Source organism: Sphaeramia orbicularis, chromosome 17 (genome assembly GCF_902148855.1).
Source record: "Sphaeramia orbicularis chromosome 17, fSphaOr1.1, whole genome shotgun sequence".
Classification (NCBI taxonomy): Eukaryota; Metazoa; Chordata; class Actinopteri; order Kurtiformes; family Apogonidae; genus Sphaeramia; species Sphaeramia orbicularis.
The window spans coordinates 38,037,524-38,109,612 of NC_043973.1; the positions used below are offsets into that span (position 1 = coordinate 38,037,524).

At 36.4% G+C, this 72,089-nt stretch overlaps 2 protein-coding genes across 5 annotated transcripts in view; both read left to right on the forward strand.

Moving 5' to 3' along the window:
* Positions 1-15,276: 15,276 nt before the first annotated feature.
* dnm3b (dynamin 3b) lies at positions 15,277-55,831 on the forward strand. The gene is made up of 21 exons (XM_030159396.1): positions 15,277-15,627; positions 16,096-16,417; positions 18,586-18,659; positions 18,872-19,021; positions 20,873-21,076; positions 28,434-28,532; positions 28,757-28,917; positions 32,356-32,498; positions 32,694-32,829; positions 38,225-38,292; positions 40,322-40,460; positions 40,616-40,702; positions 43,306-43,376; positions 43,507-43,561; positions 45,133-45,246; positions 48,925-49,034; positions 49,492-49,606; positions 50,712-50,876; positions 51,002-51,237; positions 52,233-52,406; positions 54,119-55,831. Exons 2-21 carry the CDS (start codon positions 16,257-16,259, stop codon positions 54,159-54,161), a joined length of 2,505 nt encoding a protein of 834 aa, XP_030015256.1. The 5' UTR covers positions 15,277-15,627; positions 16,096-16,256; the 3' UTR covers positions 54,162-55,831.
* Positions 55,832-61,681: 5,850 nt separating this feature from the next.
* LOC115436527 (SUN domain-containing ossification factor) overlaps positions 61,682-72,089 on the forward strand; it is a 16,418-nt gene continuing 6,010 nt past the window's right edge. The window contains exons 1-17 of one of the 4 annotated variants that reach the window (XM_030159387.1): positions 61,682-61,961; positions 64,472-64,586; positions 64,761-64,886; positions 65,604-65,833; positions 65,991-66,089; positions 66,172-66,295; positions 66,390-66,507; positions 68,171-68,295; positions 68,404-68,471; positions 68,585-68,692; positions 68,868-68,973; positions 69,369-69,389; positions 70,692-70,747; positions 71,423-71,505; positions 71,700-71,765; positions 71,862-71,927; positions 72,024-72,089. The exon at positions 72,024-72,089 is cut by the window's right edge and continues 31 nt beyond it. In XM_030159387.1, the coding sequence (XP_030015247.1) occupies positions 61,897-61,961; positions 64,472-64,586; positions 64,761-64,886; positions 65,604-65,833; positions 65,991-66,089; positions 66,172-66,295; positions 66,390-66,507; positions 68,171-68,295; positions 68,404-68,471; positions 68,585-68,692; positions 68,868-68,973; positions 69,369-69,389; positions 70,692-70,747; positions 71,423-71,505; positions 71,700-71,765; positions 71,862-71,927; positions 72,024-72,089 (1,642 nt within the window). In that variant the 5' untranslated portion in view covers positions 61,682-61,896. Of the gene's footprint in view, positions 61,962-63,494; positions 63,560-64,471; positions 64,587-64,760; positions 64,887-65,603; positions 65,834-65,990; positions 66,090-66,171; positions 66,296-66,389; positions 66,508-68,170; positions 68,296-68,403; positions 68,472-68,584; positions 68,693-68,867; positions 68,974-69,368; positions 69,390-70,691; positions 70,748-71,422; positions 71,506-71,699; positions 71,766-71,861; positions 71,928-72,023 lie in introns of those variants that run through there. The other 3 variants (XM_030159388.1, XM_030159389.1, XM_030159390.1) reach the window with 3 other exon arrangements.

Consider the following 72,089-nt stretch of genomic DNA (forward strand, 5'->3'; position numbering starts at 1 on the left):
TGCAAAAATCAAAATCTTACTAAGTGTATTTTTCTCATTTCTAGTCAAAATATCTCATCACACTTAAAATAAGACATAATCACCTAAAAAGTAAATTTTCAGTGAGATATAAGAATTTATTTTTAGACAATAGATCTTGAAAATCTTATTTCAATAAATCTTACCAAGATAATTTTCACTTGTTCCATTGGCAGATTTTTTTTTTTTGCTTAATTCGATATGTTTTTTTTTTTTTGTTGTTGTTGCTTAATTCAAGATCAAGATCTATTGTCTAAAAATAAGTTCTTATATCTCACTGAAAAGTTACTCTTTAGGTGATTATGTCTTATTTTAAGTGTGATGAGATGTTTTGACCAGAAATGAGAAAATTACACTAATATTTTGATTTTTTCCAATGTAGGAAAATCATCACTTTGGCTTCCATTATTTATCCAGACATGTGACTACTTCTGTTGTTGTTTATTTAAGTAAAAATCAACCCAATGGATAATGTTAAGCTGTTTTCACCATTTATTAAGTTAGCCATTAAATAACAACAATACAATATTTCAATCCAGAGCAGTAGAAAGCAGACACAAGTAGAGTAAACAGCTTAAAGGAATGGAAAAAAAGTATGCAAAATAGGACTAATACAGTGCAAACAGATGATTAAAACAGCTATTTAGCAAAAGCAATTCAAATGTAACCAGAGAGGACATAATCTGACAAAAAGTCTAACAGGATAAAAGGCAAATATACACCTACAAGTCTGCATTTTAACCAGGTTTTGAGATTTCATGCAAAAGAATGTACTGTTTTCCCCTGTATACAGTTGTTGAAAAAATGATTAAACCATCAAAAGTCAGCAAAAACAATGGTTCTGCAATCAAGTACCAACTCTTGTGTGTATCATGTGACTAAAACAGACAGAAAAGAAAACATGGAATTCCTAAACGCACTGTTTTTGTCAGTACAATGCCACAGATTTTGATGTAAGAACTTAACCCTGTAAATCCTGAACCATCAAATCATCAACAGAAAATTCCAGTTCTTTGAAACTGGAGCCTTTATTGGTCCTTCTGAACAACCAAAAAAAAATTTTTTTTCAAATATCAGTTTCCATTTATGAGTATCAATTTTGTATCATATCTGATGCATCAGGTCTCAATGCTCAAATATTATTATTTTTGAACAAACAAAAACATAAAATGAACACAAACATATCTAACAAATTGGTAATTCCTTTTCAAAATAGCGAAGTTCTGCCTCCTTCCTCATTAATGACAGTCTTGTAGTGTCACTGGAAAGGCCTCTGGTGAACAAATTATTGGATGGTGGATGGTGGATTATCTGTGTATTGCATGTAGCTAATTGTATACATCAGGTTTTTCAAGAAAAAATACATCACACTGATCATGTAGAGGGCTTCAAAACTCATGTATCAAATATGATACATTTGGCATTATAGGGTTAAGTGATTTTGGTTATTATCAACAAAACCATGGAAAATGGCTTGATATCAGCTCTTAAATCACATTCAGATTCAGAAAAATTTATTTATCCTATATGGGCAAGTCACTTGCAGCTTACCACAGACATCAGCAGACATCCAAAGTGCAGTTTGGCAAACATAAATAAATCAGCGTACAAATACAAGATCAGTGAAAGCAACTACGAATAAATGCATTTAAATAATCAACAATAAATAATCAATAAATACCAACGCAGACTAAAAGACTAAAGACCCTATTGGTTCTGCTAACATAAAAAAAAAATCTCATATAAAGTGACTAAAAGGATAAAATTAAACTCTTATGCTATTTTTGTTATCATTATATTTGTCCAAACAAATATACATTTAGTTGTACCAGGCATTAAAATGAACAAGAAATGAAAGAAAACAAGGGGTGGTCTAATAATATTTTCCGCAACTGTATTTATTGGTATATTCCAGAACTAGGAATCTGTTATTGTGAAGGCTGACTTGACATGAAACCTCTGGGAGTTGGTATGTTTCTGCGCTGAACACAGAGGGGAAATACCAGATATATCACCACTGAGTCTGAGCCAAAAATACCCATGTAAGTGTGTAAAAAACATTATTCTAGTCTCTAAAAACCAGTCGAGATTAAACCCTCATCCCTCCACATTTCCTCTACTTTCCTTTTCGTTCATTTTCAAAGATTTGCTGAGTGTTTTCTTCATGTCTGTTTCATGTGAACCACCCAAAAAGTGACTCGTGGTGCACATCTGTGTCTGGTTCCACTGCCTAGTTAACCTGTCTGCTTTACAGCTCATGGAAAGTCACCGGTGCTCTACAGTGTTTTTCGGCACAGAGGTGTGTTTTTCTTATATAACATTACGAGTCCTGTAAAAGTTAGTCTCGGCTCCTCTGTCGCCCCAAAGGAGACCGGGGAATCACAACAAGCACCTGAACTTTTCCACAGGCAGACTCGCAATATATTGAAGTGGGTCTGGTGGGAATCACAGTTAAATGTCTGCACAAGTGATTAACATATGCACAACGTTTGGTCTTGCATGTATGTACAGTATATATGCTGCAATAATTTGATTACTCTGCATTTTCTTACACAACTCCCACTCACAAACATTGCAATATTTCCTTCCATGTAGGATTTCTTGATGTACTTTCCTCCTACATTAAACCCTAAACATTCAGTTTTCTCCATTAAATATCCAAACAGATGTAGAAATCCATCTTTGTCATGTCTTATGACAATGTGGGAATACATATCAGCATGTACGACAGGAAATGTGATGTTTACATTACATGAAATACAGAAACACATGACTTTTTTGAGGGACATATTTCAAAGTAATTGAAAAAGATTGTTGATTTATTTCCAGAGACTGTGATTTATAGTAGAAGTCATGATAAAGGGCTAGTCTTGGAAAGGCCTAACTGCACAATGGGCTTTAAGAGGTCAAAGAAAATCACCAATCGGATCCCTTTTATAGTCAGGCACCAGATGCATGCGTGTACACAGTTGTTAGAGAAATAAATCAGCCGTTATATAATAAAAAATATGAATAATAGATGGATAACAGCTGGATAATATTTTGTAATCACATCAAAAACAGAGGAAAAAGTAGTAGCTTTGGCAGTAATTTTAAAGGATACAAGTAAAATCCAAAAAAATCTTGGCATTACAGGATTTCCACAGCTGTATTTGGATACATATTACATAATATTATACAACTGGACAAAGAGTGGAGGGCTTTTGAGGCAATGGCATCACAGAGGAACAAGAAAACAGATGAAAAAATCTGTGTGATTACTGATTCAGGACATTCATATGGAAAATCAAATGTTAATCGTAACAGCTGCAGCCAGAACAGTTTAACTATTGATTCAGAAGTCAGACGAAGGGGATTTTTTCAGCAAAGAGATGTGGGTTTGGTAGCAAATTCACCGCCAGTTCTCTCAGACTGAGTCACTGAAGTAATGACAACATAGTTTTCCAGTGGTCGATGATGGCCAGTTTTCACACACAAAGCAATCAGTGGCTCCACAGTCCGACATTTACAGGTGTGAACAGTTGCATAATGTGCATGTACATACTCTGCTTTGTGTGCTAGTGTGGGGTTTTTGTTTTTTTTTTTCTATACATACAAGTGTCCATGAAGCTGTCAGTCGTCAACCATCACATCCAGTGGTTTAACACCCGCCTCCCCGTCTATTCAACCTGAAACTTACAAAGCTGTTTCTCTGGGCGTCTGTGTTTGTTCAGGGAAAACACAGCAGCGTAATATTTTTGGATGTTTTACCCTCTCTGTAAACAGGCAAATAAATGTGCATGTTGGGATTCCCATAAAGACCCAGTGCTACATTTGTTGCAGTTGTTATGACCCTGGGTCATAATTTGTCTATTTATATGTATGTGTTTTCTGTTTAGAGTGTGTGTGTGTTTTCCCCCCGTCCTGTAGGTGTGCTGTGCCCCTTTTGTTTCCGTTTGTTGCAGGTTTCTGATTGGTGGAGCATGATTGCCCGGCCCTTTAAAGATGGCCCTGGAGCTCCCATCCTTGCTCGCTCTTGCCTCCTGTCAGCTCCCAACCCTGTGTTCGTGTGTGTGACCGTCAGTCTTCGATCCTGGAAAAATCTGATTGTTTGTAGTTGTAAATAGTTTTGTTAAATTGAACCTTTTTCTGGTAGGGGAGGTCGGCTCTTTTGTTTTCACCTTTTCTCCTGTTTTTGTTAGGTAGTTAGGTAAGTTTTCTGTATTTTATTTCCTGCATTTATTTTGGTTAGGTAAGTTAGTAAATTGTAAAAGAAGATATTTTGTTTGTTGTTTTAGCCGCTCCCTCCCCTAACCCTTCCTTAGTTGAACAAGATACTGATAATAAATATTGTGAATCTTAGTTTTTGACTGACGTGTGTGCTTGGGAGCTGGGAGGGGACAAAAGTTGAGCCTATTATGTTCGCCCTGGTGAACCCCTAGGCCGGGGCGTAACACAGTTCTCAAATGCATCTCTCTCGATTTCACCTTTTTTAAGTGATTTATCACCTTTTTTTTTTTCAATAATATACAGGGTGGGGAAGCAAAATTTACAATGAACCTTTAGTTGTTTTTTCTCAGCAGGCACTACATCAATTGTTTTGAAACCAAACATATATTGATGTCATAATCATACCTAACACTATTATCCATACCTTTTCAGAAACTTTTGCCCATATGAGTAATCAGGAAAGCAAATGTCAAAGAGTGTGTGATTTGCTGAATGCACTCGTCACACCAAAGGAGATTTCAAAAATAGTTGGAGTGTCCATAAAGACTGTTTATAATGGAAACAAGAGAATGACTATGAGCAAAACTATTACGAGAAAGTCTGGAAGTGGAGGAAGCAACAAAAAACGTACCAAAGCTTTTATTAAAGCTCTCAAATCCAAAATCCTAAAGGATCCAACCAAATCCATGAGAAAAATGGCAGTTGAACTTGAGGTAGACAACAAGAGCGTTAGAAATGCAGTAAAATATGATTTGAAGTTAAAATCTTACACAAGAACACCAAAACACTTGTTGACAACAGCAACAAATCCAACTTTAGCAATTTTTGGGAATCATGTTTATGGCCAACTTCTAGCCCAGATCTAAACCCTCTGGATTCTGCTATTTGGGGCGTTTTAGAACATGCTACCAATAGAACATCACACAGCAATGTCGACTTTCTTAAAGATACTGTTAAAGAAGAATGGGAGAAGTTTTCACCTGAATATTTGAGGAACACTTGTGCAAGTTTCAGGAAGCGTGTGAAGGCAGTTATTGAGAAAGAAGGAGGACACATAGAAAAAAAACATTTTCTATTATGTCAATTTTCTTGTGGCAAATAAATTGTCATGACTTTCAATAAACTAATTGGTCATACACTGTCTTTCAATCCCTGCCTCAAAATATTGTAAATTTTGCTTCCCTACCCTGTATTTATTGAGATTTTTACAGGCTATTTATACAAAATAGAAACATAGACACAAACAAACAAAAAGGCAAATTTCAACTCAGCGCTTGAATCCATGAGAGTCCCTCCAGATGATGAGTAATATTGTCAGAATACAGCATATGATTGTGGAACTGTACAGGGAAAAATTATGATCAGTTGCGTGCACAGACTTTTTGAAGGGCAGGGGTGAAAAGAAAAGAAAGGGCAGATACAGTGCATTCTCACCAAGGAACAGGGCACTTTATAGTGCATTTTGGCTCCCAAGACGCCATTTTAGCTCATATTTTGGCTCCCAAGAGAGCACTTTAGCACACGTTTTGGCTTGTTTGGCACATTTTTCAACAACTGGGCCACAAGGGGGGGTAACCCCCCCTGTGCACACCACTGATTCTGATGTCCCAGATACCTGCAATAGATAAGTCAAATCTTTGTTCTTTATAAAATTAATGAAACAGCCCTACACTTTTTCAAAAGTGTCTTGTTTGTCTTTTAAAGTGTATGTGATTTCTTTAAGTGGTAAAAATAAAAGACAATTCTTTGAGCCAGTTTGATGTACTCGGTTTACCCATTTCTTTCCACGACAGAGCGATCACTCTCTTTGCTTGTAATATCCCCAGGTTTATGAAGATTTTCTCATAGCAGTTTATGTGAATTTCTTCAGAGTATAATACTAATATAAAAAACTTGGGTTCCAGCACTAGTTTCACTGATAAAAATCTCCTGTAACATACCTCTAACTTCTCCCCAAAATTCTCAGATTTTTGGACATAACCATAGACAATGGAACAAAGTGCCCTTATCTTCTCTGCATCTATTACAGAGATCTGTATGTTGAATTTGTTACATTTTTCTGGTGTAAAATAAAGTCTGACTTGTCACCCCATTAGGTTCATATTGTCTACTAAAACTTTAAAGATTCCTTCTTCTTATTTGTCAGACAGATGGGAAAAGAGTTTATTCTTTTACCTTGATATGTTTCTGAGGAAGGCCACAGGTTATAGCTGAAACATGTCAAGGTAAGAGAATAAACTCTTTTCCCATCTGTCTGGCATATAATAAGATTAAATTCTGATTTATTACCATTTGTTATAATATTATCTTCTGTATTTTGAGTTTTTTCAGTGAAAATCATGTATTGTCCTGTATTTAATTCACTGATCATGTAAATGTTCATGAACGCTCTGATTGAAGTTGAGGGTTATAATATCAGAAACAGAGAAAACTGAAGAAAAAGTGATTTTCTCAGCAAATATATCCTTAGCTGAACATAAAACAAGTGTCATCGATCCATCTCCATGGGTTTTACTGGTGAATGAATGTTGTAGAAGTTGAGCCCAAATGGGTCATATCTGATGACCATGAAAAACTGTTTTTTACACAAATTATTTACATGGTTTGATAGGATTAGTGGATCAACAGGTATTAAACAGTTTATATCAGTAGATGATTTTGGTCGCCGGTGGATGTTTGGGTCTTTATGCGTTAATGTGTCCACAAAGGGGCGGTTGTTTTCGCGGTGTTAAAAATGGCCGTCTGTGTGTGCGAGGGTATAATCACAGTAGATGAGACGCCTACACACACGAAACTTCTCCCTCGCAGCGCAGTAGGTGTTGTTTGGCCACTGACAACTCAATGCAGGTGTTAAACCACAACTTCTTCTTACAGATCCAGACAGGCACGACAGCAGAGTGTCCTTTGTGAAAACACTGACTGTTGCACATTAGCCCACTGCGGTGTTGCAGCTATTTTAACACTTGCTGTCAGGTACTGTGGGTGTGTTGTAGAGGTTCTCAGGAAATGAGGTGATGCTTCTGGTATAAACTGAGATGTTTCCAGGAGTCTTGGAGGGGAGGGGGCGGGGGTAAATAGTTGAGCGTGAGCTTGATTTGCAGGGTGTTCTGAGGGTTAAAGAATAACAAATATGCACTCCCTTTTTTTTTGTTTTGTTTTGCTTCATGTTTAGTGGTAGTTTGTATGTACATGGGAAGGGGTTTTGGGTGGTTAAACTAAGAAAAATAATTCAAGACACTGTATCTAAAATGCATTATATATAGTTTTTCCTTTCCTGAATAAAATAAATATTCAAAAACAAAAAAAATATGCACCAAGAAATCCAGCAAATGATCTGCAGTGTAAAATACCCTTCCAGAGAATGCTTAAAAATGACACTTTCTACCCAATTTTTCACATCAGTGTGCTCAGAATGTGTCCTTTCTCAAGTTTTAAATCAATACCACATAAATCTTTCATTACCACATCTGTCCCATGTCTCCAGGTGTTCAGCCTTGTTCCAAATGCGCTGGTTCATTCGTTCTATAAAGTATTCAATATTCCAAGCTTTCAACAGCAGCTGAAAGTCACATACCAGATCAGGCTTAAGACTAGAAAAACCACCAGTGAATCAACACTACGTATCCACATACTGTATCACTCACTGAATAAAGTATAAAGCTCATAGTTTAGTGCCGCACACATTAGTATTATGGTGATATCAGGTTTTCTCTGTCAAATACAAAGCTTATGGTCAGTTATTTTGACAGTCAGTCGGCTGATAGTTTACATTATAGCTCAGTTAGCTTAGCTCTGTATTAGACAGAAAACAGCCACAGTAAAACCACAAATCACTTTAATTTCTGTATGGTTTGAATTGTCAATAGCTGCACTAAAGATCTGTTTGGAATCATTCAAAGAAGGTCAGAATAATCACAGTTTAACTGAATTGAACTGAACTGAATTGAATTTATTTATTAATCCCCCAAGGAGGAAATTCAAGTGTGTACAGCAGTGCAAGACAGTATGCGTCAATACAATAGGAGAATGAAGAGATAAAAATATAAATAATATAAACAACTTTGTTTATATTTAGTCTGAACCGTACAGGGTGGGGAAGCAAAATTTACAATATTTTGAGGCAGGGATTGAAAGACAGTGTATGACCAATTAGTTTATTGAAAGTCATGAGAATTTATTTGCCACAAGAAAATTGACATCATAGAAAATGTTTTTATTCTATGTGTCCTCCTTCTTTCTCAATAACTGCCTTCACACGCTTCCTGAAACTTGCGCAAGTGTTCCTCAAACATTCGGGTGACAACTTCTCCCATTCTTCTTTAATAGTATCTTCCAGACTTTCTCGTAATAGTTTTGCTCATAGTCATTCTCTTCTTTCCATTATAAACAGTCTTTATGTACACTCCAACTATTTTTGAAATCTCCTTTGGTGTGACGAGTGCATTCAGCAAATCACACACTCTTTGACGTTTGCTTTCCTGATTACTCATATGGGCAAAAGTTTCTGAAAAGGTATGGATAATAGTGTTAGGTATGATTATGACATCAGTATATGTTTGGTTTCAAAACAATTGACGTAGTGCCTGCACAGAAAAAACAACTAAATGTTCATTGTAAATTTTGCTTCCCCACCCTGTATATCAACAAACATCACATAATAATTTTATAGCTTCATAAGCCTCACAGTCAAAGTGATCCATGTAGAAGAAATGCTGCCATTTCATAATAAAACTCCATTCTTTTCATTCCAGTGGTGAAAACAATATAAAGAACAACATATAGTTGCAGAAAAAAATATAAGACCACCCTTGTTTTCTTCCATTTCTTGTTCATTTTAATGCCTGGTACAACTAAAGGTACATTTGTTTGGACAAATATAATGATAACAACAAAAATAGCTCATATTAGTTTAATTTCAGAGGTGATATCTATCCATTTTCCACGTTTTCTTGATAATAATCAAAATCACTTCAGTTCTTACATCAATATCTATGGCATTGTACTGACAAAAACAGTGCTTTTATTCATTCCATGTTTTCTTTTCTGTCTGTTTTAGTCACATGATACACACAGGAGTTAGTACTGGATTGTATAACCATTGTTTCTGATGACTTTTAATGGTCTAATAATTTTTTCCGCTACTGTACATATCAAACAGGACATCTTTAAATGTTAAAAATTAAATAGAATTGACCTTTTTTTGACAGTACTTGAGAAGTGTTCATTCATTTTTCAATTTCTCACACCTTCTACAGAAATCCAATTCATAAGTTATACCAGAAACAGAAACTCTTCATCTAATTTTTTGTTTTTTTAATGCACCAAATTGAATCTTATCAAAGTAAATGCTATACATTTTGCGAGTGTTAACTTATTGACATTAAAGTGGGAACTCAAAGCTGTTCTACATCAACTCTGCAGGACTGAGCCACTGTTTTTGATGACTTTTGATGGTCTAATAATTTTTTCTGTGACTGCATAAATCAAACATCAGTGGTCAGGCTACTTACCTTTTACCAAATTATTCTGGAGGGGATTTTTTTTATATATATATACTTAAACAAAAGGTAAAAAGACAGAGTGTGTGACATATTGTACAGATTATAAACCCCCTGGAGGCACTTTTCTGATTTGTGATATTTGGCTGCATAAACTAGAATTGATTTGACTGCCTTTTAAAAGGTTACACTGCACAGAGAAATGGTTTAAGGCTATGAGCGTAACTGATTCCCCCTGAGGTGTCATATTTCATATTTCCAAAGTCTTGTAAATTGTCAGTAACAAGTGTTCATGCCTGTCTTTTGTGACATTACATCATCTAAATACACAGTGTAAAATAATGGAATTCTAGCTCATTGTAATTTCAGTGATACGTCCCCACAGACATGTTTTTTTTTTTTTTTATAAGTACAGGTTCATGAGATTCCTCTGCTTCTAATGTATACATTCAACTGCTTCAGTAAATTCCTCTCTTTATACTTACATCGCAAAATGTCATTCCATGTGTTTGTCTGGGCCGCTGGTATGGCTTACGTAACGGGGCCGCTATTTTCCCCCCCCTGTAATGACAGTTTTACAACAGGACCCTTCCATTTTTGCAAATCTGGCAAACAATTATCAGCCGTGTCATCAATCTATCTTGAAAGAGGAAAACAATGAAAAGGTTTTATCCTCACTGAACAGTAACTCTACTCTGTTTCCATCCTGAAATGATATGAGTTGTAATGATGTTTGTCATAGCAAGGGCCTTGAAATCTCATCTGAGAAAAGAAGAAAGTAGAAAGTCAACTGAATTCCTTCCTTGCAAAAAAAAAAAAAATTAATTTAAACCTGTATCAATTTCAGCAGCTGCATCTCTACTTTTATCTTGTTGTTGGCCGAGCAGAAGAACAAACTGACCTTACTTGCAACATGGACTGTTTTGGCCATTCTGAACTGGACACACTAAGGTCATTTTTGTGGGTTTTGTCATGGTAAGTGGACAACCCTTCCTGTCTAACCTCAGCGTTGCAGTGAAGCGTGGGTAATGGATGATTCAGGGTGATGATGGAGTGGTGTATAGAGACCAACATGTTGATAACGACTCTTCCTGGCCTCCCTTTGACCTGAAGCCAATAATCTGTTCTCCACCATCCGTCGACCATCTGTCTGTTATTATAAAACACATACAGCATAATCTCACACACACACTATACACACAATACCATGCATGTCTGCTTACTTAGAACATACGCACAAAGGGAAACAGTAGCTCAATAAGAATCATTTAATCCCCTGTAAGGAGCTGCAGCTCAGAAGTTGTTTGTTTATGATTAAAAACATGGCTACAGTGCAGTCATGTGCAAAACATGCAGCTTTTATGGTGGAACATACTGTATTTATGTTGTTGTATGTAAAAGAACTGCACACAAAATATTTGTCTGGAGAAATTAAGGGAAACCTGGTCTCTGCATTTTACCCATCCTAGAGTACCTAGCATTAGCATTAGCATTAGCACAAAGCACACAAATAATGAATGCAAACATGCTCATAATGAGTGAATAATAAATGAATGTATTATCTTTTTTATATATATACAGGGTGGGGAAGCAAAATTTACAATGAACATTTAGTTGTTTTTTCTCAGCAGGCACTACGTCAATTGTTTTGAAACCAAACATATATTGATGTCATAATCATACCTAACACTATTATCCATACCTTTTCAGAAACTTTTGCCCATATGAGTAATCAGGAAAGCAAACGTCAAAGAGTGTGTGATTTGCTGAATACACTCGTCACACCAAAGGAGATTTCAAAAATAGTTGGAGTGTCCATAAAGACTGTTTATAATGGAAAGAAGAGAATGACTATGAGCAAAACTATTACGAAAAAGTCTGGAAGATACTATTAAAGAAGAATGGGAGAAGTTGTCACCCGAATATTTGAGGAACACTTGCGCAAGTTTCAGGAAGCGTGTGAAGGCAGTTATTGAGAAAGAAGGAGGACACATACAGGGGTTGGACAAAATAATGGAAACACCTTAAAAAATCAACAAAATATAATTTAATATGGTGTAGGTCCGCCTTTTGCGGCAATTACAGCCTCAATTCTCCGAGGTATTGATTCATACAACTTGTGAATTGTTTCCAAAGGAATTTTAAGCCATTCTTCAGTTAGAATACCCTCCAACTCTTTTAGAGACGATGGCGGTGGAAATCGACGTCTTATTTGAATCTCTAAAACTGACCATAAATGCTCAATAATGTTGAGGTCTGGGGACTGTGCCGACCATACGAGATGCTCAACTTCATTAGAATGTTCCTCATGCCATTCTTTAACAATTCTAGCTGTATGGATTGGGGCATTATTATCTTGAGGTGAAGGTGTTTCCATTATTTTGTCCAACTCCTGTAGAATAAAAACATTTTCTATTATGTCAGTTTTCTTGTGGCAAATAAATTCTCATGACTTTCAATAAACTAACTGGTCATACACTGTCTTTCAATCCCTGCCTCAAAATATTGTAAATTTTGCTTCCCCACCCTATACATATATATATATGTATATATATATATATATATATATATATATATATATATATATATATATATATATATATATATATATATATATACATAAACACAATACAACCACCTACAAAGTAAATGCTTGAAGCAAATTATCAAATTATGACAGACATACAAAAAAAAACTTTATACAATTTTTGTGTTATTTACACATTTTAAAAGGAGCTGGAAGAAGTAAACATTTAATTCCACCACTTTTCCTTAAATCATATATTACAATACTCTATGCTGCAAGTACATAACTACTTACAGCCTCAAAACATCCATTCATTCATTCATTCATTCATTCATTCATTCATAGTGAATAAATGAATGTTTTTATTCAGGTATCACACAAAGCCATACATGAACAAATTTGTTGTCGTCTCTGTATTAGGTATTGATGAAAAAAAAAAAAAAAAAAATCCAAGCAGACACAAAATAATTATTGCTTCCATACAATTTTATAGGAAAAAAAGTTGAAGTTTAAATCATTCTTTTCAAAACTACAAGTGCATTGAAACAAATTGTGATGTGATTGTAATGAAATTTTCTATAATTAACCCCAACAATAGTTAGGGAGAGTTCTGTTTTTTCTCAGAACATCATTTTATTTTCTGTAAAATAGTAAGACACTAAACTCCACAACATGATTAAAACTATGGATTAGATTTTATAACCATATAAACCATGCACATGGTTCATTTTTGCTGTAAAAGTACACAAATTTTACTTGCTTTAGTGAATACCTACTGTAAAATTGGACATATCATTGCTATTTTCATGTCAAATTATTTTTTAAATGAATGAAAACATATATAAGGCAAAGATCTTACAATAAAATCAATTAACTTCTTTAGTAACTACCATGACAGTGTAATTTACATCAGTTTATCTCATTTTCATAAATTTTTTGACCATTTTGTTGCATTGGTAATTGTTCTATTTTCCCTGAATCCATACTGACGTACACTCAATAATTTACATATTTCAGCGAAAACATCCAACAGTTTCACAGACATGTATCTAATATTTATAGAGATTGAGGGAGAAGACTCCTTTTATGCTACACTATTATACACTATATCCTTATTTACTATAGTTCATGTAATAGGAGGCTTTTCAACACTGCTGTATAGTTAAATAAATCACCTAAATTCAGAATAAATATATTTCCAAAGTAAATAGATGAATACATTACCTGAATAAAAGTGCTTAAATATCAAAAATTCAAATGTCATTGTTTTTGTTTTTTTTTCTGAAAAAGATACCACAGTGGTCTTGCAGTATCTATCTATCTATCTATCTATCTATCTATCTATCTATCTATCTATCTATCTATCTATCTATCTATCTATCTATCTATCTATCTATCTATCTATCTATCTATCTATCTATCTATCTATTAATATGCATTATAGTGTAACAGGTGTCAGTCTGTACTTCATATAACTATTCAGGTACTAAAGATAAAATGTGACTTTAAATAAATAAATTAATACAAACCTAAATAAATATATCACGAGCATTGTTTGTTGTATATGTTTTATCATATGTAACTGTAAACTATTTTATAACATATAGTATTATATATTATTTCTTCAGTCTCTGATACATTTGTACTTCTGCTGCTACAGATATATATTTATTTTTTACACTACTTTTCTGAAAGAAGCACAATACCTGGAACGCTATGGTATCCCATTCCAGCTCTGGCGCCCTTGAACCATTTAGCACCTTATTTTAATGGTGTCTCGTGTTTGGGAGACAGGTCACTGCTAAACTGAACTGTCCCATCTATAATTCTCAGCCTTAACTAGCCTTAACTTCTGTCATCCTTGATACCTATAAGGAAACTGGATCTTTGGCAGGAAATGAAAGATATGTTTTAGACACAGAGAGTGGCGTTGGATTGATGGTGACGTTACTGGATATCCTGGGGCATCCTCGGGGAAGGTCACAGGAGTTGACCCTGACACGAAACAGCAGAGTCAGATTTTATGTCAGCATAAGTCTTCATTACATCCTAACAGCAGATTCAGTTACCAGCCTGGGACCACCACACACTCCACGGTCATTATCATTATTCTAATTTGTATATTATTATTATTATTATTATTATTATTATTATTATTATTATTATTATTATTATTATTTTTATTGTTGTTATTGTTGTTATACATTCTTTTCACAAAATACAGTTTCAGTTTTTATGTTGCACTGCCATCTAGTGACTCTCCAGATTACTACACTTCACTTCAGAGGCCTAACCATGGCATGAAATGAATTAAAAAAGCCAAATACCGATTTAATCGATAACATTTTCCTGTCGTAGGCAAATGGAGGGGGCGCACAGAGCTCTTGCTTGTTATATCACAGCCATAAATCATATGTTCCTCGTTTCAGCCTCTCAGTGAAATGTGCAGGAGCATATTAGATAGGCTACCTTTAAGAACATTTCCAGCTTTTATTCACGTTTAACAGAGAGACACCCGCTGAATGTTCTGCCACAGATGTTGCTTTAAGAAGAGGTTAGGACAGAATGGCAGCGTCCTTTCCGCATGACAGCGTCCACCAGCTTAGGCCTGCAGAGACTAGACTGGAACCAGGCATCATGACTGTGAACTAACCCATTCTGACTCCTCATTACTGAACGTGTGGAGATAGAAACCAGATACTTTGACAATGCTTATCAGTGTATTGGTTTAATATGCATCAAACAAAATGACTGCCAAGGCCTGTGTCATGTATGAAATGGTAGAGTATGGAATTTACGACAGCTGGTTTGTGCTCCTACTGCAGGGAAGTGAAGGAGCGCATCCACCTCTACTGTTGCAGCGATGCGCAGCCGTGCCGCATGACTCACAAAGGCAGAAATGGCACGGATGTAAACAGGGGGCGGGCTCAGGTAGGCCTAACCTGTACCTGTTCAACCAATCAGATTCCTCTCTCTTCTGCCTCCATCTCGTGTCCTGCTATTCTCATTGGTTCTCCCGTGCGTCGATTGTGCTGTGCGAGCGAGGCGCAGCTTCGCAATTACACCGCGGAAAGGAGAGAGGGAGAGAGAGAGAGAGAGAGAGAGGAAAAAAATGATTAATCTGTCAAAGGCGAATTTGTGTTCGGGATGAGACCGCTCTGACATTCAACCGACCGCGACGGAACCTACAAGGAAAATATATTTAATGCACAGGAGCTGAAGATCGAGCCGATGCACCGTCGGAGCAGGTGGTGCTTGTATAATCGTCCACGGTCTTGTCGCTTGTCTTTGCTGCCTGATCTGCGCGTCGTTTCAGCACTGGACAGCGACCGGGACCATCGGAAACTGAACGCATCAAGGGAATCCTGAGGCGGGGTAGGCTGACAACACAACACAACACAACACAACACAGCCCCCCCCCCCCCCCACACACACACACACACACACACACACACTCATGACCATTATAATGCATTTTCCAGCAACAATGTCAATGTATGCACCTTTAACTGCATGCAACGAGCGATGCTTTTGTTTTTTGCATTCATTACTCGTTAGATATGCAACGCAGAAATGTCCACTAGTGACAGTAATGGACCCTGTGGAGCTCCACTCACCAAATGTCCTTGAAACTATAGGCTTCATGAGCCTCTCTGTGGGTATATGTGTGTGTTTGTGTGCGCGTATGTGTGTGAGTGAAAGATGTTATGGTGGTGGTGGTGGTGGTGGTGGTGGTAAGCAACTGCGCAATTGTCTGTCCCTGTCGGTTCATATCTCTCTTTCTACACCTCCCTCTCTCTCTCTCCATCTTTCTCTTTCTCTCTCTCTCCTCTGCTTCCACAGTCGGTCCGACCCTTGCTTGGCTCGGGGCAATGCGCGGCTAGATGACTTCACTACATCAACAAGCACCGCGGTATCCTGGACTAATATAGCAGCGCCACATCTTCCCCCCCCTCCCCTCTCTCTCCATTCGCTGATCCCGAGTCCCTCCGTCTAAAGGCACCATGGGAAACCGTGGCATGGAGGAGCTGATCCCGCTGGTCAACAAGCTGCAGGATGCCTTCAGCTCCATCGGCCAGGCCTGCAACCTGGACCTGCCGCAAATTGCAGTGGTCGGCGGCCAGAGCGCAGGAAAAAGCTCCGTGTTGGAGAACTTTGTAGGCAGGTAAAATTGACCACCAGAAATAGGATAATCCCTTCTCCCGTTAACCTTGAGGATGACATAAGAGGCCTATGGGGCCAATCTCTGTGTGCAGAGCTCAAACCATCTTTCAACAGCTTTAAGTCACTGCTGCAGTACTTTATGGTGAGCAAACACCCCCAGCAATGTTCCTTGCACTATTTAAACGCAGGACACTGTGTAGTGGCTACAGAGGAAGAAGGCTGTATTTGGGTTACATCTGCACCTAGGGGATTGCAGCCCAATCAACTGCACTCATGCTCCTTCACAGTCCTAGAAATACCCACTGCTTTACAGTTTCCAAGCATCATTTCCACAGCATTAACATGTGATGCTGATACTTGAAAAATAATGTTCTATTCTGTGTGGATGAAGAGATGTACCAAAGCATCATTCTACATTTTATCCACATTATCCATCTGTATCTGCAGCTCTTTTAGGTCTCTCTCCTGAAAAACACACACGTATTCATCATCCCAGCGAAATATTTTATAAACAGTTTGATCAGAAATGTAAGGATTAAACATTTCCCAGCACTACATTTGAGTAAATATTAGATATGAGTATGAAACTGAAGTACAGCTAGTCTCTGCAAACAGGTTTATTCATGCTGCCCAGAGGCTGTCTGCATGTTGCCTGCTGGCTCGCTTCAGAATACTTATTCTGTTTACACAATAATAGAGTGCCATGGTTTCTTTAGTCTGCTTTATTGCAGCTTTTAATGTCAGGCTAATTATAGTGCCCTTCCATTTTGTGATAATAAAGAGAGGTACTAATCACTTAATCTTAGGATTTTCAGAAAATTATCTCTCTAAGTTGACCCATTTATTCCAGCATTTATTTTGTGATGCAGGATTTGTGCCAGTTAATTTAACATGTAAAGATTAAATCACCACTGTAGGAATCATAAAATGACTTTATTTAATCTTGTAATATAACCAAATAGAGCATGTGTGCTTCTGGACATTTGTAAATTTGCAGATGGGTGCATTGATTTTGTCTTGTTCCAGCCTTCATTGATAGTCGTGATGCTGAGTAATGGTCCATCTGTCCAGAGCTGGCTCTGCACAGAGCTGAATGGACAAGAAGTGGGCTGGTCTTTTTTAAACTCCTACAGGAGGGAGTTCTGAGGGTCAATATGTGTTAATAGGGTTTTCTTAGGAGACCCTATGTACTGAAGGAGGTCCTGATGGGTGTCAGGTGTGTTGCATTGTTGTGCATGCATGTGCATAAACACTAGCAGACATTTATTTAGAGATAAGGGCTCAGTCAATGTGAAACCCCCGGGAAATGGTGAAGTCATCGTTTTTAAATGAGAGAGCTCCCTGTCAGTGGTGCAGCTCTTCATTTGGACCTGTTGTTTATCGAGTCATGTTGCACTGCAGCTTCAAGCTACTGTTTTAAAAAAGGCCTGGAAAGATGAATGACATGGGAGGACATCGGAGGCTCAGATGAGGCTATAATTATAAGACTGATTGATTGACTCTTTATTGTCATGCACATAAGGTGCCCAACCCTGATGGATTTAAAAACATCAGAACCATCACTGTGGTGGTCCAAACTTTTCATTACACACTATTAGAAAATGACTGGTTCCTTCACAGCTCGGTGTCAAACAAAATACTCTTCTCTCCCAGGCTTGTCAAATAAAATCTACTACTAAGAGGAATCCTTTCCTGGAGTGCAACTCTTATAATGACAGCCAAAACAAATCAACTTGTGAATGGAGGTCATTCAAGAATGTATCCCTTACATCCTGATAGACAGAACAATGAAACATAAAATAAACCTCTGTCAGTCTCATCTGGCTAACAAAACAAAGTCAACCATCATCTAAGTTGGCATTTAGCCTTCATGTCTCCAGGGCTAATGGTAATATTTCTGAACACATCTGCACATTTGTCCTCTCTTTCGAATATACTTCACATAGGATTCTACAGTAATTTTGCAATTTTTTTATTTGTAGCATGAACAGTTTTTTTTTTTTTTAGAAATGTGGCAAACATTTGGCTCATAATCTCCTGATTATCACAAAGTAACCCGTTCTGGGAATGCCTTTCAAAAATTCAAAGACAGAAGCTTATACTTCGTGATAAGTGTTTACTATGGCTATGGTTTAATATGGTGGGTTTTGATTGGCTGTCGTTCCTCAGGGACTTCCTGCCCCGTGGATCTGGCATCGTCACCCGTAGGCCCCTGGTTCTGCAGCTTATCAGTGCCACTGCAGGTGGGTGCACGGGCACACGTTTACACACCCACACATGTTAGCATGCACACATATTCACACACTAATACACCCTCCCCCTCTTTCTTATTTAAATGGTAGTTGTTTTTTTTTTTGGATCTTTTCCTCTCATATTGGCATTATTTTCCTCTTAAACGCTTTCAGCACGAGCTCTGCTAATCTCAATGATGTATTCATCTTGTGCTTCTGCTCAGAATGGGGTGAATTCCTCCACTGCAAAGGGAAGAAGTTTACAGACTTTGATGAGATTCGTCAGGAAATTGAGAGTGAGACGGATCGTGTCACCGGGGCCAACAAAGGAATATCTCCAGTTCCCATCAACCTGCGGGTTTACTCCCCTCACGGTGCGACGTCATAATTCAGCTTCCTTCCTTTTTAACATCAAGTAACAGCACATGACACATTTGATTCAGAACATGATGTAGAATGTGACAATCAGTGAGTCATTGTATTCATGCTCTGTCTTTGAATAGCTGACAGTTACAGATATAAAACTGGGGCAAGAGAAACAAAAAGGTCATACTATGTCTATATACTATCAACAAGCAATAAAAAAATAACTAAACAGCTGCTGAAAATGTGTTTCTATTACAATTTGGACAGTAACAGACAAAATGACATGTTGACATGAAGAAAACTTAATGGAATTTAGAGCCTTATCTTAGCTCTCTTTCTGTTTTTCAGCTTTATATCAGAAAAAGCAAAAGGAATTTCAAAAAGGAAAATAATCTTGTCAATCATGTTGTTTATTACAAGACTGTCATGTTAAGAAAATATCTCAAACTTTGTCTTTGAAATCGACTAAATATGATATTGAGGCTGCTTTAGAGGTTGACCAGTGGTGAATTTTTAATAATGATAGTTATCGTAGAAAGGAAGAACCTGTGATCATATAAATCAATTACTTTACCATCATATTTTCCCTGTTGGAAAAATTTAACACTTTAAATGCATTATGCCTTCTCTAAGTTTAAGTTATAATCACTGAACATCAACTAAATGTGGAACTGAACATCAAACTAATACTTACACTTAAAGAAAATATAAGGGTAATATTTTCCTCTTATATCAGACTCAGACTCAATTTTATTGTCATTCGATCAATGGTACATAATACAGGGGTTGGACAAAATAATGGAAACACCTTAAAAAATCAACAAAATATAATTTAATATGGTGTAGGTCCGCCTTTTGCGGCAATTACAGCCTCAATTCTCCGAGGTATTGATTCAACTTGATTGATTGATACAACTTGTGAATTGTTTCCAAAGGAATTTTAAGCCATTCTTCAGTTAGAATACCCTCCAACTCTTGTAGAGACGATGGCGGTGGAAATCGACGTCTTACTTGAATCTCTAAAACTGACCATAAATGCTCAATAATGTTGAGGTCTGGGGACTGTGCGGGCCATACGAGATGCTCAACTTCATTAGAATGTTCCTCATGCCATTCTTTAACAATTCTAGCTGTATGGATTGGGGCATTATCATCTTGAGGTGAAGGTGTTTCCATTATTTTGTCCAACCCCTGTAGAATGAAATATAGCCACCCAGGTCTTGGTTTTGTAGCATGAGAAAAATAAAAGGATAAATATAAAATAAAATATGGGAAATATATAAAAAGTATTTAATTTGAGAAACTATCACCCACTATTTGCTAATAACTATACAATAATAATGTCCTACTGGTGTTGATTAATTGGTCAAAGTTGTCTGTCTCTTCTAGATTTAACTAGTGGCAAACAAAACAATGGTTTTCAATCATTTTTATCTCTTTATGAGTGACACTAAGGCTAATGACGTTCATTTTGTCTTCTGTTAATGTAATTATACTAATTGCATATAATTACATGAGTGACACTAGCTGTACAACTTTTCAATCTAAAAATAATAAGTCATAAATAGCTGCAATTTTGCTGTTTGCAGTAAGGACAGCTTGCTACAAATTTGGTATATCATTCTTTTTTTTTTGTTTTTCAGTGGGTGGACTTTCATTTTAGTCAAGCAGAATTAGCTTAAACCTTTTTTTTTTTTTATCAATACAAGACAATTTGGTTATTTTTATAATACTTGGCTTGTGTTTTTGTAGTATAGGGTTAACCTTTAGTCATATAGAAGTAAAAAAAAAAAACAAAAAAAAAAAAAGCTGGTCACTGATGGCACTGACATACTCTTAAATTGGATTTTTCTGTTTAGTGCTGAACCTGACTCTTATCGACTTGCCGGGGATCACTAAGGTGCCGGTTGGAGACCAGCCCGCGGACATCGAGCAGCAGATCAGGGACATGATCATGCAGTTCATCACCAGAGAGAGCTGCTTGATCCTGGCTGTCACTCCAGCCAACACTGACCTCGCCAACTCTGATGCCCTTAAACTGGCGAAGGATGTGGACCCCCAGGGTAAGGAAACGGTGTGGGTTATGGATGAAATCTATTTTATTTTATTTAACCTTTATTTAACCAGGAAGTCCCTTAAATAAAATAAAATCACTTTTTCGAGGGAGACCTGACCAAGAGGCACATCAGTACAATACGAATGAGCTAACAGAGGATAAAACTTATATACAATTAAAGGTGAGGTACGAGATCTTAGAAAAAGCTACATTTTGAAAATACTCAATTCAAAAGTCCAAACCCCTTTCTTCAGACGTCCCTCCGAAGCCACGCCTCCAGAGTACTGGCTTGCGCAATGCTTGTTTCCGAGGGTTCACGAGTGCTGCACAGCAACCATTGGCCGGCTCCCGCTACGGACCCCAGCCCTGGCCCCAGCTCCGGCTCCGACCCCGGCTGAGGCTCCGGCCCCGATCCATGCATACCTCATTCAGTCTCCTCCAACACCCCTGCTCTTAGAGAGTTCAGCCCAGTTCATACCTATCTGACTAATGTTACATTTCTTAGTGATTTATGTTAGTGACAAAACAGTTTGTTGGTGAACTTTCCATCCTAATATAACTTATATATCCAAGCTCCAGCTCTGGCTTCATTTCCTGTACAAGTGCTCCTAGCCTTTGAGAACGCATGATTCATGCACGAAGAGGGGTACGCACAGAGGGGGGAGGGACAAATGGCACTTGAGTTTGATAGACATATCATCGTTCAATCATTTTGATTGGGCGCTCAAAATAATTGGATAGTGTTTTTTTCAGTCCTGTCCGTTCCACAGGTGACTAAATTTTTTAATTTTTGTGTTAGAGCATTTAATTAATTGGTTGTAATCGGGGTGTGAAGGGGATTTTAAGGAATATAATAAAAAATGCTCCAGGAAAATATCTCGCACCCCACTTTTAAGACAGCATAAAATGGCTAAAAACACAAAAAGCTGAAAACCAGTTTAAGGATAGCAGTTATACACTTCTGTTACACAGTTTGACAGAACCGATTTGAATTCACATAAAAATAATGAAATGCTGAAGCCGAAGTGAGTAAGGTTATAACAGTTTTGGATTTTTCATTATAATTTACTGTTATTTCATTTTGATTTTTTTTTCCTCCAATTCAGTTAGTTTTAATTAGTTTTTAGAGCAGGTTTGCTAGTTTTTATTAGTTTTAGTTTTTTCTAAATTCTTAGTTTTAGTTTAGTTTTAGTTTTTTCATATCTTTTATCTTTCTCACCATCATATTCAAATAAATTCCCGCACAGGACTCTGCTGTTTTCTCCCAACTTTAGTTTCCATGTTGTTAGGATGAGAAGACGACTCTAAATAACAAGTGATGAGAAGTGTCGGACCGTGAAAGTGTCGTACGGTGCGGCTAGCTAAAATTGCTCGAGCAAAATAAACCGATTTCATATCAATCTGACACTGACAAAGACGAAAACAAAAAGGAAGGGAATTTTATCCATAATTTTTATACGTTTTAGTTAGTTTTTTAAGTACACAATACAGTTTCCGCTAGTTGTCGTTTTTTTTCTATTAATTATAGTTTTTATTTCAGTTAACAAAAATGTTTTTTCAATTCTAGTTGTCCTCATTTTGTTAGTTTTCATTAATGATAATAACCTTGGAAGTGAGTTTTGCAAATTGTTCCATGACCAAGGTCCTGCATAGGAAAAAGCTGTTTGACCAAGTTCTGAGTAGATTCTGGGGAATCTAAGTGTTGTAGAAAGAGAAATAGTAGGGACTGAACAAGCTGAGAACGGGCAGCTCCCAATGAGAAATCGGATCTCTCTAAAAGATGGCGCTAAATGGCTGACCTTGTGCTTTGACCTGTCTGAATGTGGAAACAGAATTTCCCTACAGGGATCGATCAAGTGTCACATTATTATTAGAAAAGTGGGGATGGGAGGGTAGGAAAATGGAGGATAAGGAATGCAAAAAATCTGAAGATAAATGAGGAAATGAAGAGCAAAGACTGAAGGTTAAGATGTTGGAAGAGGAACATTTGACAGATACACAACAGGAGCAGATAAGGAAAGGAAGTCTGTCTGTGGGATGCAAGGGAAGGTTATAAAGGACAATTGAATCAACGTAATTTAAGAGTTTAACCTTCAGACAGCAGAGGAGGACACGGGAGAGGAGAGCAAGGTGAATTAGCAAAAAGAGGGGGAGGACTTGGACAAAATGGCCCAGCCTGGGTGGGATGAATTATAACAGAAGGAGAGTGAGGTGGAGGAGGACAGGAGGGAACAGAGAGCACAGGGACGCTAATCGCCAAAGATGCTTGGAAAGGATGACGTGACAGAAGGAGAATAAATTAGGAAGAAAGAACAGGAGGAAAAGAGAGAATTAAAGTAAAACAAAAGAGGGCCAGGCAAAAAGTGGGTCTCTGCCCAGGAGCCCCAAGTCCTGGGTTGGTTTGTGTCTTAAATGTGTGGTAATATGAACCCAGGCTGCATGAAAAGAACTGACAGGGCAGTTTTAGCTGTCTGTGATATTAAAAAAAAAAAAAAAAAAGACTGGAATTTTCATTTATTTGAAAAGCATGAATCACGGTGAAGGTGATTTTGTTGTACACAGAAAGCTAAAAAAAAATCTGCTAAATGACTTCTTTTCTTTACCTTGAATGCCGTTCACTTAATTTCAAAGCACCAAATGCAAAACTAAGTGAGTTGTGCGACTACTGATAACACTGGTCTACAATTTTTTTAGAAATGATTTGCTTCAGACATTAAATGTGCTAAATGTTACGTATTTTAATAAGATTAATTGGAAAATAAATGACAAAAGTGCCGGTTTGCTGATGTTTTCAAGGTATATGATTATGTGTTCTTACACATATATATTGGTTTATGTACATTTATATAATAGTTTTAGAAATCTTCCACTAAATAGAACCTGTAAAGTGAATGTATTCTAATGTGCAGACAGTGTTTTGAAGTAGATCTTGTAGCTCTGAGACAAATATTCCTTTTGAGTCAAACCCATTCTCTCGTTAATTCTTGAATTTTGCATTTTGACCCAAGGCTGTATCTTGGAAAGTTCAGCCAACCAACATTTTTGACTTGATTTTTCTTTATCAGTGACTCTCATGTGGTAAAATTTCATTATTTTTATTCTGGAAGCATTTTCCTTGTACAGTAGACCAGTGTTATGAGTGTAGTCTGTCATTTAAAGGGATCATATTTTGCTAAACCCACTTTTATTAGTCTTTGGTTCATTTATTTCTGTATTTGGGCCCTAATAGTTCATAAAGTTTGAATTTGAACCCTCCAGGTGCTGCTAAGCTATCTTTATATTCAAAAATTGAGTGGATTTCTACAACCCATATCAATTCCTGCTTAATTTGTTACGTCTATAAGTAGTTACGTCACAACATTCGCACATACAAGGTCAAGACTTCTGACGAACATTTCTCCGAGTACGACATAATTGTAGTAGTAGTAGTTTATAAGGTCGTTAATTACTTTAAACAACAAACAAAAAACAACTTATCCATTGTTCTATAAACAATGCGACTGAAAGGGTTTAGGCTGAATTTAAGACTTATTTTGCCTAACCCTGTTTACAATTAACACAATGTTTCCACATGAAAACAAACAAACAAACAAACAAACAAAAATCAACACAAGAGAATACACACTTAATTTAATTCAGGTAAATCATGTCCTTATCTCAACTACCAATATTGATCCTAGTCTTTTAAACAAGTATTTTCTTTAATCAATCCTGAGCTCTATATTTTTGAATAATAGTTAATTTGTACATGTTTTTAAAAGTTGTAATTGTTTTAGACTGTTTCAATTGATCTTCCAGGCCATTCCATAGGTTAACCCAGTGTTTCTCAAACTGTGGGGCAGGCCGTCCCGGGGGGACACGAAGGTTTTCCAGGGAGGGCATGGGATCATTCCTATGTGTTTTGCTTTTTTCTTCAGGTTAGAACATGTATCAGGTGGGACTAATGTTTTAGCGTTGGAGCACCCTGGACTCATTTTAGGGACAAACAACAAACTAATCTACTGCCATGGTGATCTGTCACTAGACTAGACCAAGAGTTTAGGTTTGGAGAGTGGACAAGGATTGGACTGGAAAAGAAAAATGTGCAATGTTTCTGGTTTTGCACAGTTTGTACAGATTGCACTTTAATGTTCTGAGATGTGCAACGGAAACAGGCTCATTGCAGCCACTGATATTGTTAAAATGTTCATCTTTGTTACCAAAATTTGTTTGTTGTTCTACAAAAAAATTTGCCATATTGTCATAGTTGTAAGATAATTATACATTTCCTATTTTTAATTGGAAAAATAATGTCTCAGGGAGCAGTTTTGTTGAAGTCATTTATATTGTTCAATCAAAAATTGAAGTTATTTTTAATTTGCACGACAAATTATTCAAGGAAAAGCAAAAAGTATTCTAATGATATTGATGTTTCTTTCAATAAAAGTTATAATTGCACCACAGGTACAATGTTGTTGGGGTTGAGGGGGGCTTGGAGATTTTTCGTGCTCCAAAGGGGGGCCCGACAGAAAAAGATTGAGAACCACTGGGTTAACCCCTCTAACAGAAATACAATCTACTTTATTTATTTGTTCTTGCTTTAGCTTTTTTAAAAATGCCGGTTCGTCTGGTTCCTAATTGTTTATCAGCAGCAGCGGTTGTAGTAAAAACTGATAATACCTCCAAACTTCGAGCCAATTACCTAAAATGTTCAGTTGTTGGTTGTATTAATAAACACAAATGGCTCAATGAGACAGAGCAGCACAGCCAATCACCTGGAGGGGGTGGGGTCATGTGTATTTAAAGGGCCAGCGCTCAAAACGATCTTTCTGGTGTCATTACTCAGAAAATTGGGTTGAAGGTGGACCTGTGGAATTGAATTAATGAAGAATTCAGACCCAAACATAGCATTTACAGTTTATGTAGACCACAGGGAAATGTTTGAAAATGCATAATCCTATTTAAAAAAAAACAAAATATCACTCCTTTAACACACTGTGAAGGCAATGTTGACATAGTAACTCTGGTCAACATCAAACTTCCTGTATTCCAAATTATTCCATATAGCCAATGTTGCTTTTCTTTTTTCAGCCTTCTTTTTCTTCTATTCTTTGCTCATTTTCTTGATTGTAGTTGATGATGAGCAGAAGCAGGACCTGCCTTGGCCGTCTGTTAAACTGATCAAGAATAATTGGGATCGGTGGTTCACTGTGTATACAGACCCAGCATGACACCCACCTTTAACCCATAAAGACCCAAACATCCAATCCCACTTTATTTGTAAAGCACTTTAAAACAACCACAGTGGACCAAAGTGCTGTACAGAAGAATAAATAAAACCAAAATAAAAAGAATAAAATACAAGAATAGATTAAAATACATAGAACTGTACAGAAAAGAAAACAGTGTTGTACAGAAGAATAATTAAAACATAAGGGAAAAAAATACAGGAATAGATTTTTTAAGAAAATACATAAAAAGCTGTACAATTTCAAAACAACAAAAAAAATCGGAATACAAAAAATAAGAACAATATACAAAAACATCCACCATCTACCAAAATCAACTGTCTAATCCCTATTGATCCACTAATACATGTAAATAATTGGTGTAAAATACAGTTTGTCGTGTTTTCATGGTCATCAGATATGACCCATGTGGATTTTCAGAGGCTCCGTAGTTACCACGGAAACACTGTCATCTTCTACAACATTGATTCACCAGTAAAACCCATGGAGTTGGATCAATGACAGTGGCTGGACACACTTCGCTTATGTAAAGTTAATAATAGATTTTGCTGAAAAAGTCACTTTTTCTTCAGTTTTCTCTATTTCTGATTTAGTTTGCTCTAAGCTTTTATGAACATCTACATGATCAGTGTATTAAATGTTGAAAAATACCTGATTTTCACAGAAAAAAAATACAAAATACAGAAGATAATATCACAATAAATGGTGATATACCACTTAACTACGGTTAAATATAGAGAAAAATTCATTTGGGAACTGCCACAAATGTTGCACTGGGTCCTTATGGGTTAAACTGGAGTAAACTCACACATGCTTCTCTTGTAGATTATTCACAGAAAATAAGAATCATGTGAGTTTTCCTTTTGTATCTCACACCAAAATGGTTGTAGCATGATTTTTTATTTTTTTTTTTATAATTCATCTGCACATCATGATGGTGAAATGATTTGTAATGGAGCCCTTATTTAATTTACTGAATATTTCAAAAATAAATGTGTGTTTTAAGTAGAAACGTGTTTTTTGTTTTTTTTTTTTGGTCTGCTTTTGGGACTGTAGGCTAAAATGTAATGCATCCATTATGTGTACATTTTATGCGCACTGCAGCTGATAGTATTTAAAGCAACAAGTTAGAGACAGAAAACGGGAAGGACGGGGTCTAAACGGGCCCTCGCTTTAGCCTGAGGGTGGGTTGTAAGAGACTGCAACGAGAAAAATAGGCTTTTTGAGGATGAAAGGATGGAGATGCTTAACAATTTCTGGAAGAGAGCAAAGGAAATTGGATAAGGAAGGAAGACAGGGAATGTAGACCATCACTAGTTGTATAATGGACTATATATACAGAGTATTTATCAAAATTCTTTTTTTTTTTTTCTAAAATTTTTTTAGCCTTTATTGAAGCGACACCATGTGACAAAGAGATTTATGTACAGTATTATACAATACTTAGATTTCCATTACATCATCATAATGTGGGGGAAGGGGGGGAGAGAGAGAGATATGGCATGTAATATACAAAGGAAACAAAATGTCAGTCAGTAATAAGAATCAATGTCCTGTCTTGGTTGTGTAAATGTTCAGTGTGTGGTGGAGTTTGTAAGATGTGTATGCGGTGTGACTTTTGTGATGTGGGCTTCTCAAAAAAACAAACAAACAAACAAACAAACAAAAAAATTAAAATAAAAAAATAAATACATAAAAAAAGAATAAAAAACAGGGATATGACCAAAGACAATCGCTAGGTAACTGAAACTAAAATGAAAAGACGAGAAAAGAAAAGAAAAAGAAAGAGAGAAAAAAAGGAGGAAAACGGGGGGTAATAAAAATAAATAAGTACAAAAAAAGTACAATTTATGTACATTTGATGCCATTGCCCCCGCTGCCTCACCTCACTATCACAGCACTGCTACGACTTTATTTTTTTAATTTGTTATTAATTTTTTATTTTTATTTTTTTCCCTTTTAATAGTGAAAAAAAACTCTCGGCCTATGTTGGGAAATGTTTGTATGAAAGTGTCTGTACTGTGCATTAAAAACACACACATTTATCCAAATTCTAATTTGCTAATTCTAATGCTAATGCTAATGCCTGATGTGAAGATCATATATGGATTTCTGAAATGTTCCACTCTTTACCAGGTCTGAGGACTATTGGAGTGATTACTAAACTGGATCTGATGGATGAAGGAACAGATGCTCGAGACGTTCTGGAGAATAAGCTGCTGCCACTGCGAAGAGGTGCGTGTGTATTTTGTGTTCCGCAGCTAAATCCACTTTTGTTTTTCTAGTGTCTCTTTGCCCTCTCTTCCGTCCTTCTCTCCTTGTGCTCTTCATCACAGCATCTAATAAATTTCCCCTCATCTTCCCATCTTTAACCTTGCTTTTTTATGCCGCTTATGCGTTCACCTCAGTTTATCGTACAATATGTCTCCCACTCAGTGTCCTTATTTATTAATTCTCAGGTTATATCGGTGTGGTGAACCGCAGTCAGAAGGACATCGATGGTAAGAAAGACATCAAGGCCGCTCTGGAGGCTGAGAGGAAGTTCTTCTTGACCCACCCAGGGTACAGGCACATGGCCGAAAAAATGGGCACCCCTCGCCTGCAGAGAGTGCTCAACCAGGTGATCAGAGATTTGCTGCCAGTGCTTTCCCACAGTGCACTTTACATAATTAATTAGAGGGCGGCCTACTTTTTTTTGCCTCCATTGTACAGCACATCAGTGTGGGTGATACAAGACTGTCAGTAGGCGGAAAATGCACTCAGTCTTACTAGTTTAACACATAATTTATCATTTCACTCACTCACTAGATTTCCACATTGCTGCATTCTTATGCGTACAATCAAAGTGTATACTCTAGGGCAGTGGTTCCTAGCCTTTTTTGCTTTTTTTTGTTTTTTTGTTTGTTTTTTTAACTTAATTTGGTAACACTTTATTTGAAGGTCTAGTTTATAATGCATTAAGCGCACGTTCATAAGACATTATAATGCATATATAATGCATTATAAAAGTCATTATAACAGTTTAGGATCATGTAAAACAACTTATACCAAGGTTAATAAAGTATTATAAGTGTAGGCAGAATGTATTATAAATTCAGCTTCCATAATGTTTTATACATCCATACCAAAGCGTGTGAAGGAATTTATTTTTTTAGGTGCGGAACTTTGTTAGGTTTTGTCACTGGTCCCTATACCCATCTATTTTAGGGATTTCATATTTATTAAAAAAAAAAAAAAAAAAAAAAAAAAAAGTATGTGTTTGAATTAACAAAGATTTAGAGCTGCCACATTATTTTTTATTTATGTACAAAGCAACATGTAACCCTTCTATTTACTGTCTCTGTTCTTTTAATGTTTTGTTTTTGCAAAATAAAGAGTTATTCAGAACACTTTACTTAGAGCCAGCAGATACTGCTCATACATCATCATACTTGTGTTATAATATCATCAGCCATCCTGTAACTTATTATTGATGTTTCTAAGGCATTATTCAGTTTCAGAAACTGCATGTCAAAGCAGTTCTCTGTGTCTTTATAAGTGGCTACAGTTCTGATGGTTAGAATGTGTTCTGTAACCCAGGACTGGAGATTCTTCCTATAAGCACTGTTGTCACTTTGGTATGGATGTATAAAACATGATGAAAGCTGAATTTATAATACATTAGGCCTACACTTATAATACTTTATTAACCTTGGTATAAGTTGTTGTACATGATCATAAACTGTTATAATGACTTTTATAATGTATTATAAATACATTATAATGTCTTATGAATGTGCGCTTAATGCATTATAAACTAGACCTTCAAGTAAAGTGTTACCCTTAATTTTTATTTGGTTTTGCTCATATAAATATACAAGACATTTTACATACATTAACATATCTAATCAAACATCCCCATATGGCACAAATAAAAAAAAACAAAAAAAAAAAAACAAAAAAAGCTATATCTGTAGTAGATAGTGATTACAATTAATCACAAATGAAACATGAATGACAAAAAAAAAAACAAAAAACACATGTATACAACCACTTCTGAATGCTTATTGTATTAAAAGCTTAATCATGGGACTCCATCTATTTGTAAATATCTCGCCCTGAATTCTGAGCACAGATGTAATTTGCTCCATCTGATAGATTTCCCTCACTTTCTCAATCCACATGTTACCTGTGGGAGGTTCAGGTTTCAACCATTTGATAGTGATGCATTTAATGGCTGCCGTTAGTAAAATTTGTAAGAGGCATTTTTGGTTATTTCCTTTTTTGGTTTATGATCCCATTTTAACATCAAAAATTTCTGGCAACCCCAGACATTCAAAACGCAAACATTTTTTTACTAAAATTAACTTGTTTGTGATCGTATAATAGTTTTCTGTACTATATTGCAAATAAACATTAATTTTAGAGGACATTTAGTCTATATAATGTATATTATTATAGACAGGGGCAGTAAATCCAGGTGTAGATTACTGCACAAAGTGAGAATTTGATTCTCCTTGGTCAGGATATGTACAGTCAGTCCAGCTTTGATTTACAAGGCTGACAATTAATACTGAACAAATACAGTGGTGCGCAAAAATATTAGAACACTTCTCAAATCTTAAAAAACTGGTAGTTTATTTGTTTCCAGAGCCAGAATTTCACTTTTTTGCCATTGCAAAAGGTAAAGGCAAAAGTACAGAGAATATTTCACCTACAAATTTATCAGTCCAGTCCTTTTTTTTTTAACATTTTACTGTAATATTTAGTCCCCCCCCCCCTTTGGCAACAATCTAAGGAAACTCCTGAAATTTCTGATAATTGATTAAAAAAAAAAAATTACTAATAAAAAATATATGGTGAGTTGAGAGAGACAATCCCCATACATAAAAGACGTGACAAGCTGTGAAGCTGAAACTGAAGTGCTGTGGTTCTGTTTATCTGTCAAATGTTCATTGTGGTCAGTTTCAGATGCTGCAGCTCTTTCATAATTCAGAGTTTGAGTTCTTGTTTGTTCAGTATTAATTTGCAGGCTTGTAAATCCAAGCTGGACTGACTGTACATATCCTGACCAAGGAAAATAAAATTCTCCCTTTGTGCAGTAATCTACACCTGGATTTACTGCCTCCATCCATAATTATATACATTATGTCATCTAAAATTAACATTTATTTGCAACATACAGTGGTGTGCGAAAATATTAGAACACTTGTCAAATCTTAAAAAACTGATGGTTTATTTGTTCCCAGAGCCTGAATTTCACTTTTTTGCCATTGCAAAAGGTAAAGGCAAAGGTACTGAGAATATTTCACCAACAAATCCTTTTTTTTTTTTTTACATTTGACTCTAATATTTAGTGTCCCCCCCCCTTGACAACAATCTAAGGAAACTCTAAGGAAACTCTCTGGAATGAGCGTCTGAGAGCGTGGAATGACATTATGGTTGAAACTCTCAGAAAATACATCGACACAGTGCCAGAAAGATGCACTGCTGTGATTTTTGACAAAGGGAGGCCACACTAAATATTAGAGTAAAATGTAAAAAAAAAAAAAAAAAGGACTGGACTGATGAATTAGTAGGTGAAATATTCTCAGTAACTTTGCCTTTACCTTTTGCAATGGCAAAAAAGTGAAATTCAATCTCTGGGAACAAATAAACCACCAGTTTTTTAATATTTGACAAGTGTTCTAATATTTTTGCACACCACTGTAACTCAAATTATGAATTATGAAAGAGCTGCAGCATCTGAAACCGACCACAATGAACATTTGACAGATAAACACAACCACAGTGCTGCAGTTTCAACATCAGAGTTTGTCATGTCTTCTATGGATTGTGATTGTCTCGCTCAACTCATCATATTTTTTTTAGTATTTTTTTTTAATCAATTACTAGAAATTTCAGGCGACCCCATTTGAATTCCAGATGAAAGATGAAAAGGTTGACAAACACTGCTCTGGTGCCTGGGTGTGAAATTTCCCCGCGCAGTGAGGATTTCAATAGCTTAATCTCCTTGTTGATTGTTAGGTGTGATTGCTATTTGTTTAATTATGCTTTTCTGGGTTTTGTGTCTCCATAGCAACTGACCAACCACATCCGGGACACCCTGCCAGGTTTCCGCAGCAAACTGCAGTCCCAGCTGTTGGCTCTGGACAAGGAAGCCGAGGAATACCGGGGATACCGACCCGATGATCCGTCCCGCAAAACCAAGCAGCTGTTGCAGTCAGTGCCCCATTTTTATTTTTTATTTTTTTTTTAACCTCATTTACAGTAGATTTAGTTTGCTGTAAACATACAGTGTGTGCAGCACAGTAGGGGGTTTTTCTCTGGAGAAATAATCCTCTTTACCTGTCACCTTACACTGCATTAGGAAATATCTTATTATTCAAATGCGTTCTTCTCGACTGTGTGTTTCAGGATGGTGCAGCAGTTCTCTGTGGACTTTGAGAAGAGGATTGAAGGTTCAGGAGACCAGGTGGACACGGTGGAGCTGTCTGGTGGAGCGAAAATCAACCGCATCTTCCATGAGCGCTTCCCCTTTGAACTGGTCAAGGTGATTGGAGGGTTATTTTAGAAACACATTTCACTGTAATTTACAGAATGCATGCCCGTAAATATCATTTATTATATATTCTATTCGATTTTACTCAAGTTGAAGTGCAGATACTCGAGTACTTTGCTGCAAATAGACGTTCTGATTCAACTTCAACAACTTAAACTAAATGTACAAAGCTCTGAAAAAAGTAAAAGAATTTTGGCATTTATACCACAATGCAAAAATCAAAATCTTACCAAGTGTATTTTGCTCATTTCTTGTCAAAATATCTCATTACCCTTAAAATAAGACATAATCTCCAAAAGAGTAAATTTTCAGTGAGATATAAGAACTTATTTTTAGACAATAGATCTTGAAAATCTTAGTTCAAGAAATTTTACCAAGAAAATTTTCACTTGTTCCATTGGCAGATTTTTTTTTTTTTTTGCTTAATTCAAGATTTTTTTTTTTTTTTCTTAATTCAAGATTTTTTTTTTCTTAATTCAAGATTTTTTTTTTTTTTTTTGCTTAATTTAAGATTTTTTTGCTCAAGTCAAGTTTTTTTTTTGCTTAATTCAAGATTTTTTTTTTTTTTTTTGCTTAATTCAAGACTATTTTTTTTGCTTAATTCAAGATTTTTTTTTTTTTTTTGCTTAATTCAAGCAAAAAAAAAAAAAAAAAAAAAAAAAAATCTGCCAATGGAACAAGTGAAAATTATTTCGCTAAGATTTCTTGGAATAAGATTTTTAAGATCTATTGTCATAAATTACGTTGTTGTATCTCACTGAAAAATTACTCTTTAGGTGATTATGTCTTATTTTAAGTGTGATGAGATATTTTGACTAGAAACGGTAAGATTTTGATTTTTTTCAGTGCACCTGCTGCTGTGTAAAGCTACTGAACCTCACATTATCCCACACATCACATTAAATGGACAAGACTTTTCCTCCGTACATTATTTATGTAGCTACATCTGTCCTTTATGATGTACGCTGCTCTATTTACTAAGGGGTCATTTATTCCATGTAGAATGAAATCTTGATGTTGAAAAGGTCTATAATATAAAACAGATATTAATAATAAAAATAATAATCCCTCTACCCACCAAATTAAGAAGCCTCTTGAGAACATGTATAGATATTTGTGTTAAAATGTAGATAAAGTAAAGTTTGATTTATTTAATATTCAAGTGTTTTGTAACAGGTTACTTGGATGCATTTTAAATAATGTGGATTACGTCATCTTTAAATGAATGTGACCCCCATACAATGCTGCTACCTAAAGTAAACCTCTGAGTCACTGTAAATGTCATGTACATTAAAAATGGCTGCAGAAATCCAAACTGTAAGAACATGTGCAGTTTGCTGGAAACACAAAGCTGTGGGATGTTTTGTCTCCCACAAACGATGACCCAATTTTGCCTCAACCTTTTATTTTCCACAGCATTAATTTGAGTTTGAGTGAGAACCGGTAAACAAAGATGAAAGTAAAAATATGTAAATTCACTGTTCCTTATTAGTAGGCAGTTTTTACTTTGTCTGTTTTCCTACAGCATAAAATGAATGAAAAAATATAGAGTAGCATAAATATCTTATATATCATTACCGGTTTAAACTCCATCTCGTCGTGCCGACTATGCTGCAGATACATTTTAACCCATAAAGACCCAAACACACACCGTCAACCAAAAGCATCTACTGACGTAAACTATTTAATATTTGTTAATCCACTAAATCTTATCAATCCATGTAAATAATTGGTGTAAAATACAGTTTTTCATCTTTTCATGGTCATCAGATATGACCATTTTGGACGTTCAGAGGCTCCATAGTTACCGTGGAAACACCATCAGCTTCTACATTGATTCACCAGTAAAACCCATGGAGTTTGAACAATGACAGTGGATGGACACACTGGGTTTATGTTCAGTTAATGATAGATTTTGCTGAAAAAGTCACTATTTCTTCAGTTTTCTCTATTTTTGACATAATAATCTTTAACTTTACTTTGAGCTTTTATGAACATCGACATGATTAGTAAATTAAATGTGGGAAAATACCTGATTTCACTGAAAAAAACACAAAATACAGAAGATAATATTACAATAAATGGTGATAAATCACTTCAGGACGGTTAAATATAAAGAAAAATTCATTTGGTAACTGCCACAAATGTCACACTGGGTCTTTATGGGTTAATCTGGGGGTTATGGGAAAATTAGTGTCTGAAATCATATTTTCTTTAATAGGATTTTGAGTTACTCTGATATTTTACAATCTTGTACAAAACATATTTTATTGTGTATTGACAATCTGAAGATAAAAACAGCTTAATTTGTCAAATTTGCCTGTAAATATGAACATCAAACCTAGTGAAAAATCAACCTCAGAGTCAGAGTCCATCAGTTCAGCTCTAAACTCAAACTAAATGTTCCAGACTCTTTCTCTTGTTCTTGTGGTTGTGACACTTTCTTGCTGTAGAACCAACAGTATTCACCATCATGTTTAGGTTGAATCCCTCAGTACCTGGTTTTCATTTCAGAAATATCCTGATGGAATCATTCACCATGGTCGTCACTTATATCACACACACTGGAGGAATAAAATCAAGGACGAGATTTTCTAACATTCTGCATATCATTAGCCTCATAGCATAACTGCCTGAGTCATATTTTTTTCAGGTCATAGTCAATGATGCAAAAAGAAACAGCAGTGTTATGAGAGTAAAGTGACTCAGATATCTCAATATGGTCAAAAATATGACATTAGCCATTTATCTTATGAGGCTAACAGTATGATTTTATCATGTCCTCAACTAATTGATCATAATTTACAGCTCTGTGGTCATCTGGAAAAGGTTGTACTACTTGCACAAATGAATCCCAATATCCTCCTGAGACCCAGCAATGCATGTTTGTCCTCTGTATGTAGGGGACAAAAGTTTGACAGTTTTACTTAAAAAAAAATCAGGTCCATTACAAAGGACATTCCATAAAAAAAATAAAAATAAAAATAATTTCAAAAATGTATCTGAAAAAAACTGTTGCATTATGCAGTTTCCAATCAAGACAACTGTTTAATGTAAAAAAAAAAAAAAAAAAAAAGCTAATATTTTCACTTTCCTGGGTCTCAGGAGGTTAAGTTACTTCTAGAGAATGAACACATGAACACTAGTGAGTTTTTCAATCTGGGGTAAAATGAAAATTCCAGGTTTCAGCTTTACATCACTTAGACTACACTACATTCTTCCTTCAGATATTAAAAGTATAGTACTAAAATGCTGAAGTGATCTGCTGCTAATGGCTATATCGCAAAAATCCTGATGTGTTGGAGAAATTCTGATTCAGATTTAGAACCATCATACCTGTATTAAATACAATCATTTATTTTTCTCCCATTAGGAAATCATTGTTTGACCACTTTAAAACAAACAGTAATCCTTTCAAGACTGTAATTGTCCGATTGGCACTTAAGTGAATTGCAACCATACAATAATAATCTAAATACATAAATACATACATTACACTACATATTAACCCTTTCATGCATAGAGGTCACTATAGTGCACAGCTGTTAAAAGGTGTTCTCTTGTATATTCATGGATTTTGTTGTTTTAGTTCCATATCAGCCAACACAGTGGACGCTTATGCATCATCCCATACACTGTAATTCATACCATTACTGTAACTTTGCTGTTCTAGATAAACCTGATCTGCACTAACATGTTTGAGTGCAAAAAAAAAAAAATGCAAATTGTTATTAGACTGTAATTAACATTTTGTTTTTTTTAAGCTTTTTTTTTGCATATTGTCTCCATGAAGTAACTAATAACTAGTATTAAAGTATGTTAAAATGTGAGAAAACATCAGATTAGCAGCATTAAAAATATTTTTATTTAATAGTTTTCACATAGTATATCAATAAATTCATGTTTCTTTGCTTCTGAAATTAAACGCATGGTGTCCAGCGGAGTGGACATTTTTGTAACTCCAAAATAGGTTGATTAAAAACAAACAAACAAGCAAACAAATAAATAAATAATACAATTCAATCGCATTTTTTTTTCATGCCTAAAGAGGAATAAAAACACTCAGGAAAAAACAATCTTGATTAACCCTTTCATGCATGAATTATGAGAACCTTAGTATTTTTTTCTTGAGTGTTTTTATTCCTCTTTAGGCATGAAAAAAGCAATCCAATTGAAATTTTTTTATGAACCTATTTTTCAAGGAGTTACAAAAATGTCCACTCAGCTGGACACCATGTGTTTAATTTTTGAAGCAACGAAACATGTATTTAAAACTCATCATCAGAGAGTGACATACTGTGTGAAAACTATGAAATAAAAACATTTTTAATGCCGCTAAACTGATGTTTTCTCACATTTTATCACACTCAAATACCAGTTATTACTCATTTCATGAAGATAATATCCTCTGAGACCCAGGAAATTGACAATTTTATCTTTTTTACACTAAAAAATTGTCTTGATTAGAAACTGCATAATGCAACAGTTTTTTCAGATACATTTTAAAAATTGTTTTTATTTGTTGATTGATTTTTTTAATGGAATGTCCTTTGCAATGGACAGTATTTTTTAAGTTAAACTGTCAAACTTTTGTCCCCTACAGAGGACAAAATGTATTGCTGGGTCTCAGGAGGATATGCAAAAAAACAAACAAAAAAAAAATTGTTTCAGAAAACTGTTGATGACAGTCTAATTAGTCTATTTACACTAAAACATGTTACTGCAGTTTAGGTTTATCAAGAGCAGCAAAGTTACAATAATTGTATGAATTGCAGTGTTTGAGATGATGTGTAAGAGTCCACTATATTGGTTGATATGGAACTAAAACAACAAAACCCATGAAAATATAAGAGAACAGCTGTAGAAAAACTGTCCACTGTAGTGACCAGTATGCATGAAAGGGTTAAGGTTCTCATAATTCATGCGTGAAAGGGTTAATTTTGTTGTACTTACAATGACAACTATTCTATTCTATTCTATTCTATTCTATTCTATTCTATTCTGTTCTATTCTATTCTATTCTATTCTATGCATCAAGTACAAATGTCACAAAAGACACATAAAATAGTGAAAAAAAAGCAGTGATTTTACAACATATCCATATTTTACTTTAAGCTTAAATGACCTGTCTTTGTTATTTTGTTTGTTCTGATTTCTTACACCTCCTCCACACACTGTTGAAGAACCTCTCGCTCTGTTTTGTGCTTCTCTTTTGAATGATCTCTGAATAGCTTCACTCTTGGTTTCACAGCCTTTTGTACTATTATCTTCCTCGTGATTGTTCTTATAAATTCCATCCTTCTCCCTCTTTCTCATCTTTTACACTTTTCTCATCCCTTTTCTCTGTATTCACTGTTAAAATCTCCTGTTCTCTTGCTCACATCAGATGGAATGTGATGAGAAGGAGATGCGCCGTGAGATCAGCTATGCCATCAAGAACATCCACGGTATCAGGTAAGGTATTGTACACCATTTCATCCCACAACCTCTGTCCAAAAGCAGCACCATTTTCAACTTTCAGATGAATTATGACATTACAAATCATTCTTTATGGACAGAAAGGACAGAAAGAACATCTAAATATATTAATGTTGTGGTGGATGTTATTATAGGTTGACGAGAAGTGAAAAAGGAAAAAAAAAAAAAACAACCCAGATGTTTGAATTTGGTTTACCCGTAGCCTAAAAATATATGATTTGGAAGAGAATTTATGAACATGGGTGGAGCATGTTGTCTGTTTTTTATGTTCGCCATAGTGTCCCTGTGTGTTTCTATATTGATTCAGCAGCGGTTAACCACCACAACCATAAAAATTGCCACCCAAGCAAGACAAAAATCTGACATTTAAAGAAACATCTCTTGTAGGGGCCGTGTATTGTGCTACTAGTTGATTTGTTTGGTCCGGTTGCCATGGTAATATGCAGAGTTTGGGTCACATGGGCACTGGGGATGACACCCATAGGTTATATAGGCAGCTGAATCACCTGCACGGAGCGGAGAGAGGCAAGTTTAGGTAGCTGTAATTTTTGTTGACCACCTTTTTTTTCAGTTTAATTTATTTTTTCACATTCCAGCTAAAATTTGCTTAGAGGTCTTATTTATGTCTTTGTGCGTAAGAAATCAATATAAGTGAATCCCCAAAGGAACTCTGTGTTGGTAAATGCAAGTTATGCAAATGTACAGGATTTCAGTTCTGTTCAACATGTTGATGGTCATATGAACTATGTTTTCAGGTCAAAAATGTCCAATTTCATCACAATGAATGCTATATTTTCATGTCACAAAAGGCCAAGTTATATTTTAACTGAATTTACCTGAAAAACAAATATTCTATTCTTTCAGATTCCCCAGTTTTTCTTACAAGATTCTATCCTACATATCACATGTTTTATTTTTACAGGTTCAATATTGAGTATGGTGTTGATCCATCCTGCTTATGTTACGCCAATACATACATTAAGAATGGCACACGTCACTTTTTAATTCAACAGTTTTCTGATAATAAGCATTTTTGTAAAGAAATAACAATTCTATATTGTTCTTTCCTCTTTAGTATGATGATAAACTATACAATAAATAATTGTGATCCCAGTTTTTGCACAGGGATCATTAGTGTAAACGGTGACATGGCTGCCGAGCATCAGTATGATGGGATCCACAGCAACCATGTCACATCCGTCCACTGACACATTTAATGTTTTTGTGTCAGCTGTTATTGTTTTAGATCCACAATACGAACATTTATGAATAAGAGGAGAATTATCAATAGTAAGTCTATAAGTTTATTCCTAATAAAGTACTGGTACTGACCAGAGCATCACGGGTAATGTCACGTCTGTCCATCAGCAAAAGTTTTCACAAACACGTGCTATTCCAAATCCAATATTAATGAAAATATAGCTTCCACTGTCAAATAATATCAGTAGTCTGTGCACAAATTGATTAGCATTAGTTCAACACAGTTCAATGCATTTCTTACAATTTTTTTTTTTTTTTGACAAAAATGGCCACTCGTTTGACCCCTAAGGAAATTTTAGCCGATTCACAAACAGTGCGCCTATTCCATCTTATGTGCGTGTGTAATCAGAAGCCCTTGTAGTAGCCGTCTGTTCGCATTTAACAACGTGAAACTTACCTGGACTTAGCGTGCTTCCTAGAAAGAGCTGTAGTGTGTTACAAATATACATACAAATAAATATACTTAATCTCTCCCTCTCTTACGACTTTAAAAAAACCAGAATGTCGCAACATCTCTGGTCAGTCTGAATCCTCCCAAAAATAATGATAAAAAAAACAAAAAAACCCAAAATGAGACAAGGTCTGTTGTAATAATCTCTTTATTGTTATGGGCACAGACTGGAAATAAATTGTCATCGGTAAATTGGAAACTAACCCGATGTTGTTTAAGTACATGTTAACACAAACGGGGAAGCACTCATCATCACCATTTTATTCTTCTCCTCCTCTTCTCGGTGGGCTTCAGGACTGGACTTTTTACCCCAGACATGGCTTTCGAGGCCATTGTGAAGAAGCAGATCATCAAACTGAAGGAGCCCTGTGTGAAGTGTGTGGACATGGTCATCCAGGAGCTGATTAACACTGTGCGCCAGTGCTCTAATAAGGTAACGGCTATTACAGACTGAAATGAATTCATGCAAGTTGTAGAAAGAAATGTAAAAAAAAAAAAAAAAAAAAAAAAGAAAGAAAGAAAGAAAAAATGTCTGGTTTGGTTTTATTCCCTGTTCAACATTAATTGAGCTGTGTGTTGTGTTTGCAGTTGGAATGCTTCCCCAGGCTGCGGGAGGAGACTGAGAGGATCGTGACTGCTCATATCCGAGACAGAGAAAGCCGGGCCAAGGACCAGGTAACATGAGCGGAAAAACTATAAACACACATTCATTTTAAGGGAAATGAGTGATATGTACCATGTATATGCAGGTAAAGCCTTACAATCTGTCATCACAACATGTGTTATTCCGGTTAATAAAAATTAACACTGAAATTAGCACGAGTAATAAAACAATGGCAACTGAAGGGAGTCACAATTAAACAAACATAACGTGATGTGCACTTTTAATAGGGTGCTTCTATGAAACTGGTCCCTAAAAACAGGACCTGGGGGCTAAAAATTCAAACCAGATGTAGACTAATGTTATAAAGCAAGTTTGGAAGCACTTTGGGTCTGTTTACTGAGATAAAAGAGAAACTATTTTTCAGATAAAACACATTTTTATATTATTTTACATTATATTTAATACAAAAATCTGCATGTAACACAGTCAAAAGGACACGAAAATTACACGCTACTATTTTTTAAAAATATGTCTTTATTCTCTCACAGATACATTGTGGGAATTGAACTAATTATGCAAGGCAGAGTGTTTCACAAAAATGACCGCTGTTACAAAATCATTCGCAATGTATACAGGATGGGGAAGCAAAATTTACAATATTTTGAGGCAGGGATTGAAAGACAGTGTATGACCAATTAGTTTATTGAAAGTCATGACAATTTATTTGCCACAAGAAAATTGACATCATAGAAAATGTTTTTATTCTATGTGTCCTCCTTCTTTCTCAATAACTGCCTTCACACGCTTCCTGAAACTTGCGCAAGTGTTCCTCAAATATTCAGGTGACAGCTTCTCCCATTCTTCTTTAATAGTATCTTCCAGACTTTCTCGTAATAGTTTTGCTCATAGTCATTCTCTTCTTTACATTATAAACAGTCTTTATGGACACTCCAGCTATTTTTGAAATCTCCTCTGGTGTGACGAGTGCATTCAGCAAATCACACACTCTTTGACGTTAGCTTTCCTGATTGCTCATATGGGCAAAAGTTTCTGAAAAGGTATGGATAATAGTGTTAGGTATGATTATGACATCAATATATGTTTGGTTTCAAAACAATTGACGTAGTGCCTGCTGAGAAAAAACAACTGAATGTTCATTGTAAATTTTGCTTCCCCACCCTGTATGTGTTTAAATGGGCAGGTTCCGCATGTAACGCCAGTGGACACAATGGGTTACATACAAAACCTGGAATGAGACTGAGATTCATGAAAAACCTGCATGTCTGGGTTAGAAAAACCACTAGGATCATCAGATTTAACACAGTGCCTTTATTAATAGTGGTATATAAGACCATTTCAAGCCATGTAGTCCAGATCAAATGCACTGACACGTAGGTAGCTTTTCATGTCCCAATTTTGGTCCTATTTTTGGCCCCAATATGTTATTAAAAATTCATTAATTTTGGGATGGCTCAGAGCAAGAGTATAATTTTTTTTGCATTTATCTGAGGTCATCATTAGGTACATCCTGGTAGGAAATATGTCTACAATTCTCTTTTATTATTGGGTCTAAAAAGCTGGTAAAGTGCCAGGTACCAAAATGTACCCAGTTTCATAGAAGATTCTGTTGAAAGTTACTGCCCTATAATTTAGATTAGATTGTCTTTGGGTAAAATTTATACATATTTGTATTTGAAAGTACTCAGATTATTATAACTGCACAAGGCCATTTGACCTTGAAAAAGTAGGTCAAGGTCAGTGGTTTTCAATAGGCTTCTGTTCCATGCCAAGATGCTTCCACAGTGTAGATTTGGTGCAGATATCTCAATACGTTATTCAGATAATACGATTATATAATCTATTAAGTAATAGATAATCGTTCTATCAAGTGGTCTACCTCTCAGTCTGCCTGTAGTTTCTTTCCCAGTGCTGTGCGTAGCCTTAACAGCTCCATATCACATACTTAACAATGTATGGTGTAGGTTTTATTTTTGTACTTGTGTATAAATACCACATTTTATATTCATGCACTTTGTCCAAGTGAGTGTCGGTCCATCTATGTGGGCATCTGTCTTTTAATTACTCTTATTTATCTAATTTTTCTTTTCTTTCTTTCTTTTTTTTTAACTTTTACCTTGTTACTGTCTTTCATGTATTTTTATGCTGAGCTCTTGCAACTCATTTCCAATGCAGTTGTCCTGCAAATGACAAATAAACTGATTCTGATCATGTCGTTGAATGGACAGACCGACGGACAGATGAGAAAATGATTACAATACCCCCTTGGCCATTTCTGGTCTAAGGGTAAAAACTAAATGAGCAATGTAACGTGATCTAAAAACATATCTCATTACAGGAAACATTTGATATGTTTCTGTTTTTCCCCTTAATTTAATTGTTCACGTCAGATATTTAAATAGCTTTTCACAATATAGCACCATTAGTAATATTTAATGTCATTCCTTTCCTTTTTCAGTTTTTATGTAAATCAGTATTTTCCTGCAAAAACCTAAACTAACAGTAAAACTAAATTAACACTAGTCAGTTCTTCAGAATAACTGTAAACTCAATCAAATAATTATAATCTATTGTAAGTGTAATGATAATTATAATCATAGTTACAATAGTTTGCATACAGCCTTATTTGTGTTAAATGTTTGATGTCTTGTTCCAGGTTCTGCTGTTGATTGACGTCCAGCTTTCATACATCAACACCAACCACGAGGACTTCATTGGCTTTGCTAAGTAAAGACTCCTTTAGTTTGCGTCACTTAAGATAAACTATTTATGAATGAACAGCCTGTGGTGGTAAAGAAATGTTTGGAATATGCCCTTTTACCCCTGCCGTCACTGTTTTGTTGTTCTTCTACTGCAGTGCTCAGCAGAGGAGCAGTCAGACTAATAAGAGCCAGAGTTCAGCAGGAAATCAGGTGAGTGTTTGTCACGTCTTGTGTGTCACACAAACAGTGGAGCACAAGGTCAAGACAGGAGTGTACACCCACACAACAGCAGGATGGATACTCCACAGAAACACACAGACAGACGCTTAAATGAAAGAGATGTGCTACATAGTATACTCTCCTTCATTTGAGTAAATCTTGTTTTGCACAGTTTTTGTTTAAGCCTGCACCTTTGTGTTTCATTTAAGATTTGATTTACCTGTTATAAATTTCTGTAGTCATGCATGTTTTTTATTTTTTATTTTTTAATTATTATTATTATTATTATTATTATTATTATTATTTGGCTGCAGTTGTGTACAGTTGTTTTGCGTGCTTATTTGGTTTCATAATTTTATCTTATGAAGGAAAAAAACAATCACTCAGGGTTCTATTACTTTATGCCACCATCATCACTGGTGTTGTTGTTGAGACATTTCCCTTTGTTTGAACCCTCCTGTGTCATCAAGGTGCCACTTTGCATTTCATCCCCATCCCTTAGTGAGAATCTCAGCTGCCCTCTTAAGGGTGTCTGTTGGTGAGTATTGCTCATTGTGGGTAATGGTTTGCAATGTCATTTATGGCTGCAGTAACACTTCTGCCCATTGTGTGGTGCTCTGCAGCTCCTCTGCCTAGGAATTTGTGTTTTTTTTGTCCCCTTTCTTGTCATAAGCAGCACAAAGTCGTTTTCCATTCATAATAGGTCCAATTGGCTGTGTACTGCTTGGCAGAGGCACACATTGCCTTGCATTTTTAGTGCCACAGGGTGTCTTATCCCCCTCGTTCCTTCCTGTTGCAGGCCTCTTCTCCTCCCGCATCAGGCCTGATTGTAAGAGTTGACTCTCTAACCATTTATTCTCTAACACCCACTCCACCCACCAAGGCCTGCAGACCACAAGGGGTTGCCAACTAGACAAAAACATTTTTCCTTGCTTTGGTAGTTGAAATATTCTCACCAAGACTCATAAATTAGAAATACTGCATGATTTCGTCTAGTACTCTGTCATGGATCCAACTACAAAGCAGCACTCTTGTTTGTGCCAATGACAGAAAGGCTTTGTAATGATTTGGGTAACCTCCTTAGTGAGTCTTAGGCGGTGCAAGACTGACCTAATAATCTAATAATCACTTGGCACTTTGCCCAAAGGCTTGTTTATGCTGAGCTTTTAGGGTTAATACACCTAACACTGTGGACACACATGCTTCCTTGTGTGCTTAGAGCACTTAACACAATGGTCACTTAACAAGCTAACATGGGCCTTTTGCTTGTGGCATTGGGGACACTTGAATGACACTGCACTGACACATACAGTCACATGACAGGCTCCAAGTGAGTCACAAAGACACAACAACCCACCTAACCAGAGTGTCATGCATATTTCATTGCCGACCGTGCATTGGAGATTGACAGTGATTTATTTGGCCACGATGGCCTTTCTGTGTGGATGTTTTCAATGTAAACCCATATTGATGAAAATCTCCTGTGAGCATAATTTTTTCCAGTGTTTTTTTTGACAACAATATAGCTGTTTCTGACTTTTTGACTGTACATTTTGCCTCAGGTCATCCGCAAAGGCTGGCTAACCATCAACAACATCAGCATCATGAAGGGTGGAGCCAAAGAGTACTGGTTTGTGCTGACTGCTGAGAGCCTGTCCTGGTTCAAGGATGATGAGGTGAGACAAAGCAAAAACATGGAAATTGATATTCTGTTATTAAACAGTTAGAAAACATATTCCAAATGTATAAAAATGACTCAAAGTAATGCACGAAGTAGTAGTATTCCTTTATTTTCACACATGTTGCTTAATATCTTAACAATATAGACCCAACAATATCATACTGCACACCAGTCCACTTCACACTATGCACTTGCAGGATGCAGTTTGTGCTCCATGTTGCAGGGATACTTGGCAGGCTGATGTATATCTGCCTGTCTGTGCCTGCTGTACAGGTTGGAGGATATTCTGCACAGCAAGTGTAGATAGGCAGACACACTGCAACTCCATCAGTCAGTAGATGTTGTTGTTGCTTAGTTGTTTAATAAACCTTACTCAGTCTGTTGGCAGAGCCTGTGGGATACATTCAAATGCATTTCTATGAAACAGTATCATTATTCTTAGCTGTGTTTATTTTAAAATGCATCTTGTTTTGTGATGATTCTATTTATGACTGGCAGAAAGCATATACTTTCAGCCAACTTACAATTTGTGAGCAGATGCAGTAGTTTTTATAGCACAGATCATCATGATGAAGCAGTTTACTGGATGAAATTACTTCTGTAAAGAGGTTGGGCATACATCTGTCATTCACCCGTTCTTTCCATTCATCTTTGCTGTTGTGTTGGAATTTATCCTTTTTCTGCCTTTCTTCTCTCCCCACCTCTTTCCAGTGGGAGTTTAGGCATTTGTTTTTTTCTTTGCAAATTTGGAACAGTCCCAATCCTAACCAAATGTTCACTCAACAGACACCCAAAATATATGAAAGCACACTCAGACAGCACATGGGCTGCACAGCGCTGGGTCTACGGATTGCTATTTGATACGTTAGTGCGGTAATGTAGGAAATTATAGACTGCGGTGGCTTCACCATGTATATTTCTGTTTTACACTCCGTGAACTTTCTATAGTCACATACGCATGCAAGCGCATACACATACATGTGCACACATGCAGATGCACACTCATACACGTCCCTCCTCCTCTCTCTTGGTGTAGTTGGCAGTAACTTTGGAACTGCTCACATTCTTGGCAGGAAAATCACAAGTTTTTAATCCAAACACTAGCCTCCAATGTTTCAGTAGAGAGAAACCCCACCATTAAATATCAATATCTCTCCTTTCTGTTTGGGACCTTCAGCTTCATTAGCAGCTACCGCTTCACGGCCAATCAGCTGCATCTGTTCACTATTATTGACCTGTGTTATATGTAACGTCCCACATGCCGACATACAACCCCAAAACAGTTTGACTTTTCATAATTCATACTTGGACCACAAACTAACAACAAAAGCTACTAACACCCATTTAACTGACCAATATAAACCCCCATTTGTGTACATATCCTTTGTAAACCATGGTTTCTGATGGTTTCTACTGATGAATGTGTTGCATCACCCTTTTTTACCAGTAGTTATATGACACCACAGCAGTCTACTATGCATCAGTGTCCTTTGTTTTAACTCCTCTCAGTCCGTTTTGGCCACCCACTGAAATAACTTCTCTGGAGGTGTCTGATTGTATTTTCAAACTCCATTTGATTGATTGGTTCTCGTTCCTTTGGCCTGCGCTTGATGCTTTGCAGCCACAGTGGCTCCTCCCCCCTTCCAGTGGACCACATCTTCATCAGAGCACCAGGCTAGCAGTCTGTACACTTACTCATTCAGCCATTATGCTTTAAATTATGTGAACTCGCTATGTTATGACTTGTGCCTGTAAATATTTCATCCTTCTGGCTCAAAATTTTAAATTTTTACATCTTTGTTTTCACAGCCATTTGCAGTTAGTGGTGAAAATCACTGATCATTGTTTATTCCAGTAAAAAAAAAAAAAGTGAAGAGGAAGTGGTGAGTGTTAGAATGCACTTAGGACAAAATACAGATGAATATGGCTAATTAATACAAGTTAAAGTTAAAAACAGCAGAAGCTGAAGAGGAAAGAACAGATGCAAAACAAAAACACACGCATCTTGGAGAACTGAAATGCCCACAGAGCGACAGAAAGAGTGAGAGGGGGGAGACACAAAAAGACAGACTGACAGAAGAGGGTCCATGCCCAGTCTAACCAATGTGCAGACTACTGTACACCAGTATGATAATGAACAGGTAGTCTGAACACTGGGTGGACGGAGCCGGAGTTAAGAGCCAGGCCTTGTGCTGTTTTCTGCCATTCCAGATGCTTGAGCTCTGTCGTCTGTGCCCTCTCCATTTTTGCCAGCAAGGAGTAGGGATCCCATCTTATCGAAAGCCCTTCAAAACTGCGATTCGCCACATCCGCGTTGACGCTCTCCCAGCTTTTGATGCACGTCTCTCGGCCTGTTTATTTGTTTTGGTAGACGTTTGAGCTCTGGGTCCCCTCGCGGTCCGATTTGGTCACGCCGGCCATGAAGAGTATCCAGCCTTGACGTGGCATATTCGCTCAAACGACTGGGACAGACTGGCTGCACGTTCAGGGAGGGGATATTACAAAAAAGAGGGAAAGAGAGAGAAGGGGGGAGTGAAGAAGTGAGAAAGGGAGAGGAAGAGAGAGGAAGAGGGAGGGGACCTGTGTGACCATATATGGGATGTAGCGACCCCTTGGGGAATACAACTCTGAGGGGTTTGCAGAGTTTCTTGTCCTCTCGCCTTCTTCTTCTCTCCTCATCCTCTTTTATACTTACCTGCGATCATCTACCATCACTTTCCAAAGCCGTCTGCCCAGATGCAGGCTTTCTTCTGCAAATCTTTTGGAAATCCACTTTTGTGTTTCTTCGTCTACTTGGTGTCTCCTCCTCTTCACCCGCCGTCTCTTTAACTTCTCCACTCTCCCTCCTTCCTCGGTTCTCTGTGTGCTGCTAAGCACTACCAGATGTTGAGTTTTAACGCCAGGCTGTCATTTAATCTCTCTCTCCCGCTCTCTCTCTCTCTCTCTCTCTCTCTCTCCCCTTCTTCAAAAAAAAAAAAAAAAAAAAATCAGGCAGGAAGTGGGCCCCTCTGGAATGGAAAGAAAAAAATATTGAAAAAATATAGAGGGGGAGGGATAAAAGAAAAGACAGAGAACGATGGAGGTTAGGATGGAGGGTAAAATGAAGAGAAGGATTTACTTAAACTCAAGTGTTTACCACAGGCCCTCTTTGAGTCTGTTGAAACCATGTTTGAGCCTCTACTTCAGGAGGTCAACATGGTGTTTAGCAGTAAATTCTCTGGACCTTAGGGTGCTTTACCCCATCTTTACCACAGCCAGAGAGTTTCCTCAGCCTTCAGCTACCAACTCTCCCCTGCAAAACGCACCGTGAAGAACAACTTGTGTCTTGACCCACACTGTAATGACTTCCACATGTGCTCTCCCTCTCTCTTTTTCTTTCCTCCCTCTACTTCTTCTTCTGCTTCTTCTTCTTCTCCACCCACTCCCCCCTACCTCCCACACCCCTTGTCTCCCCCATTCCTACTCCCTCCTGTCACCCCCTCTGTTTCTGCTCCCCCCCCCCCCCCCCCCCCCCCGATTCCTCTCCCTTTTCGTTTCACCTCTCTCGCATACCGACATCATACAAAGCAATTGTTTGCACCAGTATCCTTGCACAACAGATCAACACGAGGAGCCGATCGTATTAGTCACGAAACGGCTCATGATCCATACCTTCTGTTTTACTCATTCACAGGAGAAGGAGAAGAAATACATGCTCCCCCTGGACAACCTGAAGGTCCGCGATGTTGAGAAGAGCTTCATGTCCAGCAAGCACATATTCTGCATTTTCAATACAGAGTCGAGGTCAGCGTTAGCCTCATAATTCTAATTTCTCCTTTTTTATTAAGTATTATTAATCCTGCAGCAAATTAAACCCTTTCTGGTAGCAGTTAAATAAACGTAGATGGAGTTAGATTTGCAGGGGCTGAAGTATAGCTCTGGTTAGGTACAGTATGCATGTATGCAGGAATGCAGGCTGGAATGAACTGGAAGCATTTTATAGTAAAAACATATGTCTGCAATTGAAATGTTTAGTATCTCACATTTCAGGAGATGGTGCAGAAAGTCCCTTAAAAAATCTTACAGTGATCCAGCTTTGTGTGCAGTGGAAATGATTGTACAGATTTTGTTCAATAGTTTATTATTCTGAGATAAAACTGGGATTAAAAATGTAGATATCTCCTGTTTAGACTTAGCTTTGGCTCATGTTGTTCATGTTGATTTACACATGTATGTGTTCTGCCATGTTATGTGTGTGTAGGAATGTGTATAAGGACAATCGTACCCTTGAGTTGGCCTGTGATTCTCAGGATGATGTGGACAGCTGGAAGTCCTCTCTTCTACGTGCTGGGGTCTACCCTGAAAAGACCACCACGGTTAGCACCCTGTTTTTCTCCCTCCCTCATTTGGTTCTTTAGAAACGTATTTATTCATGTACTGTCAAAACTGCATGCTCAATTATGCAAAAATGTCTAAATATTTATCATAATACAAAAGGGTTATCGAATTAAAATTAATAAATGAATTAAATTTTGAGTTTTTGAAACAAATCTTAAGAAATCTGTAATCAATAATGAAACAATGCTAAATTTATGTAACTATGTTGTTTTTTTTTTGTTTGTTTTGTTTTGTTTTGATTTTTTTGGTTGTTCTTTTCTGTCCACGTGCTTTGTAAATGTAAAAATTGTGATACTTAATATTGGGAATGGACTCCAGGAAGAAAAATCTCGACTTTGGTACCATACCATACCAAGTTAATTTATAAGGCACTTTAAGAACTTTACAGCTGGCCAAAGTGCGGTACACGAATCATAAAACAAAGAAATAAATAAGTAAATAAGTACGTAAAAATAGTGATAACACAGGGTGCAAAGCGGGTTAAGAACAACAAAATACAACCATCAAAAAAACAAAGACAAATTAAAATCTGATTAAAACAGGATAGGAAATTTAAAAAAAAAGACACTAATGGGGATCCTTAAATAAAGAAATAAAAAAAAAAAGAATCAACAACATTAATTTGCAAGTGTTGAGCTGGTGCTTAGAACATATTTTTGTTGTTAATTTTCAATTATATTTAATGCATATAAGAAATAATTTCCTTGAGGAACATGATGAGTTTTATTTTACTTTACAGTTGGAGATGCTTTTTACAGAGAAGAGATGTTACTTAATGCTATTTATGTGTCATTTACTTATCCATTAGTAGATTCTTCAGTCATAATTACCTTTTAAAGGATTAGAAAATATATTTTAATTGATGGACCCTAATTTATTCACATTATAAAGTTTCTAGGATCAAATCAGCTCTATTATTTATATCATTTGTCAGCTGTTTTCTTATATTTTTCAGTACGACAAAAGGAAAAAAACAAACAAACAAAAAAAACACTTAATAGGAGGATTCATTCCATAATTTCACTACTTTCAAGCACTAAAGTCTGTTGCTTTACTCTTTTCTTTTACTTTTTCTTTCACCAGGTTGAGAGTGAGACCACCACCACCTCAGATAACTTCTCCATGGACCCTCAGCTGGAGCGTAAAGTGGAAACCATCCGTAACCTTGTGGACTCCTACATGGCTATTGTCAACAAGTGCATCCGGGACCTGATGCCTAAGACTATAATGCATCTCATGATCAACAATGTAAACAGATACTGCTCTACACTTTGAGATTATTACTATTCTCTCTGATTAAGCAACTAAAAAATGAAAAAGTACACTTACCTTTTATACTGTTTTCAACCTGCACTACTGCTTCCTGCCACTAGGTGAAGGACTTCATCAATGCGGAGCTGCTGGCCCAGCTGTACTCTGCAGGCGACCAGAATGCCCTGATGGACGAGTCCCAGGAGCAGGCCCAGAGGAGGGACGAGGTACTGAGGACCCACCAGGCCCTGAAGGAAGCCCTGGCTATCATCGGTGATATCTCCACCTCCACTGTCACTGTCCCCCTGCCCCCGCCGGTCGACAACTCATGGGTGGGAGGAAGCAGTGGTGGCCGCAGGTAATGTAGAAGTAACTACTGTTAAAGATAAATGATGATTTGTACTGTAGGCTGGAGTGAGTTTGGTTTGGTGATATTTATGTTTATTAGAGGTTATTTAAGGAAAAGGAGTCAGAACAGCTGTAGGTTCTGCTGATGAGGAGCGTCATCATTAGATAGTTGTTTTATTTTGGTCTATTTGCATGTGTTTTTATCTTGTGTCATTGTATAGACCTACTGTATGTTGAGTAAAATTAAACAAACTGAGCAGGTCTCACCAGAGCAGCCCATCACTGACTTTTCATATAGGTTAAATAATCACTACCATGTACAACAGTGTTTTTCAACCTTGGGGTCAGGACCCCACGTGGGGTCACCTGGAATTCAGATGCAGTCACCTGAAATTTCTAGTAATTGATAAAAATAAAAACTTACTAATAAAAAATATATGGTGAGTTGAGCAAGACAATCACAATACATAAAAGACGTGACAAATTATGAAGCTGAAACTGAAGCACTGTGGTTCTGTTTATCTGTCAAATGTTCATTGTGGTCAGTTTCAGATGCTGCAGCTCTTTCATAATTCATAGTTTAAGTTCTTGTTTGTTCAGTATTAATTGTCAGCCTTGTAAATCCAAGCTGGACTGACTGTACATATCCTGACCAAGGAAAATCAAATTCTCCCTTTGTGCAGTAATCTACACCTGGCTTTTCTGCCTCTGTCTACAATAATATACATTATATAGACTAAATGTCGTCTAAAATTTATGTTTATTTGCAACATAGTATAACAAAGTATTACATGATCAAAAACAAATTAATTTTAGCAAAAAAAAAAGTCTCTGTTTTGAATATCTGGGGTCGCCAGAGATTTGTGATGTTAAAATGGGGTCATGAGCCAAAAAAGGTTGGGAACCACTGATATACAGCAATAACATCTCTCATTTTAGTTTAAGAGAAATGTCTTTGTGGTCTGTCTGTTCTTAGCATATTTCAACCCATAATCCTCTCCACAGGTCTCCACCACCAAGTCCCACTGCTCCCAGGAGGATGTCCTCAGGGCAGCGCCCGGCTCCCCGGGGGGCTCCACCACCACCAAACCGCCCAGGACCCCTGGGGCCCTTTAATAACAGCGCTGACAGCCCCCAGGCTCCCAGCCGCCCGAACAGGGCTCCCCCTAGCATCCCCAGGTGAGTGTAACTTCCACTCCATTTACTAGGACAAAGCGAGTGTAAGCATTTTAACAATTCAGATGTGTCGTTGGATGATGTATTCTTCTTATTTTACTATATGTTTGTTAAATGGAAAAATCTGCTAAAACGAATCACATCTCAGCTTCACTTACAACTACTCCATACATATGTCAGTGTTGGAACAGAATACATGTGATGGTATTAAATATGAGTAACTGTATTTAGTTTTAGTTAAAATAGATTGATCAGAATACAGTTGCATTCTTAAAATCTTACTGTAGGCCTTACTTTTTAAAGTGTGCATTATACATCAAAAGGACAATTTAATTTATTTTCCCATTAAAACCAGGCACAGAGGTAAATCTGCACCATAATGGGTTAGGCACTCAGCGTATTATGTCTGTCTCCACTTAACATGGGAGGATAGAGTTTCAACAGACAATCAAGTTGCATATTTCAGAGTAAATCTACCTTCTTGTCATTAAGTTGGATCCTTTCATTCCTCCATTATAACTTGAGGAAAATGTGACAAAAGGTGAAAGGTTGAGGAAATATTTGTTTTTATGCTGCTTTGGTGATTTCGCATACTTACATCTCTACAACTGTTAATATGCATTCAGAGTGAACCGCGAATTAAAAATTACATTTAAGCACATAAATTCTGTAATCTGTAATGGAATACATGTTAAAGTAACCCTTACAACACTGTTTACCATTAAAAGTTAATACTTTTCCAATAAATATAACCTGCTTTTTTGTGTCAAGTGACCCAACAACATGTAGTGATAACCTAAAGTCCTGCCTTAAATTGCGGTTAACAGTGAAAACATAGATGTGTTTAGTGTTTTCCTTACTGGTTCAAGTTATTTCTGAGGTCTACACTGTAAAAAAATCCTGCTATTTTTACAGAAAAAAACTGGCAGCTGTGATTACCAGAACAATACTGTAAAAAACACATCCAACTGTAAACATATTTACGGAGTAACATGTAGATTTAACATTTTAAACATGTAGATTTAAATGGTAAATGGACTGCACTTATTCAGTGTATTTTCCACACCTTCATGGTGTCCAAAGCCACCAAATCAATTTTGGCTTCAGTGTCTTCCCTGGACACTTTAACATATGGACAGTCGGAGCCAGGGTTCGAACCACCAACCCTTTGGTTATTGGACGAGCCGCTCTACCAACTCTACCAACCAATTAATGTACAAGTTTAAAATGTTACATTGTTAAATGTTTACTTTTTTACAACTTGTTTTATTTAAAAAATCAAATATGCCGTTATTTCAACATTATGATCTTGTAATTTAAACGGCATCACATTCTTTTTCAATTTACAGTTTTATTTTCTAAAAATAATAGAAATACATAATTTCTACATACAAATCTGGTTTTGTTCACATACTCTTCCTGTAAAAACTGCAGCTATATTAGATACAATCGTTAACACAAAAATCTTTTCAAATAAACAACTTTGCTTTGTATTGTCACTTACAGTTTTTTTATGTTGCAATTCTACAACTTTTTGATGTTAATTCTACAGTTATTTTTTACAGTGTAGTCATGGTCATTTTTGCAATCTTGTGTGAAAAACTAAACACTCCTCTCTTTCTCTTCTCCTTGTGTCTTCTCTTCTCATTTCTCTTTTTCTAATCTCTTTCTCTTCCTGCCCTGACATTTTTATCATTATTTATTCTCTTCTTTAGTCGGCGGCCCCCACCATCTCCTACAAGACAAGCTCCACCATAAACATCCAAAGGGGTTTAGTCATCCCCTTATCTCCCTCCCTCATCCACTCCGCCCCTCTTCTCTTAGCCATGGCTCTGCAGTCCGTGTCTCTCCTTAGTGCAGACACTGAAGTCTTTACCCCTTGACCCTCAAATTTCCTGCCAGGTGACGATGTCCATATATCTATGTACAGTATGGTACTTGTCTTGTGGTGTATATGTATGTGCGCTTGTTGCTCGCCTGTGGTCCAGGTTTGCTTAGCAGATCCACTACCCTGTATCAGTCCCTGGAACCTCTTTCACCCCCTGAACCCCCCCCCGCCAACTCAGCCACCACCCCACTTGCTGCTTCGACATAAAAATACGCTCAGCAGTCGCACTGCCCTACTCATTCCAAAATGCAGCATGGCACATAAGCTGCTTTTATTGCATGGAAGTGTGTGTATGTAGAGTGTGTGCGTGTGTTTTGTGCGTATGTATACAGGGGAGGGACTAATTTGCCTATATGTAGGCTGAGGTTGATTTAGTATTGTATTAATTTATTGTATAAGCCCCCCACCCCTAAGTGTTAATTATCAGCTTAATGTTCTCTTAGGAACACAAGTTGTATCTTAGGTATGTGTGTGTATACATGTGTTGGTGTGCGAGTACTACTGTGTATGTATGTGTGCGTATGAATGTGTTAAGACTCGGGTGCATGTGCTGTCTGTCTGCACGTTTGTTGGCGTTTCAGTTGTATTTGTTTTCATGGTCAAAGCTGTTAATGATGAATCATAAACCCTCGGGGGTAAATTATATGTTGGACTTTTGTGAGTTGTTCCTGTGTTGTAGTAGCAGCCATACACACATAGCAAGGCTGAGGAGCACCTTCAGTATTCTCTATATGGAAACAGCCTCAATACTGCATTTAACCTTGTCATAGGTGTCCACCTGTGCTGTATCAATGGTCAAGTTGTGACCCTTGCTGCTTTAAGCTTTGACTCAGATGCTGACTGCCGAGACGAACGGAATCAGAACTTGTCACTTGAAAAAAAAAAAAAAAAAAAAAAAAGAAGTTGCTGCTAAACACGGCAGAACACAAGTTCTACCTTAAATGAAGAAGGAACATGCATTTACATGTTTCCATTAAGCCTTTTTCTCAGGTTTGAAACATGCAATTCCATGCACACCATTAACAAACACTCTTATTTTCTCAACTCTTATAGTCTCTTTTCTTTCCTTTACTCTCACAACCATCGAAGCCAATGAGTCAGCCAGCATCTGTATCAGAGCTTAAGGTGGTATTGTTAATGTTCAAGTGCTTCTCTGTCTGTTTGTTATCGTGTATATGGGCCTAAACTGTGTTCTGATGTATATAGGTAATGATAAAGAGACGTGTGGACTATAAAGACCTCATCAAGGATCCTAGCGCTTTAATCGTTCTGTATGTCTCTATTCACTAAATGCTCTCTTCTATCTAATTTAGACTGCCTTAATGGCATGAATTACAATTCTGTATTGCCAAAGCAAAATGTAGTCAGAGAATTGAAAAGTTATTAAAAAAAAAAATCAACTGAAGACCAACAGTGACGTGGTTCCAGTTGTAGTGAGATGGCATTGTTTAGCAGAGGGCATAATGTTAAACTGGGGAATTGCATCAGTTGTTATTTTCTGTGTCTCTGTATCGCTCCTCAATAAACTTCCTCATAATAATATCTTTGTCATTGGGTCTTCATTGCTAAAGTCTATGTATGACATGTACACACGTGTATATGTATATATATCTGTGTATGTATAGGTACATACATATATATGTGTTGTTGTATTATGTGTTTATGTAAATTCTATTATATTGTTTGTAATAATATAAATCCAGAAACAAAATTATTTAACAGTAAGTATCACGCGTTAGAGTATAGATATGTTTAGACTAGGAAGCTTATTATTGTTATTAATTATTTAAGGAGAAGTGGTGGGAGTTTATAAGTTATACTTCTCACTCCTTTTCGAATATGTATTTTATGTCTTATGTTTAAATTTTATGTTTGTTAATTTATTGTTCTTTTTGACATTCTTATTCAAAATAAACACATCAATCAATCAATCAATCAATCAATCAATCAGTCAACGTCACCAATAGCCATTCACATACAGCTGTACTTTAAGTGCTGCAAAAAGTGTTTTTTGATTGATCAGTTGCTCATATATGTGTTTAATGCACTCTACGTTACATTTTTACACATTAAATGGGATCTGGGGTTCATCAAAGACATCATTTCCCGCATTCTGGTGAAATTTCATGCACCAATTTCTTTGTCTATATCGGTTTATGATGGACATGTCTTTATTTATGTGAAGGAAAACAGCAGATGACAATTCAATTTGATCTCTGCTCAGTCCACACACAAGTCTCCACCTGGATTTAATTAAGCAAATAGTTCAGATCCTTCCATTGGATAATTACTGCAGTGATTAATGTGTTTCAGCTGTAACAGGTTGTTTAACCCAAACTGATGCAGTGAGTAACTTCTCATTTTCTAAACGACCATCAGTTTGGAGAGAACATAAAGATCAAACAATGTAATGTGTCCAAAAAAATAATGATGTGATGTTGCAAAAGCTTATTGAAATGATGCCATGGTGTACTATAATCAAAGCTAAAGGCTAAATACTAAAGTGTGAGACTTTTTGTTTGTGTTTCAAAACTTGTGAAAAGTTGACTGAAGAGCAATGCAACAAACATGTTATGATTCAGTAATGTTATGTGGTTGCTTATAAAAATGCAAAGTTAAAGGCTTAATAAAGCTAAATATTAGAGCACTGGGCAATTTTTTTGGCCAGTCTGTGTATATGATTCACGCATTTCTGCTCATATTCAAAGCAAAACACATATCTGTGGTTAAAGATTACTTTTTAGGAATATTATTTTCCTTAGAGCACATTTTTATGAAACCAATGCTGAAAGAGAATAAGACCTTGTTGAGGCGTCTGTGACAGTGAAAATTATGTTTGCCACAAAAAGATTCTGTGTTTGTATGAGCTCATATTTTGGAATTAAAGAAAGACCTAGTGCTAAAGAAAAAAAGATTTGTCACTGCCAGATGCTGTGTTGTGTCTATGACTAATACTTTGGTGGTTTTGCAAAAATAAAACTCCTATGTTTCATGTTTTTTTTTTTTTTGTTTTTTTTTTTTTAGAAATAAATGCACATGTTCTGAATCATTTCCTGGCAAGTTCTGGAAAATGTTGTACACAAAAATCACAATACGCAGGGCAGAAAATACCATAACTTAAGGTTTGTAGCAATCAGTCTTAGTATCAGCTTCGCAAGCACTATAAAACTTAAATATAATCATTATTCTATTTTATTATTACATTTCTTTTTATTTGATTTGACACATTTATAAATTCAGAAGTTCCATTTTGAGGCAGGTCGCACTTAGTTATAAAGTTGGAAGGCAGAATGACCCAAATATGCACAGGACTCATAAAAATGAATCACAAAATCATAAAATATGCCATTAAAATATATATCTTTTAATTATTATATCGTAAATGCCAAAATTCAGCAATCAAAAGAGTCAAAAGGTTGTTGATACTTTACATATTTATAGTATGCAGCAAAAAGAGAAGAATACTTGGATCACAAATTATTTTCTTTATTCCAATAATGATTTTAATGTAGATTATACACTGTTGAACTCTTCACCTGGAATTTTTACACTTTTTTTTACATTTCCTGTAGAAAATCAAGACAAAACATTTCTCACTGCATCATATTATTCCATATAATACACTCTGGCTGGTCTTTGTTAGGACTCTTTGATCCATATTTGCATATAGCCATAGAAACATTAAATATTTTATGGAGGGAGAAACACTTATTTCTCACAGTGGTACACTAGAAATTCACAATTAAACACTTTCCATAATTATGCAAACACTTTTTTCTGCGGTGACGTGTTTTGTTTTACATGTTTGTTTTTTTTCATTTTGTTGAATAGAGTTACAGTAATTCATTAGAGTGTGGGGTCTTCCTGATAAAAAAAATAAAACTAAAAATAAATAAATAAATAAATAAAATGTGTGAAACCTATGGAAGAAGATTAGGACCACTGGAAAAAAATTAAAACAAAAATGAAGGTCCGTTATATTTTTTTTAATTCTTATTCTGAGAAAAAAGTCAGAATTCTCAGATTAAAGTCAGAATTCTGAGGAAAAAAAAGGTCAGAATTCTGGGATTAAAGTCAGTATTTTGACTTTTTTCTCAGAATAATAATAAAATAAAATCCTCAGTGAACTTAATCCTCTTCCGTAGAAACCGGTAAAAAGTTTTCTGTTTTGAATAAGGGTTAAAACTCAGTGTCTCTGCAATTGATGAAAACTGTTGAATTTTCATCATGCAGTTCTTTATTTTAATCAGAAGATGGCACTGTTTTGTCTTTTGCACCGTGTTGCATACTTGAATCAAGCCAAGAGCATTTTAATGAACATATGTCTCCTCAACATCAACCAAAACCAGGAAAAACTTTAAAAGGAAGATTAAACATGACTAAAATTTGTCTGTATTTGTGAATATTTAAAACATCTGATCACCATATTGGCTTTCTGAGTCAATTATTTTAACAGCCTATAGGCTTACAGCTTTTCCTCTGAACTGAAACTTGTATAAACAGATTGGAAAGACAGATGTCCTAATGTGCCCATCAGACAGACTGTCAACATTTGGGCACTTTAGATAAATCCTTGATGACAAAAGAGCATCAGCATGTCAAAGTCAAGTGTGTATGAATGTATTTTAGCCCTTGTTGTAGTAGCCAATATGCCCAGAATTCAGAACCTCTCTGGTCATGTTATGGATTAACTGGAAAGAAACTCAATTAAATGGAGTAATTCTGTATTGCATATGGAAATGTTTTATGTCAATAAATAAATAAATAAATAGATAAATATTAACCCTTTCATGCAGGAATTATGAGAACCTTAGTCAAGATTTTTTATGAGTGTTTTTATTCCTCCTTAGGCATGAAAAAAAACAAAACAATGTGATTGAGTTTTTTAATTTTTCATGGAGTTACAAAAATGTCCATGCATTTAATTTTTGAAGTAAAGAAACGTGCTTAAAACTCAATATCACAATGTGATATGAAAACAATGAAATAAAAACATTTTTAATGCTGCTAATCATTTTGTCACATTCTAACATATTCTAATGCTAGTTATTATTCACTTCATGGAGATAATATGCAAAAAAAATTGTCTAACAAATAATGATTTATGCTTAAACATGTTACTGCAGATCAGGTTTATCAAGAACCTTAAAGTTACAGTAATGGTATGAATGTCAGTGTATGGGATGATGCATTAGCGTCCACTGTGTTGGCTGATATGGAACTAAAACAACAAAACCCATGAATATACAAGAGAACAGCTGGATAATAACTGTCCACTGTAGTGACCACTATGCATGAAAGGGTTAAAATGCTATAATTTTAATCTAATTTCTTGTTTGGGTGAAGTGCCCATCAAATATAAATATAGGGCATAAAAGGGACTGTTTCCAAATAGATAAACATAAGAAATAAGAAGTTTCATAAAGTGTGGAAATCTTTCTTAATCTTTTTTGACAATCCTCCAACACATGTACAAGGTCCTTAACAAGTTAAGATGTACATGTATGTAACACTCTATGTGACTTTATTTATATTTGCAGTGCCATATTGTATGTGCATATGGACATTAATTAATTGTGTGGAACGCTGAATGTTGTCCAGAGTATATGATGTTTTATGTGTCTTTTATACTTCCAGTAACACTCTTTTTTTTGTGCTGCTTTTTAGATATTTATGCCGTCAGGGTTTTCTTTTTATATTTTAGTTTTTATACTCTTTTATATATATTATTTATACTTTTTTATGGCACCTAGGACGATTGCACTTTTTAATTTCAATGTACCTGTACAATGACAACAAAGACATTCTATTCTATTCTATTCTATTCTATTCTATTCTATAGATCTGGTGACAGCAAGGGGTTTGGGAGGGTTATGTGTTTGAATACCTGTGTGTATTCTGTATTTGAAATTTAATCAATATATCTAAACAAAGATAAACATAAGAAATATATCGATTTGACATTTTTCGTGATAACATTTTTACTAGTTTCAACATTCATGCATGGTATAACACTGGTCAACAACAAATTTATTGTTTAAGTTTTTTGAGCTGATTTAGGATAATTTTGGTGTGCTGAATCCAAAAATCACATTAATTTTGCTCAATCAGGTCAACTTTCTGAACTATGCTACATATTGGCTTTTTAACATTTTTGCTTACATTTATGGGCATTTTCACATCATATGATACAAAATTCTTTCATATTTCTTGCAATAAACGAGTTCTGAAGATTTTACTTTGGCCAATTTATGATTAATGGTTTTTTTAATATTACAGGTGAATGAAATGGCTTCGACTAGAAGATCTTGCAAAAATAAGCCTGACGTATTCTGCTACATCTGCGGTGAATACACCATTGTACCTAACAGGAATCAAGTGATCAAATGATTTTTTTTTTTTTTCTTAAAACCTATTTTGGGTGAGAACTATATAAAAAATCAACTGATGACTGAGTATTGCTAATATTGAAAGATGTTTCAGGATTTGTATCAGAAAGCTATTGTTTGGTGTAGGAGTACAAATGTATAGCATTTATTTTGTTTGTCTCATTTGTATCAGACAGTTATTATTTGGTGAAGGAGTATGAATGTAGAGTACTTATTTTGTTTGTTTATTTTAATTGCATTGGGCTGTTGTATATGTCCTCTTTGTGTGTGTGTGTGTGTGTGTGTGTGTGTGTGTGTGTGTGTGTGTGTGTGTGTGTGTGTGTGTGTGTGTGAATGGTGTAAGATTAATGTTAAAATTTAAAATTGTAATGTAATGTAGAGGAGACCCCAGGAAGAATAGCAACTGAATCATCAGTTGCTAATGGGGATCTTAATAAATGAAATGAAAACTGATAAAGTCACAAAAATGTAATCAATTTTGTGAGAAGATCAAATTTTTCAAAATCAAATTAGCAAAAAAAAAAAAAAAAACTGACCTGATTGAGAAAAACAGATGTCATTTTTGGATTTAGGTGCAAAATGGTCCTAATTCAGTTGAAAAAACCTAGACAACTTGCAAAATATTTTTTTATTTTTTTTATTTTTTTTATTTTTTGTAACCCAGTGTAATCGTTTGTTGCAGATTTAGACCGAGAGCTCCCTCTGGTGACACTAACACAAACATACATGCGTTTCTTTCTTTCTTTTTTTTTTTCTTTTCTGGTGAAATAGTTGTTTACTCTTTACATCTTGTTTTCATGTGTCGCTAAGTAGCTTCTCTAACCAAGCAACTGAAAAACCTACGTACAATTCCCCAGCTGCACTAATAAACAAAACCTCCCAAAACACCTGCCGTAACGTTCAAATGACTCAACTGAAGAAGCTCCGCACCGGTCAACAAAGGTGAATAAAACAAGCGCTCCCCGCAGCAGCTCAGTTTGAACTGCGCAATGTCCTCTGTGTGTTTCTATTGGACGGACGAGCACCCACACGCACTGACAGTCAAGAGCAGGTTGTGTAAGTGAAAGCAGCAAGCATCACTTATCATAACAGGTCCGTAAAATCAGTTAAGTTTACAGGAATCTCTGTTTTTCAACACAACAGAACAGACCGCTAGCTAAAAGGACATAGCGCTATTTCTGAGCACGGCGAGGATGACTATCCCGGCAGGAGAGGGATGAAGATGACAACACGGTTATGGCGAGTTGTGTCATTGTGGCTATGTGTAGCTGCTGTGTGTTGGTAAGTTAGTCTTTGTCATTTCGACCGAGTTGTTATTATAAACGCTGACATTACTTGCAATAACTTGACAACACATGCTAAGTATGCTAGGTTAAAGTTAGCTCTAGTTAGCACATTAGCAGGTTAAGCTAACGTTAACGCTGTGATGTGGCACCTGGCTGACTTTTGACATGTCAACGTTGTGAGGTGGTTAACATTAGCTTTAACGTTACTTGTGCAATCTACAGACACAGTAACTGACTGCTAAAGTAAAAAAAAAAAAAAAAAAACAGACTTTAGCCGTTGACCCGCGATGCTATAGCTTAATCATAACATTTAATAGCTTTGTCATATGTCAGGATTGACTTAGCATCAAATAAGTTAGATCAGCCTCCATAAGTTTATGCTATGTTGTAAGTTAGCTAATTGTTTTATTTTAGCTGTAGCTGTCACATCGATCCAAGACATATGGGAAACACATGACTAAAGGAACATATGATACCAGCCTCTGTAAATAAACGTCCTGAGTTGACTGTACATCAGTGGTTATGACTAATGCTGTCACAGAGCTAGCGTTAGCCGTCGTTACACAGATTTGGTTCATCAGCTCTTGACGGGATTATGGGCCTTTCACGTCAGTCATGTTAAAAGCTGGAGGGCTGTGTGAATCTGACAGACCACGGGGAAGCCAACAGAGAGATTATGTAGGATGATTATGGGCTTCACTAGTGATGTTACAGGGACATGACATGCTGTGACAGTACTGCACATATGGGGAGGAAAGTGGTGATGTAATGCAGTGGTAAGATATGTTCTGGCCTACATTCACTGGCTTTTCCTAGGCTAAAAGGGTAAATGTAGTGCAGACAGTTGGGTAAAGACTGAATTTTGTATTAAACCATCCCTGTGCCTTAAGACCACCACTTGAAATTAGCAACTATACTGTACTTGGTCATGTCTAGTGTTGTAGGATATGATAAAATGAAATGCCATGTCCAGAAAACAACTCGTATCACCATATTGCAAGTTTTCTTCAAAGTTTTGCTTGCAAGTGAAAGCTTTAGTCATGCTACCAACATGTAAACATATACTGTTATACCAGTGAGACTTAAACGTAACTGGTTGTGTTAGACTATTTATAGGAATGATCTTAAAGTTTTTCTTTGAATGGATTAAATGACAAACATATCCAAAAGGCTGGAGTTATGTTTCAGAAATCATTGTCTTGTAAGCATACAGATTTATTGTACCTTTTATGTGAATTTTTTTAGTGTATGTAATTGTAATGACCATACAGGTAGGAATATGTTGTCATCATATCTGACGATGCCTGTGGTAAACAGCTTACTTAGGTGTTGTCATGTGACATTAGTTCACACACAGCTTCAGTCAGAGGTGTGTCTGATAAGAGTGGACACGTACTTGATCTTTGCACTATGCTAATCTGTTTCACTGACATGTTGTAGGGTGCTCAGTACTTCATATCTGGCCCACATTATAGAAGCTGAAAGCTGCATTTATTGATGTCATGTTGTATGCATTTGTGTAAACACTATTATAAGTCTCCTGATGTTTTATGAATTGCTTGCAGATATTTACGTAACACATGGCACTGCATGGTAAGGTCTCTAAAAATGATCATTTTCCTATGCTTAAGTTAGATATTTCCTATTGTACTGCTTTAAAGCTCTGTCCATAAGCTGTTAGGCTACTTCTTTAGAAAGCCATACCTTAACACCGCTCTTGCTCCTGTGGGAGTTACATTATCGCTGCTGGCTTTCAATTAGGAAACAAATGCTTTATTGTTAGGCATAGTGTTAGTGATTGGTCTAGCCACACAAGTCAGGTCAGCAAAGCTGTTTCTCACACAGCCCAGAGACCAAGTAAAGTGCTTAAGCTGGAATCCCAAACAAAATCCAGATAATGGCTTGGATTGTTGACAAGTATAGTTGTTGTTGAAGTGTATGTGGCCTTTGAGATGGAGGCAAGACGACCTTTTCTCCCACAGGAATGTGACCATTATTCACAGCCCTGTTTTATTTTTTTTGCTAATTACTTTTGTTTTCCTGCTGGGAATGCAGGTGTCACTTTGATAATTAGTGTTTATTCAGTAACTAATGTAGCCTATATTCACAGAACACCTTACATTATAACAAAACAAAAGGAATATAGCTGAGGATATGAGAATATTTTTATTTAGACCAATAGTGCACTTATTTGAGGTGTGCCAATGACAACATTAACTGATTGTACAAACAATAAAGATAAATGATCTATAAATGGTCGTGGTGACTGATGAGGTCACCTGGACTTAACTGTCACACTTTCTTCTATGCATGACTCAAATGAAAAATACAGAAACAGAAGAGCTTGATGAAATACTCAACACAATTAATTCTAGAGCTAATAATTAGCCCCAAAACTTGATTTGAACTTCTACAGATATCAGGGCCTTCTCTCCCTGATGCTTTGTCAAATGGTCCATACTCATACAAATGACCTAAATGTTGTTATTAATTGTTCTTCTGTAGGTATCCTAGTTGTTATGTTGGTTGTTCAGAGGAACACAAAGAAGCCCAGAGGCCAGAACCCCCACAGGACATCATTTCGGAGGAAGAACCAAGGGAAAGTGTTCATCAGCGAAAGGTGGAATAACCAGTCGCCATATTGTCATATTTTCTTGTTTATATAACTACAATGTAAGGTTACTACCATGGTAGAAGCATATCAGAAAACAGTTGTACAGTAATCTCTAAATCTTTGTAGTCGTAGAGAGACATTCAGCGATGGTTTGATTATGGCTTTGTGTTCTCTCCTCAGGTTGAGCAGAGTTTGGTTTTAGCCACCCAGTCCTTTTCTGAAAATGAGCACTTTCAAGAGGAGGATCAGCAAAAAGAGGATCAAGCAACATCAGAAGACGTGGATAAAAAAGAGCAATATTTAGAGGTATAACAATGTCTACTTTAAAACTTGTTGTTAGTTGAAATGGTTTTGTTTCTTCTGCACAGTTTAGCTTTATAATTAATTTGGTTTTGTTGATCTTTTTCTTGTCATCAAGACATTCTCCAAAACCTCCCTTACTCCCAGATGGGTAAAATGCTAAGAAATAAAAAGGCTTTACTTTGAATAATAAGTTGCTCATCAGCTCCTCCTCCCTCCTTCCTCTGTTGGTTATTTCAGAACTTCAGGAAAAATCAAGTTTTTTCTTTTGCTCAATATGGTCCCTTCTCAATGAAGTATCACAAAAGGTGTCGAGGTTTACATCCCACCTTTTCTTACTATAGGCTTACTAGATCCAGTACAATTGCATTACAAATTAAGATCTTTTATAAAGTACTCTGCACAGTGACAATCAAGCATAAAACTGAGGTATGTCCGAACAGAAAATCTATTACGATCTGAAATAATCATCATCATCAAATCATCTCAATGACATGTTTGATGAAACATTTTTAAAGGTTAGCTTTGCTAACAGAAAAGACAGAATAATTGCTTCAGACTTGGATAGTGTACCACATGAATTGTAATACCCTTTTCTTATTGATTGTTCCAGGAACACATGAAGCTTAAAGTGTCTCTATTGGTCTATCTAGCTCATACTAATGGACCGGCCTTATAAGAATTCCCTTTATCATATCTAATGTCTCTCTGTTCATATGTTAGGTTGTTGAAGTGGAAGAGCCTGCTGCTGAGGTAGAGGTAGAGGCAGACGAAGGAATACAACTTGAGCAAGAATCTCAGCAGAGCTCAGAATATCAACCCTCTGAAACCTCCAGCGGGCAAGATCTGGAATCAGCCTCGATTCCCCCGTCACCTGACACTGTCTCTGGATTTGCTGATGAACCTGAACACGAATCCAGCCTCCTTAATCTTCAAGATAACATCCCAAATAGGCAAGTTATTATTACCTCAAAGCTCGCTGGAGGTAATATTTATAGTTAGATTAGACCTGTTTTACCCATCAGCAGCAATGAAAGAGCTCTAAAATGGTGGAAGGAAATGCATTTATAGAGAGGAGGAAATAAAACTGTTACTGTTCTTCAATTTTAGTTTTTCAGATGAAGCGTCTGACAAAGCTGAGGTCATTGATTCTGACCTTCATCCTGCAAACTGTGAGGAAGAAGAGACTAACCCCTATGACAGTGAAAGGTGGGTACTATTAATCACTTGTGACCTGTTTAATTAACTATAGCATGATCGTAACATGGACACAATACTTTTTGACTTGCAGCAATCCACCAGTTGTCCTGGAGAACACTTCCAATGTTCACACTGCAGGTACTAAAACCCACACCGACCCTGCACAGAGCTCACAGTATCTGGAGGCCAATGCATCACACGTGGCGAAAGAACAAGTAAGAAGCTCAGATACAGTGAACTATTTTCCTTTCTTCCCAGTGCCTGTCAGAGGAGGTGTCCTATCTCTCATATTCTCATTATCTTCCACAGGACTTGAGCTCCCCTGGTGCCTCAGACACAGATTCCAGTGCGAGCAGCAAAGACCCAGAAGACATCCCTACGTTTGATGAGTGGAAACGAAAGATGATGGAGGTGGAAAAAGAGAAAAGTAAGATTACATATCGTTCCTCATAACTAGTCGCTTTCTTACGTAACAGTTCTTGGAATTCACTGGGGCCCTTCCCTCAGTACTACTGTATATCCATACAGCCATCCATCAAAAAAAACATGTACATTCATACCCCCAAAGGAAACTCTGAAATGATATAACAGGCAGGTGGTTGATATAGCCGTGCTACTTCTTCACAACATGCAACATCAACAACATTTAGAAGGAGGAGGACACTGCGTTCGAAACTTTGTGTTTGTTTTATGATAACCTGGAAAGGAGATTGTCCAAAAAAACAAGTGTTCCAGTTTTTATTTAAGGCTAACATAAAGAGCTGTTGTTTAAATGAAACGGCAGTGCTGCATTTAACTTGCACTTTAAGCATGCTATGTTCCACTTGTGACTGTCCTAAAGGGAGAGTTAAAACGCCTGTTTTAAAACTGTGATTGTCCTCAGTATCTGCGCTACAGACACAGAAGAGGCAGTATTTCTCCCATCAGTCCTAGTCTTAAAGTGCCTAAGGTTGTTAGTCTTCAACTTATGAACCTGCATTTCTGCAGACCATCAGAAGAATAAGGTCAAGGTTAAATTTATTTGTATAGCACATTTACGACAACCAGCGATACCCAAAGTGCTTTACAGCCATATTAAAAGTGCCAATGCTGAAATTAAGAACAACACTAAAACAGTAAAAACAAACACAACAGACAAATAAAACAAACACAGATAAAACAGATAGAATGTCCTGCTTAACATGTGCTAAATGGCAGTGGAAACAAATGAGTTTTAAGGAAGATTTAAAAATATTAATAGACTGGGCTTTTCTGATGTCCAACAGGAGACTATTCCAGTGTTTGGGGGCTGCAACAGAAAAAGCTTGGTCTCTTGAAACATATAAGGTCAGCTGGTCCATGGACCTCATTGTTCTGGCAGGAACATGGACTGACACAAGCTCAGAAAGACAAGATGGAGCCAGCCCATTAAGACATTCAAAAATCAATAGTAAAATTTTAAAATGGATCCTGTTGCTGACAGGAAGCCAGTGGAAGGAGGCCAGGACAGGTGTCCTGTGCTGTCCAGGTGTCCAGTAAAGACAAATAGATACTCTTGAGCCCAATTCAGACCAAAGATTTGTGAGGACACGAACTGAAAACTTAAAGTAATGAATGTAATGAATGTCAATGTAATGGTTTGCATTCTTAGATCCTGACAGTGTAGATCAATTCAATGAGACGACATATCAGGCTTTCATGTTTTGTTTTGGAAATGAATATATTTTATAGCATCTTAAAAAAGAAACAAAGTAAAAGTGAGTTAATTACTAGAGCTGGATTTCTGGTATTAATGAAAGGGTGAAAATCTACAAAAACAAGAGGGCTGAGAATTTCTGGCAAAGAGGAGCTGGTGTCTACTAATAATCACAGAATAGGCAAACTATTGAGACTGAATTTCCCCAGAGAATCTCATTATATTGTGCACTTTCTGGTAATGTGAGCTGCAGTGGAAAAACATGCACCATGCAGCATTAAGTTTTAAAACCTTTGTTGGAAATCTCTGTTGTGAATCAGGTTTATGTGACCTAAAACTACAGGATTATAAGAAGTGAATTGCAACATTTCCATACAAATCTTCTCAAACAAATCTGTATTTTCTACTTTTTCAGCTCAGTCTACTCATACCTCCACTAATAGCGTTTCTCACACGGTGAAGAAAGTCCAGAAGAATTTCAACAACTATGCCTCAGTGGAGTGTGGAGCCAAGATCTTGGGAGCTAACCCAGAGGCTAAGGTATTGTACATAAGAGCACTGCATACAGAGGATATTGTCTGTCGCTTTTGATAGTGACAAGCAACTGAAAAGAGATATGAATTAATTCATTTATTTGTTTTTACACAGAGCACTTCAGCCATATTGAAGGAGAACATGGACCTGTACATGCTTAATCCGTGTAGTAATAAAATCTGGTATGTAGTGCACATTATTTGTTTGCATTTACTTTATATATTCAACCAAATAAAATGTCTTTCAGTATCAACTAGATTCTATTTTCTCAGTGTCTTTCTCTCTTTTGTCACAGGTTCATTATTGAGCTCTGTGAGCCCGTCCAGGTGAAACAGTTGGATATTGCAAACTTTGAACTCTTCTCTTCTACTCCAAAAGACTTTCTCGTCTCTATCAGTGACAGGTGTGACACTGCAACTGTCTGTATTTGATACAATAGGGAAATATTTCTAGTATATTTTCAGTGCAGAAATAACATATTTAATGAAGATATACCAGAGTTTTTCATTTTTATTGTCTTCGTTATCCTAACTGGTCCTATAATTGTTAGCTTATCTTGTATTTATCTATGATTGCAGATATCCAACAAACAAGTGGCTGAAGTTGGGAACATTTCATGCCCGTGATGAACGTACAGTACAGAGTTTCCCACTTGATGAACATATTTATGCTAAATATGTGAAGGTAAGTACAATATTGTTGTTTCTGGACACACGACTCTTACATCTGTATCTACTCTTTGTAATCTGTCACCTTGAATACGAGCATGCTGTTTGTATGCACTTCATCTTTAAATGGTGTTTTTTACTTGTATATGGGACATCTTTGCCTGTATTTTGTTTCTTTTTCTAGCATGTACAATATTAAGTCATTCCATTGTTGCTAACTATTAGAGACAGTATACAGTATGGATGCTCAAAAACACTTATCAAACAGCACATGAATTTATGCACTGCTGTTATTTTAGATCTGTCTCGATAAGAGGCCTGGCAACCAACAACCTACATTCTCGACTCTTGTTTGAATGCATGTCTGACTCTCTTTAATCTTTTTTCTTTTTTCTGTTTCCCTTGCTTCAGATGTTCACCAAGTACTTAAAGGTTAGCCTGTTTTTCTTGTGGAGGACTGTGGTTGTCTGAATTAAATTAACATGAATATATATGTCTTCCCCTTGAAGTGGCATGATCTAGTGAACTTGCTGTGCTATGTGGTAATCGATTATTACTATAAGAAGCACTATTCCAATGCATTTGAGTCACAAATGACACCATGAAATTAAACACATCTGATTCATTTCAATTAACACACCTCATTTAAACAATGCTAATAATCTTATTTACCATGATCATACCATGATCTCTGTGCTATGCTTACACAGTAACATACTACCAATCAGTCTCAGTGTTTTCTTTTAAAGGGGTTCTATGTAGTATTGATTTTCCAAACTCTCAGTAAAAGGGCGACATCAGGTACCAGAACACACTTAGGTCTGACAAACCCACCAGTGAATCAACACCATATATCCACAGACTGTATCAGTCACTGAATAAAGTATGACGCTCATTATTTACACACATCTGTATTATGGTATCAAGTTTTCTTCTTCAAATTAAAACTTGTACCCGCTTATTTTAACAGTCAGTCAAAATAACACTGTGTCTTATAATCTTCACATGCTGTATCAGCTGATAGTTTACATTATAGCTCTGTTTTTAGACAGAAAACAACCGCAGTAAAACCACAAATCACTGTTTTCTGCACAGTTTGTGTCGTCAATAGCTGCGCTAATGATCTGTTTGGAATCATCCAAACAACTGTCACAGTTTAGTCTGAACTGTGGATCAACAAACAGCAACTTAGCAAGGATAATAACATCACATAATAACTTTATACATTCATGAGCTGTAATTTCATCATCAAACTTCATTCTTTTCATTTACAGCTGTGGTGAAAACAACAACAGTGCTTCTAGCTTTTATCACTTTGTCACTTTCTTTGACTCTACAAGTTGTTTCTTAGCAGTTCTCATCCCATCAGGTCACTTTTTGACGCTTTGGTCAAAGGCCTCATGGTGTCAGTTTTCGTCACCATGGCAAACTGGCAGAGTGACTCATTACTCCCTCTAGTGGTCAAATAAATCTGCTAGCTTGTCTGAATATATTCGGTGCATATCTCTAATCCAATACAATGAGATCTTTGGCATAACTTTTATTATAAACACTCTAATGATAATTTCCGGTCATGTTTTAGTATTTGAAAGTAGATATACTACATACAGCCCCTTTAACTGAATGTGCTGATGTTAAACTAAGTTATAGCTTGACTACTGCTGAAATAGTTAAATCAATGTTTTATAATTGACTAATGTGTTCATATATTGTTTTTTGTATGTGTGTTTTTAGGTAGAGCTGGTCTCTCACTTTGGCTCTGAACATTTCTGTCCACTCAGTCTCATAAGGTACATACTCATACTGTTGTAATTAGGAAATACGATTTTTTAATTTAGGGAAGTAAGAACCGGGGAATAAATAACGTTTGGTTTTCTTTAGCATTTTTTGTTGTTCATTTTTTGACTTTCTTAAATCATACTATTGTGTGTTTTACAAGTTGTAGGTTCCACATTATTAAATATTAAACTGTTGAATGTGCGAAATATTTAGCTCACATTTACAGTGTACCACAATATAGAATAGTGAGAACTACTGCACATGCAGTCAGCAGTGCTTTTCATGTCTGTAAAATGTAAATCTATCACAACATAACATTATTGCAACAGCTGACCCATAGTAGCTATTTTTAGAATTATGATGTGTTTGCAATTTTGATGACAGTTACATGACAGTTATATAACATCATCACATACAGTATGTGACAGTTTTTATTTACATTTATAATTTTTTCATTAGCTTTTGAATTAAATTTTGGTAAATGAAACATTGTGTTAAAACTTGAGAAGAAGGAGCTGTAGGCATACTTCCTCTAACTGTAGACTTATTGCAAACATCTGGCTTCTTCCCAGTGGCTGTTAAAGCCTTCAGAATGAAACAGATTTAAATAGCTGCATATGACAGCTTAGATTTCACTGTTACATGAGCATGGTTGTGGAATGATTTCGATGCACTTTTGTTGCCAGGGTGTTTGGCACAAGCATGGTGGAAGAGTATGAGGAGATAGCTGATCCCTCGGAAAGACCAGAAGACCAGGACGATGACTTGGGTGAGAACTGAAGATGTCACTTGTGTGTTTTTTGTTTTTCTCAGTCTGTGTTAAAATTACAAAAGGCAGAATACACGCAGTACAAAACTCCTGAGTAGAAGTGTGAAGATATTCTAATGAGCTAGTCCAACTCAGTCTGTTCTGTTAATGACTGGAGGCAGAATGTGTTTTAATCAAGACATTTCTGCCGACAGATTATCCTCCTGGATATGCACCTGGTGAAGACAAATATTCCAAGAATCTGATTGGATCTGCAAAGGGTAAATTTAGATTAAACTGATTTATTGTGCATAAAGATTTGTTGTGCATGAAACTCATATTAAAGTGCTTCTCTGCTGTTTGAATCTTTTCCTCAGATGCCATCATGAACATGGTTAACAATATTGCTGTCAATGTTCTCGGTGGAGGCCCAGAGATGCAAGGTACGACCCCCGTGTAATGCCTTCATATTGTGATTACTTACTGATACTGTGTTGGTATTTTACTGACATTTTTTTCTTTTATCTTGCGTTTCAAAGGCAATATTTCATCCCAGGAAGTGAACATGACTGAGCCAACATCCCAACCTGAACCCACCACTGAGA

What these genes read in the sequence shown, in the direction of transcription:
- dnm3b (XM_030159396.1), top strand. Translation starts at nt 16,257, where the DNA reads ATGGGAAACCGTGGCATGGAGGAGCTGATCCCGCTGGTCAACAAGCTG. An exon ending in GAAGGATGTGGACCCCCAGG is followed by an intron (nt 21,077 to 28,433) that starts GTAAGGAAACGG and finishes ACTCTTTACCAG; the next exon opens with GTCTGAGGACTATTGGAGTG. An exon ending in GCTCCCCCTAGCATCCCCAG is followed by an intron (nt 52,407 to 54,118) that starts GTGAGTGTAACT and finishes TCTCTTCTTTAG; the next exon opens with TCGGCGGCCCCCACCATCTC.